Below are 71,661 nucleotides of genomic sequence, written 5' to 3' on the forward strand. Positions count from 1 at the left end.
TCCTGTGCTTTCACACCTAGTTTTTCCTCATAGGAGAAAGTGTGAAAAGATTCCCATAGGATCCGGTCCACGATGTTTGCATCCATCATAATTCTTCTTTGCAAAAATTGCGAAAGACAGGACAGCAGCTAGCTAAAACAACTAACGTTAGCCTACAGTACAGGGCTACTACATGAGGTCAAGATAAAAAAAATGCAAATAAAAAGATGAAAAATAAAGACCTGAACAGATTAATTATAATATTTACAATACAAGAACCACCAAAAACTACTACAGTAATCATTACTTTATCTTAGGCTAATCTCTTTTTCTTATATTTCTTATCTTATCTTTCATCGCGCTTCAAGTACCTAAACGTATTGTAACGTGCACGGATAAATAGACTCGCTAGTCCTTGGCCAATGGGTCGGACCCTTTAGTCAACTGGTTAACGTAGTCGCCCGTGGTGCGGGAAACACAGGTTCGCGTCCCGGCTGCGGCGGTTCCCGGCTGCCCCCCGAATTCGCTACATTGGTGTCAGAAGTGGGATGGTGAGACCATGCGGCCATCGGATGCGCGTGCGCCCAGAAGCGTGAGGGAGCTGGTAGGCTAAAGCGTAGGGACGCGCTTCCCGAAGGAGGGGGGTAGTGTAACGTGCACGGATAAATAGACTCGCTAGCCCTTGGCTAAGGGGTCCGACCCGTCAGTCGACTGGTTAATGTAGTCGCTTGTGGTGCGGCAGACACGGTTCGCGTCCCGGATGTGGCGGTTCCCAAGCTGCCACCCCCCCCCCCACGAATTCGCTACAGTATGATGGAGATTGGAGAACAAGTCAATATAGTATCAGAAAGGCTGAACTGGTGTTCTCTGATTGATTAGACGGGTGTCAATCATTTTCAGGTCGAGGAAAGACTAGGTGAAGCACTGCTTCACTGGTTGGGCATTAAAACGCGTCATAAACCATAACTGTCCAATCAACTACGTGTAAGGTACTACGTCAACTTACATTGGGTTAGTGAAGCACAACACTCCCCTGTGTCACCTGAACAGGACGCTATGTATCACAATACCCACGACACGTTTTTCTTTAACAGTGACACTTTTTTTGGTTGATTCAAAGACGAAAATAGTCGTTCTAAATGAAATGTTGGCAAGTAAAAAGGAGGTTTTATGTGATATGTTTTTTTTGTTTGTTTGGTTTTTGGTGAAGCGCTGCTTCACCTGGTGTCTTATAGAAACCTCCTCTACATCCGACCCGCTTATAAGCAGCAACAATGCAGGTTTCTGCGCGCCGTCTTTAGTCCCCGAAGCCCTGAGATAAAGTTTGAACCTGCTCACTCACTTTTCCCAACGCACTCCGATGCTGGCAGAGTCCGCCTCAACATCAAGCGGAGCTACTGTAACGCAGTGTATTTGGACCCGATTGCAGAGTCTCTTTACTGGACTTGAGCAAAACACAAAATAACAAAAGACTACTGCCAAACAGGGCAGGCAATAACGCAAACTTGAATAAACGAAAAATACCAAACAAGGCAAACGCCCTCTCACACAGAGGAGGCAGATGAAGGTGCAGGATTCCGAGAGCTTCCGTAGGCAAACGTGAAGCCTCTCCAAGACTCGTCAGAGATGTCTGCAAAACAGCGCGTTAAATGGACCCAGCACCGTGCAATGCCCACAAATACACAGGCCGACTGTGTGAACGAACAACCGGGGCTTTATTTCATCACTCTCGTTCTGTCGGTCATACGTCCATGCTGTGTGTCCTGCATGCTCCCGTACTCGCCCCATGACCCCTTGCTTCTCTTAAAGAGGTATTCTCTATTAAAGTCTGAACATCACATCCCTCCAACATTCCCAAACAAAACGACAAAACATACTTGGCAAAAGGGGAAGATATCAAAATTAAAAAACCGTTTTCTTTGACTACAAACCGTGTTTCTTTTTTTTTAGTATGCAACAGCAGAAACAAATGGTTTTCTGTGACTACAAAGTGTTTTGGGTTGTTTTTTCAGCATAGTTTAAAGTCTTTAAGGTACTCTGGCCACTTCTGAACTACCCTCCGTGGGTAGCGAGGGATGCCAGGGGTCTCCGGGCCCGATGGTGCCATTGGGGGTTCCCTGTCCGTGTCGGTGTGGGCAAACCCGGTAGGACCACCTATGGGTTCAGTCTGTTGAGGCATGATGCTGTCGTGTTCTGTAGCGGCGGGCGTAGGTCGAGGTAGTGAGGGGGGCACTTGCTTGAAGTGTGATGTGTTCCTTGTCACCACTCGCTGCTCACGCTGTGCAGTGACCATTGTTGCATTGACTGCAATGACTTGGAACAGATCAGGATGGAAAGGGGATTGGAACTTGTTGTCTGGTCGCAGTCTTTTGTCCAGCACGTGGTCTCCCACTTTCAGCGCAGAGGAGGGACGACAGAAGCGTTTGTCGTGGTGCCTATTGTATTCAGAAATCACGTCAGGACACAGCGCTGTCGCTCGACACAACCTCTCCGTGGCATTCTTTATTTAGACTGACACAGCATCAAAGCCAGACCCGATCAAACAACCCAGAGCCCGCAGGCATCACCAATCGATCCCAGCACAATAGAACAGCACCAAATCAAATGCAGCACTGTCGATGTGTGCAGACATAACACCCCCCCCCCCGGCAGGATTTCAAACATGAAAGGTTGACACAAAGTCCTCTAGGTGGCCAGGGCGTAAATGTGTGCGAACAGGTCGCGGGGCGGCCTGAGGCTGGGCAGGCCGAGGTGGGGAGGGAGATGGCAGGGGAAGCTGAGGCCCAGGAATGTCTGGGGCCCGTGTAGGAGCTGCATGAAGCCCCGGGGCATCTCACCATGCTGAGGGAATGGCTAAGGTCGTGTCACCAGCTGTGTGTGGCGGAGCTGACACCTTCCGTAGACGACTGGAGTGCCACCGAGTGCCATCGCTGAGGAGGTAAGTGGCTGGGCCCAGCTGACGGGTGACTTGGAGAGGAGAGGACCAGTATGAAGCCATTTTATTGCCCCTGTGGGGCCTGCGGACCCTGACCCAGTCTGACACATTGATGTCTGGCACCCTGGTTCGTTTTGACTGGTCAAACCGTTGCTTCATCCGCGTCTGCTGACGAGTGACTGAGGCTCTGACCCCAGAGGGAGGTGCCTGAGGTGTGGAGGGGCGGAGCCTGTCAAGGGGCATGCACAGTTCCCGGCCTAGCATGAGAGAGGCTGGGGAGACGCCTGTGGTCGAGTGCTGTGTGGCCCGATAGTGCAGCAGAGTGTGACGGATGGCCTGCGTGAAAGAGCACCCTTGGGCCATGTGTGCTCTGAGGCCGTTCTTCAGTGACTGGTGAAAACGTTCAACGCCGCCATTGGCCTGGGGGTGGTAGTACGCAGTGCGTATATGACGGATGCCCTTGCTTTCGAGATAAGCAGTGAACTCAGCAGAGACCAGCTGAGGGCCGTTGTCAGTGGTGATGGTCTTTGGGAGGCCCCAGCGAGAGAAAAGAGAGTCCAGGAAGTCGATGATGATCTGTGAGGTCACAGTGCCGGAAGTGGTGAGTTCAGGCCATTTTGAGTGTAGATCGTAGGCGACCACCATGAAGCGTTGGTGGTGGGGAACTCCATGGATCTCACCACAAATGTCCAACTGCAGGTGTTCCCAGGGCTGAGAGGGCCAGGCGAGAGGTTGCAGGGGTGGGGGAGCCTGGTGGCCAGTCTTGCCACTCACAAGGCAGGCAGAACAGTCCTTCACCAGAGCCTCAATATCTCTGTCTATCCCCGGCCACCACACCAGGTCTCGGCAGCGCTGTTTCAGTTTCACAATGCCCAGGTGGCCTTCATGCGCCGTATTCAAAACACGTGCACGGAGAGCAGCTGGGACAACTGTGCAAAACCCACATGCCACGCAGGTGTCGTTCCAGCAGGAGAGCTCCTGTCTGACTCGGGCGAACGCAGCCAGCTCCTCTGGGACCTTGTGAGGCCAGCCGTTCTGGATGTAGGTGCGGAGCTGGGAGAGGACAGGGTCCTGTTCGGAGGCTGCCCTCAGCTCCTGCAGAGAGACAGTGGCCTGGAGGGGTGTGTGTAGCATTTGGACAATGTCCTTTTCCACACAGTCAGTGTCTGTCTGTGGAGCTGGGGTGGAGACAGAGCGAGAGAGCAGGTCGGCGACAACATTGTCTCTGCCTAGGGTGAACTGCAGGCTGAAGTTGTACTGGCGGAGGCGGTCAGACCAGCGGTGCAGCCTCAGGGGTATGTGGCCTGTCCCCGATGTGGACAGCAGCGCTGTCAGGGCCTGGTGATCTGTCCTGAGGGTGAAGGAGCGGCCATAGAGGTAGAGGTGCCACCTTTCACAAGCCCAGATACAGGCTAACGCCTCACGCTCACCCACGGAGTACCGCTGCTCGGTCAGGTTGAGGGCACGGGAGGCGAAGGCGATGGGCTTCTCCACACCGTTCTGGGTTTGAGACAGCACAGCCCCTATCGCTGTGGCTGATGCGTCACAGGTCACAAAGGTGGAGCTGGAGATGTCGAAGTGAGCCAACACTGGTGGTGAAGTCAGTTGAGTCTTGAGATCACGCACAGCGTCACTGCACGCCTTTGACCACACCCATGGCTCGTCCTTACGCAGCAGCTGGCGCAGGGGGGCTGTGGTCGCAGAGTACTGGGGAAGAAACCTCAGGTAGTAACTTGTCATACCCAGGAAGGAGGCGACCTGGGCGGCCGAGCTGGGCTCAGGGATGGCCTGAATGGCGTCCACGTTGGATTGTAGTGGAGGTACACCGCTCGCTGACAGCCGGAACCCCACGAAGTCGATGGCTGGCACAGAGAGGACACATTTCTCAGCATTGAGAGTTAGCTTGTGCCTGGACAGGGCTGCGAAGACCATGTTGAGGCGCTTGTCATGGATTTCGCTGGTGGGCCCGTGTACCACTATATCGTCCAGATAAATGGCCACGCCCAGTATGCCAGCCAGCACGGAGACCATGATTTTCTGGAAGCAGCTAGGGGCGGAGCTGAGACCGAAAGGCTTCCTGGTGTAGCGAAACACTCCTGCATGTGTCACAAAGGCTGTGAGGTTTCGGCTGCTGGGGTGGAGGGGCACCTGTAAGTACCCCTGTCTGAGGTCGAGCTTGGAGAACACCTCAGAGCCATAGAACTGAGCAGTGAGTTCTTCTGAGGTGGGCAGTGGATACTTATCAGGGACCACTGCCTTATTTACTGCACGTAGATCGACGCAGACACGCAGGCCCCCCGACTTCTTCTTAGCCACCACGAGGTTTGAGACCCAAGGTGACGCGTCCACCGGTTCAATGATGCCAGCTTCCAGCAGTTGTTGCAGCTCGGCGGAGACCCCATCACGGAGAGCCAACGGGATGCGGCGCAGTGGTTGGATGACAGATTTCACAGCAGGGTTGAGGAGAGGTTGATGGGCGAAGGCGGAGAGGCAGCCCAGCCCCATAAACAGCGATGGCCATTTCTGCTGCCAAGGTGTGGCAACAGTCAGGATTGCTGCCCCCTTGTGTCTAAGAGGGAGAACCCCAGAGCGGAGAACAGGTCCAGGCCCATCAGGTTGGCCCCACGGCGTGCCACATGAAAAACTGCATTGGGCACCAGCTTGGTTCCATAGCGGACAGTCACTTGGAGAGAGCCAACCAGATCGATTTTGGAGTCACCATACCCACAGAGGACAGCTGAGGGTGCGGACAGTGGCAGTGAACCGAAAAATTGACTGTAGGTATCAACATTCAGGAGAGACACACCTGCACCGGTGTCCAACAGCAGGGGGATGCACACATCATTAATGTTGACTGTGCATGATTTGAATGACACTGGCCCAGAGTTCACCTTGTGAATGACGGCGGTTGAAGACTGGGGGGTGTGGCCCTCTGACCCAGCCGGGGAAGATCGACAGACGTTGGCAAAGTGATTGTGCTTACCGCAGCTACGGCATGTCTGGCCACGGGCAGGGCAGTTCTGAGCCCTTGAAACATGAGACCGAGACCCACAGTTACCACAGGACTGTTGAGGGCGGGGCCGAGAACGCCGTCGTTGCAGTTGCAAGACGTCCCCAGTGGAGTCGGCGCCCGCCTCGCTCTGGCTGGGTTGCGTCCCGAGGGGCAGCCGTGAGTAGAGGGAGGAGTCGTTGGCAGCTTGACTGGAGGTGGCCACTTGCTGTGTATTTAGCATAGCAGCACACTCAGCTGCTCCCTCAACCTGTAGTGCGATGGTAATTGCTCTGGACAGCAGCAGACCGTCTTTTTCCAGCAGGAGAGTCTCACGCACCTTTGCGTTGTTGGTGTGTTCGATTAGCTGGTCGCGAACCATCTCGTCCTGAAGCGCGCCAAACTTGCATGAGCTAGCTAGCCCTCGCAAATTAGCTACGTACTGCCGCACAGACTCACCAGGCAGTTGGTGTCGCTGACGGAATATAAATCGCCGAAGGAGGGCACTCTGTGGAGCAGCGAAATGGGTGCTCATAAGTCCCACAGCTTCGTCAAAGTTTGTGACGTTCCCCAGAGACCCGAGCACACGATGACCCTCTGCTCCCAAGCAGTGTAGCAACAGAGCCGTCTTCCTAGCCTAGCTCACGTCGTCGAGCCCTGAGGCGATGATGTAATTTTCAAAACTATGTAGCCAGCGAGTCCATGGTACCGGAGGCTCACCAGGTAATGCCAGGAAGGGGGCAGGTGGTGGGAGAGAGATATCAGCCATCCTCGTCGCCAATATTGTATTCAGAAATCACGTCAGGACACAGCGCTGTCGCTCGACACAACCTCTCCGTGGCATTCTTTATTTAGACTGACACAGCATCAAAGGCAGACCCGATCAAACAACCCAGAGCCCGCAGGCATCACCAATCGATCCCAGCACAATAGAACAGCACCAAATCAAATGCAGCACTGTCAATGTGTGCAGACATAACAGTGCCCTTTCGTCTTCTCTTTTGATTGTGTGTCTTTGGCTCTCATGAGCTCGTCCGGGACTGTGGACTGGACGCTGGGCAGTGTTGTGCACACTTGCCTACCGAACATTGCTGTGGCAGGGGGTGTCCCAGTGGAACAGTGCGGTGTTGTTCTGTATGCTCTCGGGAAGCGATTCACTTCTTGTTGGGTGTTTTTGTGCTCCAGTGTTGCAATCCTGAGTGTTTCGGTTTTTTTTCAGGGTCTTCATGAATCTTTCCACTTCGCCATTTGCTTGGGGCCAGTATGGAGTTATCTTTCTGTGGTGGAATCCCAGGTACGTAGCAAACCTGGAGAACTCTTCAGAGTTGAACGGTGGACCTTTGTCGCTCTTGACGACTTCTGGAATGCCATATGCTGAGAAAATTTTGTCTAGCTTTGGTATTACAGCTTTGGCGGATGTGGTGGATACTGTCTCCACCTCAAGGACCCTTGAGTAATTATCCATCATCACAACTAGGTACTCTCCATTTGGCAAGAAGCAAAAGTCAATACTCACTTCAGTCCAAGGTGCAGCTGGCAGAGGAGTCACCTGAAATGGTGCGTGAGACTCTGTCGTTTTTGTTGCCGCCTGGCAGGCAAGACAGGTTTTGATGCAGCCCTCTGCCTTTTGGTCGATTCCTGGGAACCACACTTTCTCCCGGAGTAGTTTCTTTGTTTTCACCACCCCCTGGTGGCCTTTATGGGCGATGTCTATCACCCGGTTGTGCAGTGAGGAAGGTATTACAAGTTTAATCCCTCTCAGCAGGAGATCAGATGCAAACACCATTAGCTCTGATTTCTTTGCGTGTAAACACTGGAGAACTGATTGCTGGGCTGGAGACATGTCCGCTGTCTGTTCCAGAAGAGTGTGCCACTGTCCAGTCCTGACAGCAGTCATAACCCTTTGGAGGCATGGGTCAGATTGTGTGGAAGCATGAATCTCCTGTAGTGTCATGGCACGGGGCACATTGTGGTTGACGATGAAGTGCACATGGACTTCAGCCAGCTCAGTGGCATGTGTGTCCTTGGACTCAGGTGTGGAAACAGCATGCCTGGAGAAATAGTCTGCTGGGATACCAGCACCTGCCCTGTAGACCACAAAGAAGCTGAAGTTTTGCAGTTTCAGCAACCAGCATTCGATTCTGGGAGGAGGGGAGGACGATGGCTTGTTGAACATGGGCACAAGCGGCTTGTGGTCTGTAACGACTGTGAAAGTATATCCAAGTAGATAGAGTTAGACGTGAAGGCAACCCCAAATCACAGCTAGGGCCTCCCTCACAGTCTGTGAGTATCTCTGTTCCACAGGTGACAATGTTTTGCTGGTGTAGGCGAGTGTGTGTAGTCTACCATCAGAGTCAGTTTTGGTTAGAACAGCCCCAATGCCTGCAGGGCTTGCGTCCAAGACAACTTTTTTTGTGTTTTGATTGGTTAAAGTAGGCCATGACGGTATGTTTTCCATCCTCATACTATCTTTGCGTTATCTGAACCCTCCCTCAAATCCATAGACACTCTTCTCCTAAGAAGGGAAGCAGTAGTTGGTGTGTATGGTCTGAGCCTGGGGAACAGTCTCCCATTAGAACGGAGAACAACCACTTCAATCGTAACTCTAATTAAAAAACAAAAAACATCTTTAAATCACGCTTTCACCTCTAGGGTAACCCCTTCGACACGTGCCTCATCTGCTGCCAACCAATCATGGGTTGTCTCTGTTCTAATTTAATAATTAGTATTTTGAGTCATGTCATTCTATTATATCATTCCTTCCTTCTCTCTCATACCTTAAATTTTTTGTTCATTTATTATATTTATCATTTTACTTATTCATATTTACTGTTCTTTCATTTATTCACCTTCTTTTTAATCTGTTCATTATCATTAAATATAAAATTCATTGTATTGCATTTTAAAAATGTAATGTAAAAAATGTGCTTTGGTTGGTTGGTTGGTTGGTTGGTTAACTGGTTGGTTGGTTAATTGGTTAGTTCGTTTGGTTGGTTAGTTTGGTTGGTTGATTGGTTAGTTTGGTTGGTTGATTGATTAACTGGTTGGTTGGTTGGTTGGTTAGTTTGGTTGGTTGATTGATTAACTGGTTGGTTGGTTGGTTGGTTAGTTTGGTTGGTGTTAGGGTTTGTGGAAGACCCCAAGCGCACGACACCAGACAGAGATGGGGTTAGCCGAAAACTGGCGTACTTTATTCCTTACGCATACAAATAGTTAAACATAGGAAGGCAATGAGCGACAAGGAAAAAACGGAAAGTCCAAGGGGAAAAAAGCTCGCGGGTAATCCAAACGGGAACACGGCAGGATACTTCCACGGGGAAACTTTGCAAGGGAAAAACATGAACCAAGGGCTGGGATGAGTTCGTAGAGAAAAGGACCGTGAGAGGGGAGTAGCCGCTACTGCGGGGAGGCCACCAAACTTAAGCCCAGCCCTGATGACTAAGCCCGGCCCTGACGAGCCGATTGGCTGCCGGCACGGGGTGGGCCCACGGCGCGGGGTGGGTGAGCCATAACAGTACCCCCCTCCACGGGAGCCACCAGGCGACTTGCCCGGCTTGTCGGGATGGGAATGATGGAACTCAGTGAGCAGCCCAGGGTCCAGGATGAGCTGGCGGGAGACCCAGCTACGTTCCTCTGGACCGTAGCCCTCCCAGTCCACCAAATACTGGAACCCCCGTCCTCGGCGCCGGACGTCCAGCAGCCGGCGGACCTTCCACTGGGGGTGCCCATCCACGATCTCAGGGGGAGGCGGAGCCGGGGCCGGAGGCATCAGAGGACTGTGGGAGACAGGCTTAACCCGAGACACATGAAACACGGGCTGGGTCTTCAAGGAAGCCGGAAGCTTAAGACTCACCGCCGCGGGGCTGAGAACCTTCCTGATCTCAAAGGGCCCGACAAACCGGGGGTTCAGCTTCTTCGCGGTGGACTGAAGCGGGAGATCCTTCGAGGACAGCCACACCCTTTGGCCTGGTTGGTACGTAGGTGCTGGGGACCGGCGTCGGTTGGCTCCCCGACTGGCGCGCTCAGCTGCCCGGAGCAGAGCAGCTCTGGTCACCTCCCAGACGCGACGACACCGGTTCAGATGGGCCTGCACGGAGGGAACTGCCACTTCCGACTCCTGCGCAGCAAAGAGAGGCGGCTGGTAGCCCAGGGACACCTCAAAAGGTGAGAGGCCGGTGGCAGAGCTGACCAGGGAGTTGATGGCATACTCGACCCAGGGGAGGAACCGGCTCCAGGAGCTGGGCTTCTTGGCGGCCACGCACCAGAGGGCAGACTCCACGCTCTGGTTCATCCTCTCTGTCTGTCCATTAGTCTGTGGGTGATAGCCAGAGGAGAGACTAACAGAGGCACCCAACCCCTTACAAAAGGCCCGCCATACCTGGGAGACGAACTGGGGCCCTCGGTCCGAGACGATGTCCAGGGGAAGGCTGTGGAGACGGAACACGTGGCTCGTCAGGAGGTCCGCCGTCTCAGAAGCCGATGGGAGTCTGGGGAGGGCCACCAGGTGCACTCCCTTACTGAAGCGGTCCACCACTGTCAGGATCACAGTGTTACCCTGGGAGGGAGGCAGTCGGGGGACAAAATCCAACGCCACATGGGACCAGGGCCAGCTTGGAGTTGGGAGGGGCTGCAGCAGACCCGCGGGTGCCTGGTGAGAGGCCTTGCTGCGAGCACAGACGGAGCAGGCCCCTACGAAGTCCCTGACGTCGTTCCTCATGGTGGGCCACCAGAAACGCCGAGCCAGAAAGGTGAAGGTGCGGTGGACACCCGGGTGGCAAGCAAACTGACTGGCATGGCCCCACTGGAGAACCCGGGGCCGGACTGCGTCCGGGACGAATAGGCGGCATGGAGGGACGTGGCTCGGGGCGGGATGGGAGCGCAACGCCTGCCTGACCACGGTCTCGATGCCCCAGGTAACCACGCCAACCACCCTGGCCTCAGGAAGGATGGAGCCGGCTCCTCTGTAGCTGGCTCCCTCCTCGGGTGTTGTCGGGACAGGGAGTCTGCCTTCGTGTTGCGGGACCCGGGGCGATAAGTCAGCGTGAAGTCAAACCGACTGAGGAAGCTGGCCCACCGTGCCTGCCGACCATTGAGGCGCTTGGTTGCCCGGATGAATGTCAAGTTCTTATGATCCGTCCAGATGGTGAACGGCTGTTCCGCCCCCTCCAGCCAATGGCGCCACTCCTCCAGAGCAGCCACCACTGCCAGCAGCTCCCAGTTCCCGACATCGTAGTTCTCCTCGGCGGGGAGGAACCGGCGAGAGAAGAAGGCGCATGGATGGACTTTCTGGTCAGATGCTGACCGCTGGGAGAGGACAGCCCCCAACCCGGTGTCCGAAGCATCCACCTCTACGATGAACTGCCTCTTGGGGTCGGGATGGAGCAGGACCGGGGTGCTGGTGAACCTCTCCTTGAAGGACTGGAATGCAGAGCGGGCAGCCGGGGACTAGATGAACGGCTGGGAGGGGGAGGTCAGCCTGGGAAGAGGTTCTGCCACACAGCTGTAGTTCCGGATGAACCTCCGATAGAAGTTCGCAAACCCGAGGAAGCTCTGTAATTCCTTCCGTGATGTGGGATCGGGCCAATCCACCACAGCCTGGATCTTGCGGGAGTCGGCTCGGGTCTGTCCCCTCTCAACGACGAAGCCCAGGTAGTCAACGGAAGGGGAATGGAACCGGCACTTCTCTGCCTTGACGAAGAGCCGGTTCCGGAGGAGACGTTCGAGTACCCGGCGGACATGCTGGACATGTTCCTCAAGGGTCCTGGAGAAGATGAGGATGTCATCGAGGTACACCACCACAAACTCGTCGAGCATGTCGCGGAGAATGTCATTCATGAGAGCCTGGAATACTGCCGGGGCGTTGGTGAGGCCGAACGGCATGACCAGGTACTCATAATGACCCCGGGGCGTCTTAAAGGCTGTCTTCCACTCGTCCCCCTTCCGGATCCGGACCAGATGATAGGCACACCGGAGGTCCAGCTTAGTGAAGACTGTAGCCTGGGTGAGGGGCTCAAGGGTGGAACTCATGAGAGGAAGGGGGTACTTGTTTTTGACGGTTATCTCATTGAGTTGGCGATAGTCAATGCAGGGTCGGAGGCCCCCGTCCTTCTTCTTCACGAAAAAAAATCCAGCTGCCACCTGGGAGGACGAGGGCCGAATGAGCCCTGCTGCCAAGGACTCGGAGATGTACTCGTCCATCGCAGCTTTCTCGGGGATGGTCAGACTGTACAGATGGCTGCTGGGAAGGGGTGCCCCAGAGTGGAGGTTGATAGCACAGTCATAAGGCCGATGAGGAGGAAGAGATTGGGCCCAGGTCTTGCTGAAAACCTCACCTAACTCATGGTACTCAGGGGGAACAGAGGAGAGGTCGGGAGGCGGGGTACTAGGGGCACGTCGGGGGGATGGGGCGGGAGCAGCCTGGAGACATTGGGCATGACAGGAGGAGCTCCACTCCATGATGGTACCGGAGGCCCAGGCGATGTGTGGCTCATGCTGCATGAACCAGGGGCGCCCTAGGATCACAGGGACTAACGGGGACTGGATGATGTAGAACCGAAGTCTCTCCACATGGTTACCTGCTATGGTGAGAGAGACAGGGTGGGTGCGTTGGGTGACGCTGGCCAGGCAGCGCTCGTCCAGCACGAAGGCCTCCATGGGCTTCTCCAGCGTCTCTAGTGGGATGTTAGCCTGGGCAGCAAACTCCGAGTCCAGGAAACACTCATCAGCCCCCGAGTCGAGGAGTGCACCCACCGTGAGCCGCTGGTCAGCCCAGGCCAGGGTAACGCTAACTAGATGGTTCTGTGGGGCAGGACGGCGGGAACAGGAAAGGCGGCTCACTAGGATCTCCCGGGGCCCCAGTGAGCCTAGTCTTTTGGCCAAGTGGGGCAGCCGCTGATCAGATGTCCCTTCTGGCCACAGTAGAGGCATTGACCTGCCTTGAACCGGGCCTCCCGTTCGGCGGGACTAAGGCGCGTGCGCCCCAGCTGCATAGGTTCCTCCCCCGTCGTGGTCTGGGGCGCGGGGGGAGAAACGGCCACAGGGAAAGTGGGGCGAACAGGAGTAGGGATCCTGTTAGGAGTGCTGGACGACTGGGGAATGGACGGGGATCCACGCAGGGCTCGCTCGCGCCTCCTCTCCCGGAGGCGTCCGTCGATGCGGATGGCGAGCTTGATCAGGTCCTCGAGGGAGGTGGGCTCCTCCCGGGTGGCTAGCTGGTCCTTGACAGCCTCGCTGAGACCTCTCCGGAAGGTGACCCGAAGTGACCGGTCGTTCCAGCCGCTTTCAGCTGCGGCCAGCCTGAACTCCACCGAGTAGTCTGTGACACTGCCACTGCCCTGCTGGATACTGCTCAGCCGAGCACCAGGGTCCTGGCCACCGACTGGATGGTGGAAAACCTTCCGTAGTTCCGCCTCAAAGGCCTCGTAGGTGAGGCAGAAACTGGCCTTCATGGACCAGGAAGCAATGGCCCACTGAGCTGCTCGGCCTGTGAGCAGGTTGGTCACGTAAGCGACCCGGGCAGCATCAGACGTGAACATGCTGGGTTGGTGCAGGAAGACCAGCTCACACTGCATGATGAACGTGGCACAGGTCTCAAAGTCGCCATCAAACGGTCGTGGGCTGGAGAGGCAGGGCTCCCGGGGAACTGGGTTGAGCCCCACAGGGTTAACCGGGGCAGCGGGCCCAGGGGGTGGGTTACCCACGACTCCAGGGGCAGGCTGGCCCGGCGGCTGGATGGTGAGAGCCGCCGTGATGGTTTGCAACTGCCGCAGGATCTCTGCTTGTTGGCTCGCCAACGCCGCCTGCTGCCTCGTTAGGTTACCCACACAGGCCTGGAGGGGCGGGACCCGAGTCTGAAGATCTCTCACCGTGGCGGAGGCCGCCTCTAGCTGCTGGGTGTGGGAGTTAGTCAGGCGGATCAGTTCGATGAGGGCCGCTCGAAGCGGGCTGGCCGGTACGCTCTCCGTGTCGGCTGGGGTCGTCATGGTCAGTTGGTACTGTTAGGGTTTGTGGAAGACCCCAAGCGCACGACACCAGACAGAGAAGGGGTTAGCCGAAAACTGGCGTACTTTATTCAAACATAGGAAGGCAATGAGCGACAAGGAAAAAACGGAAAGTCCAAGGGGGGGAAAAACTCGCAGGTAATCCAAACGGGAACACGGCAGGATACTTCCACGGGGAAACTTTGCAAGGGAAAAACATGAACCAAGGGCTGGGATGAGTTCGTAGAGAAAAGGACCGTGGGAGGAGAGTGGCCGCTACTGCGGGGAGGTTACAACACGAACTGACAACGGACACGTGGGAGGTCACCAAACTTAAGCCCAGCCCTGATGACTAAGCCCGGCCCTGACGAGCCGATTGGCTGCCGGCGCGGGGTGAGCGAGCCATAACAGTTGGTTGATTGGTTAATTGGTTGGTTGATTGGTTGGTTAGTTTGGTTGGTTGATTGGTTAATTGGTTGGTTGGTTTGATTGGTTGGTTATCAGTGGTTCCAAGAGCACACGAGATTTGGGGTGGGGTAGGGTATAGATAATGGGTGGATGGATGGAAATCCTTCACATGGCATTCATACTCTTGATTTCTCTCTCTCTCTCTCTCTCTCTCTCTCTCTCTCTCTCTCTCTCTCTCTCTCTCTCTCTCTCTCTCTCTCTCTCTCTCTCTCTCTCACACACACACATACAACAGGCTTTTGGAATATATGTTCCCCCCTGACTGTGCTGCTGGTCAGCACAGTCATGAACATTACCATAAGCCGATGTGAGAGAGGCCTTTAGTTGCTTAGAAGTTACCCTGGGTTCCTTTGTGACCTGGCCGAATATTACACGCCTTGCTCTTGGAGTGATCTTTGATGGTCGGCCACTCCTGGGGAGGGTAACAACTGTCTTGAATTTCCTCCATTTTTACACAGTCTGTCTGACTGGGGATTGGCAGAGTCCAAACTCTTTAGAGATGGTTCTGTAACCTTTTCCAGCCTGATGAGCATCAACAACGCTTTTGCTGAGGTCCTCAGAAATCTCCTTTGTTCTTGCCATGATACACTTCCACAAACGTGTGTTGTGAAGATCAGACTTTGATAGACCCCTGTTCTTTAAACAGGGCGCCCACTCACACCTGATTGTCATCCCATTGAATGAAAACACCTGACTCACCTTCAAATTATCTGCTAATCCTAGAGGTTCACATGCTTTTGCCACTCACAGATATGTCATATTGGATCATTTTCCTCAATAAATAAATGACCAAGTACAATATTTTTGTCTCATTTGTTTAATTGTGTTACTCTTCATCTACTTTTAGCACTTGTGTGAAAATCTGATGATGTTTTAGGTCATATTTATGCAGAAATATAGAAAATTCTAAAGGGTTCACAAACTTCCAAGCCTCACTGGAGGCCTACCTGTTGTGCACTTACACTTTCCAGCACTTTTGACATGAACTCTAAAGATTTAGTATTTGTCTGTTATACTGGCACTGGGGACTATAGGCACAGTCCATTCGCCGTGTCTGGGTGTGAAGCCGGATGTGGGTATGTGTCCAGGTCGCTGCACTAGCGCCTCCTCTGGTTGGTCGGGCGCCTGTCGGGTGGGAGAGGGAACTGGGGGTAATAGCGTGATCCTCCTATGCGCTACACCCCCCAAGCGAATCTCGTCACTGTCAGATGAAAAGAAGTGACTGGTGACTCCACATGTATCGGAGGAGGCATGTGGTAGTCTGCTCTTCAGCCCTCCCGGATTGGCAGAGGGGTTGGAGCAGAGACCGGGATAGCTCAGAAGTACAATTGGGGGGAAAAGGGGGGGAAATTAAAAAAAAAACATACAAAAACTGACTTACTATTACCTCCCTGCCTGTGAGTTGTGCACTTTGGTTCTCACCTGTCAGTTTCCCCCAGGAAATGTGATATTACGATCTGTCCAAACATGAATACAGCCGACTCGGATTCCCACCTGAATAGGCCGCTGGAGCATACCAGAGCCCTTTCACACCATTAGCCTCCATAGAGGAGGCACTGCAGTCTGCCTGTCCAAAACCGATTCCAGCCCCAAACCCATTCCTGGGAGGTCCTCGTAGCATCAGCCAGACTCCCAGGCTTTATGGCAGGATGCAAGTCTGCCTGTCCCCAGCTGGTTCCAGCCCCAAACTCGTTCTGGGGAACCTGCCTGGCCCTGGGAGGTCCCCATAGCGTCAGCCAGACTCCCAGGCTTCATGGCAGGAATCCCAGTGGTTCAACAGGTCGTGCTGAAACCAGACAAGTCTGTTCCAGAGCCCGTCCTGTCTGCAACTGTTAGCCTCCAGAACCACTGCATCCGAGCCCCAGTCTGCTAGCAAGCCCTGTGCCACAGACTTTCTGCTGCCCAGTACTGCAGTCTCCACTATCCAACGCCACTACTGAGGTTCAGCCTGTTTCCAGGAGAAAGCGTGTTCACAGGCAGAGGCCACCAACAGTCTCCACTGCCCAGCACCACTATGGAGGGCCAGCCTGTCCCCTAGCCGTCGGCCACCTCTGCCGTCGTCCTCCCATTATGCGGCTCCAGAGGATTCAGAGGGAGGATGGTCACACGCAACCCTGAGTGACGGCTGATGATGACAAGGTCAGCTCCCCTCTTCCAGCATCCCCTGCAGTCACACTTCCTGTGTCTCCAGTGGTCCAGCTTCCTGTTTTCAACAGCTGAGTTTTCTGTGTCTCCACTCCCGGTCTTCAATGACCCCGCCCCTATGACTCCAGAGGTCCAAGTCCCAGCTTCCTGTGGGGTCACTGAGCTCATATACTTCTCTTCTCATATACTCTCCTCTGGTGTCCTTGTTTTCTTGCCAGATCACCTTGTGTGTGTACAGCATTCTCTAGTTCACGTTCTGCCTGTCTACCCAATTTTGGAGTCTTTGCCTGTTTTCTGGACCTTGTTTCTATTGCCTGCCCTCATCAGATCTGTTCGCCTATTTGGACTGAAAACCCGGTTACCAGAGCTTGTGCTTTGGATCTGTTTTTGCTTGTCTGCCTGCCTTGTGTATCTGGTCGCCTGTTCGGACTGATTCCTTGTGTACTGACCCCTGCCTATTATTGATCATTAAACTGACTTAGTTTCCTCCCTGTCTGTGAGTTGTGCACTTGGGTTCTCATCTGTCAGTTTCCCCCCTGGGAAACATAACAAAGTAAAAAGTTTCCAGTCATCTATTCAACTCAACGTTTTTACCCTTTTTTCAGCTCGTCATTTTGTGAATGGGTTTGAAGAGATCGGTTAAGACTGTCTGGTGCTAATAATGCGGACACCTCAGTCATATTATTTACTAGCCAAATAAGAGTTTACACAATAAATATCACAACACATGAGACAACAAAGGGTCGACAAACACACTTTTCAAGAATTCTATGCTCACTCCAGCGTAACTCAGTTAGGAAGTTTTCTCATTTTTAGAGATAATTAAAAATGAGCAGTTTATCAGCTACTGTATGGCAGAGTTTTGTGGCCTTCAATCAAGACGTTTGTTTTGTGTGTCATGTGTTCATGCTTAAACTGTGAATTCTATAAGAATCCCACATTAGCAAGACTGAGAAGCTATCCTTCCATTTAACTCACTGTTGACAAGTGCAACCGCTGCACACAAACTATGAAAGTCAAGGGGCTTGTATGCAACTGCTTAACACTGGACATCTCATGAGTAGTGAAATAAATAAACACAGCTGGGTGGTCAGTTGAAATACTTTATGTAGCCATAGCAATAAGAGCATTATAAAATTATGCAATTTGTGTGTGAGTGTCTTGACTACAAAATATTTCTCATTTTATGATAATTAACTGGCTCATTGAGAAGGGTTGGAGTTTGTCGTCCTGATTCATTCAGCGTCGGGCAGGTTTGGGCATGATATACACCTTGACAGGTTTGCTGAAGGGGATGGTTCCTTCAGTGGCGGCCTCTGGTGGTGGAAGGCTATCAGTGCTGTCACTCCAGCCAGGTTTAGAGGATGAGGAGAGGGAAGAGGAAGAGGAGCTATAGGCCAGGAGGAGGCGCAACTCAATCTGGCATGGCTCTGGGGAGGAGGGAGAGCGTATCAGTGAAGACAGTAACAATAAAGAGCAATGAGAGACGAGTTTGGTGCAGGAACGTGACTGAAAAATGAGCAAAAACCAAAGTTTTAAGGACGTTGGTAACAAAAAAGGTAAAGAGAAGAGCTGTGTGTGTGTGTGTATTATGTATGTGTGTTACCTGTCCATGCACTGTGTGACATGTAGACCTGTGTGATGAGTCTATGTCTATGGGGTCCAGGCTTCCTGAAGTCTGCAGGTTTGGGCTGAATCACATGGGACTGTCCATCTGGATACAGCACCTGGAGGTGGTGTGTGTGTGTGTGTGTGTGTGTGTGTGTGTGTGTGTGTGTGTGTGTGTGTGTGTGTGTTATGAAACAGAGAAAAATACAATGTTAGCTGAAGCTTATACCAAGAGTGGGTTAAGAAACAAGTTGATGAGCTGGTCTTCTTGCTTAAGGACACTTAGACAGGGCACGTGGCTGTCAATTGACCAGTGACAGCTAGATTTACAATTTACAATTTCACTTAGCACATGCTTTTATCCAAAGAGACATACATCTGAGAGCTAATACAACCCAAACAAGGATCTAGACAGGCGGCAACAAAGCAAGCAAGTGTAAAAAAAAATTAGGTTCAAGACTGCTGGAATAGGCTCCAAATCCCTGTGACTCTGAGAGCAGGATAAGTGGTTCAGATAATGGATGGATGGATGTAATTTACTAATAACTTCCAAACAAACTATTTGTTCCCCAGCATCATTTAAAGAGATTACTCTGACACCAACAACCAGCATCTACATGACAAGTACAGCCTGACAAGAACTTCTATAGGATTTGAGCATTAATATCAAGCTTGGCCACCATGTTAAGTGCACCTCATGTCTGAATAAAGTTCCCAGATTGACCCACCTGTACTTTAACAGTGTTCTGGGGGTCCTGGACGTGCTCCAGTGTGGCATCGAGGTCCAGCGCCACCACCAGGCCGGAGGTGAACCTAAGCGGGTTGTCTGATTCCCCCGTTGGCTCTATTATGGTGGCCGTCGCGCGATGGATCTGTCAACAAATAGGACACGAAATTTAGCAGAATGCATGCTGAACAGGGTTAACCCCTTCCTTTGTGCTCACTACGTACCCTAATGAGGGTTTATACCCCCACCCCAAGTATGTGTGTTATATTACCCCGGCACCAACTTTCTGCTTTTAAATCACATCTTAAAACTATAGGCTTGTTTCTCCTGATGTTTAATTTGATCTCTTATTTGTTTTGTTGCTTCTATTTCTCATCACATCTTTTGTTTATTCGACACATTTTTGTTCTCCATTATATTCTTTTCATTTTACTCCATGAAGCACTTTGTGCTACATGCTTGAGAGGTGCTACAGAAATAAATGTATTACTTCGGCAAGGCAAATGGGACACATGGCTCACGTGGGTTTTAAGGACAACACCGTCACTTGAGGAACCCTAACCTTGACCAGATCAGTCGCCCCACTGGGTATTCTGTTCAAACCCACCAACCTGCTCAGGCAGTTTGAGCTGCAGGAAGCCGCTCTGTCTCAGGGTGGTCTGGAGGATCTTCACTAGCTCCATGGGCTTACAGGAGGACAGCCGGGGCATCAGCTCCAACAGTTTCTCCACAAAGCTGTCCTGTAGGTGGGGCATCTCTGTGAAGAATAGCCTGGGGGGGCATGAAACAGTTTTTAGATGGGGGCATCCTGGAGGTTCAAATAGTGTGTGCTTGTGTCAGTTTAGGTTGGAGCACAGCATAGTTTGCTTCACGCCTCGAACCTACATTTCCTGTCCATCTTCACTGTCCTGGCTCATAAAGACAAAAGACATCCAAAAAAAGCTATCGTAAGAAGAGGAACAGGCCTTGGTTAAGTGTGGTTATCCTAACTGGCCATCTGTCAAAGCCAGGAAGACGCCCAAACAGTGCACCAGCCTATTGAAGAGAACAGAAGGACAACAGCTGTCTAAGCGTAAACCAGTAGTGATTCCGTATGCGGCAGGAGTGTCGGGACAGTTGAGACGTGCAATTTCCAAACACCATGTCTCAGTTGCTTTCAACCCCCAAAACACACTGTGCCAGAAATTGGTCCACCCCAAGGATTGAGTCCCCCGGCACGAACAGAGCAATATAGTGTATGCTGTGAAGTGCCAGGAGGGTTGCCATGACATGTACATCAGGGAAACTAAACAGATGCTGGCCAAGTGGATGACACAACACAGGAGAGCCAACACATCAGGCCAGGACTCCACAGTCTACACCCTCTACAGACCAGTGGCCACGCCTTCAAAGATGAGGATGTGCACATCCTTGATGGGGAGGAACGTTGGTTTGAACAAGGAGTCAAAGAAGCCATCTATGATAAGAGGGAACGACCATCCCTGAACCAAGGGGTGGGGGTCCTAAGAGTACATCAGTCACCATCTTACAATGCTGTGATTGGAACTATTCCCCAAACCTCTGTGAATAGTACACATGGCCATTGAAACTCTAGTTAATGGTCATGGCAATTTTCATATGAAACTGACCATAGGTTTGGGTTGTTATGCCGCTGCATTGTTTATAAGGGTGGGGATACCTGCAGTCACTGTATTGTTTATAAGGGTGGGGATACCTGCGGTCAGTTGAGACCGAAGAGGTCACTTAGATGAGTGATGAAACGTTTCTCTCAATAAACGTTGTGTCTGGATGAACTGATTCAACTTTCTGTGATATCTAAGAAGAGTAACGTTATGGATGCTGGCCTGAGAGCTAGAGCTGACGACCCCATTCTACAGATTTAGTGTGAATGTGCCCCCAGTAAAAGAGCAGCATCTTCACAAACCCACTGTAAAAAAAAAGACTCATGACAGCAGGCTGGCTGAATATCCATTCCAGCACAAATGGTTTATCTGTTCACTGTAGACATGAGAGAGAGAATATTGACTGAGGAAGACAGAAAGAGAAGAGAGAGAGGGGGAGAGAGAGACAAGGAAATGAAGGAGTTGGAAAGGGATTGAGGGAGGATGGTCCACAGAGCAGACAGAGATGGAGAGAGAGATTACCTCTGAAAGGATTCAACTTCCTGCAGAAATTTTTCACAGCTAATGATCAGAGGGTCCATCCTAAAAAAGCACAGACAGACAGACAGAGACAGAGAAGGATAAGTTGATCACACAAGACAAGTTCAACTACAATAAATTCTAGTCACTATAAGAATACTGGCTGTTTTCTAGTCACAGGTAGCAAATGTTTAAATTGCTATGTGTGGTCATCTGTATTATTCTTTGGGTCTGTGTTTGGTGCTCTGTGTGTGTGTGTGCAGGTGTTAGACTGTGTGTGTGTGTGTGTGTGTGTGTGTGTGTGTGTGTATGTATGTATGTATATATATATATATATATATAAACCCTGGGATAGGCTCCAGCATCCCGCAACCCTACATAGCATACACGATAAGCGGTTTGGATAATGGATGGATATATAGTATATACAGAAATATATACCAACCCTCGTTTCGTGCGTGCAGTGAGGATCAGCTGCAAAGCCTTGGCCTGGAGTCGTATGTGGTGTATTGTGGCCACCTGTCTGTTCTCCAGCCCACTGTACATGAACTCTAACTTGTATGTTTCCTCAAGAATCTACACACACATGCAATTGCACAAACCAAAGGAATTAAATTAATGCTGCATCAACAAACACACAATACAGTTAAGACACAATTATGATCACAGAGAGAGACACACACACAGACAGTGTCATCCACAACTTGAGGAATTTTATCATTTCATTTTGTGTGTGTGTGTGTGTGTGTGTGTGTGTGTGTGTGTGTGTCTACTGACCTGGTGAGCTGCAGCTGTTGCCGTGGCGTTCTGCTTCAGGCAAAGAGGGACGGCCATGTTCCACAACTTCTCTTGCAGGGCCTGAAAGTTTATGTAAAGAAAAATATAATTTTGTAGATCATCAATATAAATAAATCAGCAATTAATATCGCAAAGCTACCTAAGTTGTTTTCATTCAGATAATTTATGCTGACCTGTCTGCAGCTGTCTATATGCATATGCATGCATAACATGTGCAGGTTGAGACGGCATTTTGATTAAACTAACTCACAACAACCACAAACAAGACATTTCCATCAACACTTCTCCAAGCTTACACTATTCTTGTTTTCATTGTAGGGCTCGTGTCTTTAGAGCCCGACAGTCCATCAACTGAATATATGTGATCTGTTCTATCCACACACACACACACACACACACACACACACACACACACACACAGTAAGCCACAGATCTCATCTCATCTCATCTCATCTCATCTCATCATCAGCCGCTTCTCCGGGGTTGGGTTGCGGTGGCAGCAAGCTAAGTAGGGCACCCAGACATCCCTCTCCACAGCAAGCCCTCCAGCTCCTCCTGGGGGATCCCAAGGTGTTCCCAGGCCAGATTGGACATGTAGTCCCTTCAGCGAGTTCTGGGTCTACCCCGGGGTCTCCTCCCAGTTGGACGTGCCCAGAAAACCTCCAAAGGAAGGCGTCCAGGAAGCATCCTAATCAGATGCCCAAGCCACCTCAACTGGCTCCTTTCGAGGAGAAGGAGCAGCGGCTATACTCCAAGCTCCCTCCGGATGTCCGAGCTCCTCACCCTATCTCTAAGGCTGAGCCCAGACACCCTACGGAGGAAACTCATTTCAGCCACTTGTATCTGCGATCTCGACCTTTCGGTCACTACTCATAAGCCATAGATAATACTAAGAATACCAAGCAAATACATGATGTGGAAGCCCAGACCAGATGATTTAGTCTAACATCTATGTTCACCTACAAAACACGTTACAGCTATGAGGTGGGAAAAAAAACAGCTTTGAAACAGCAGGTCTACTAAAACTGTGATTAGTTTTGGGTGGCTTCAGGGCTGACACACCCATCACATATGCATGCGCGTGTATACACACACACACACACACACACACACACACCTTCAGGAGCAGGAGCTGACAGTGGAGATATGTGGCACAAAAGTCAGCCGCTCCAGCCAACTCAGTCTGTAGCTCGCCCAGCCTCTGCAGGTCTCTAAGAGAGAGGGAAAGGGAGAATGAGACATAACTAGATACACAGTGAAAGAGAGGGAGAGAATGTGTGTGTGGGGGGGGGGGGGGACAGACAGAGAGAGAGGGACAAAGAATGAGAATGGAAAGAGAGAAAAAGAAAAAGAGTGTCTGTGGAGGGTGGGGGGTCTATTCCGTTGCCTACCAACACGGGGATCGCTGGTTCGAATCCCCGTGTTACCTCCGGCCTGGTCGGGCATCCCTACAGACACAACTGGCCATGTCTGCAGGTGGGAAGCCGGATGTGGGTATGTGTCCTGGTCGCTGCACTAGTGCCTCCTCTGGTCGGTCGGGGCACCTGTTCGGGGGGGGGGGGGGCTGGGGAGGAATAGCGTGATCCTCCCATGCGCTACGTCCCCCTGGTGGAACTCCTCCCTGTCAGGTGAAAAGAAGTGGCTGGCAACTCCACATGTATCGGAGGAGGCATGTGGATCGGCAGAGGCAGTGGAGCAGAAATCGGGACGGCTCGGAAGAATGGGGTAATTGGCCGGATACAATTGGAGAGAAAAGGGGAGGGGGGGAATCCACACAAAAACAAAAGAAGAAAAGAGCAACAAAGAAAGAGAGAGGGCAGAGAGGGAGAGTAAATAACTTTTTATCCACAGCTCAACATATGTAAAACCTCCCCTCAGTGGAAGCTGGAATACCTGCCACGACAGGTGATGTGATCAACTACCTGGCAGAACAGAAAACCAGCACTACTGGGGGTCCCTTAGGACCTGGTTGAGAACCACTGGTTTTAAGCAGGCTGTCTCAGGTGTGACAGAGAACTTACAAAGAAAAAGATTAGACAAGCCATTTCAGGTTCAACAGAGAGCTATGGTGGGGAGTTTCCAGGTTTGGTGATGTGAACCGTAACCAGGCTTCAGCTTGGACTCAGACTGCTTTGTACATGTTTACATAATACATTCACAACTAGGATCACGATATTTTCTTTATGACGAGTAAATTTTAACATGTTGGGAACTACTTGATGTGTGTGTGTGTGTGTGAGATAAATGCTTGCTTGGTGTGCCTGTGTGTACCGTATGGTGAAGTCAAGCAGGTCTTGGGCCCCCGGTGCTTCCAAGTTCTGGATTGTGCTGACCCTGTTAAGACTCTGCTGCAGGAATAGCTGAGCCGACTCCACCGAACCAGAACCAGCCCCAGAATCCACTGGATCTAACCCATACACCTGCTTCCTGCCTGGCAACTACAGGAGGAAGGGAGAGAGAGTGACAGAGAAGAGAAGAGTAAGAGAGTAAGAGAACAGAGTAAGCGTAAGAGAGTAAGAGAGAAGAGAGTAAGAGAGAATAGTAAGAGAGAAGAGTAAGACAGTAAGAGAAAAGAGTAAGACAGAAGAGAGTAAGAGTAAGAGAGACCAGAGTAAGAGAAGACCAAGAGTAAGAGAGAAAGCTAAGAGTAAGAGTAAGAGAGAAGAGTGAGAGAGTAAGTGTGAGTAAGAGAGAAGAGAGTAAGTGTAAGAGAGTAAGAGAGAAGAGTAAAAGAGTAAGAGAGAAGCGAGTAAGTGTAAGAGAGAAGAGTAAGAGAGCAAGAGGTAAGAGTAAGAGAGTAAGAGAGAAAAGAATAAGCCAGAAGAGTAAGAGAGAAGAGAGTAAGAGAGTAAGAGAGAAGAGTAAGAGAGAAAAGAGTAAGAGAGTAAGAGCATGAGAGACAAGTAAGAGAGTAAAAGAGTAAGAGAGAAGAGTAAGAGAGTAAGAGAGAGAAGAGAGAAGAGTAAGAGAGTAAAAGAGTAAGAGAGTAAGAGAGAGAAGAGAAGGGAGAGAGAGAGACATGAATGTGTCTTGGATGTGAACAAAACCAAGCATGTCCGTGTGAGTGAGAGGGACACTGTTTATTTTTCTACAGAAAAGTCAGACGGGCTGAAAGAGAACGTGACTGTATGCGAGAGAGAAAGCAACAAGAAGAAAGTGCATGAAAGTGTGTGTCTGTATGAAAGAGTGAAAGACCGGGAAACAAAACAGATGGAATGTGTGTGTGTGTGTGTGTGTGTGTGTGTGTGTGTGCGTTTCTACCCTGAGCGGGGGCACCAGGTGCGACAGGCTGTCTCGGAGGTAGGCATAGTGTCTGAAGGTGTGGTCGGAGAAGAGGGCCGGCATGGTGGGACACGACTTGGCGGCATTGAACACCAACACCAACACTGCGATGTCTGGGGCAACCGTCGTCAAGGACACACACACAGGCGGTTTGAGCAGCGCCAGCTGGCTAACAGACCACATACACATCTCCCATCTTACAAAGACTACAAAACTAGCGACAAACCAAGCCAATCAAAAATTATTTCTCAAAAGCTATTAAAATCTCCTGTATACTGACAGATGGTACAGAATGGGCAGGTGGAATTTAGTGAGGGGAGGGACACTGATTTGACTGACAGCCAATCACAGCCAGGAATGTTTTAGACTTAAGTGGACACCAATATGCTATTGGCTAGTTTCAGTTTGCTGGTAGAAGATCCCTCGTCTTCTCTCAGTCTCGATCATTCATGTGACCTACAGCCGCAAGTGCAGGATGACATCACCAAAAAATGATTGTATTTTCAGGAAAAAAACTCTCATAAACACAATAAAATGTTTGGGGTTTTTTTTTGTGAATTTCTAGAATGTAGTGTTAAACAGATGTAAATGAAGCGCAGCTGAACCTTTAAAGGATGACACTAGTTTAGTCGTGCATCTCTACACCTTACAGCCAAGCAGCTCAAGCCGAGCAGCTACCATAACCTTTGCTCAGTTGACTAAAAACTACAATTATCAGTGATCACAACTCGACTGTGGAATGTTGCGTGTGTGTGTGTGTGTGGGGGGGGGGGGATACAGGCTGGGTCATCCATGTCAGGTTCTGGTGTATCAAAGTAGGGGTGTGTGCTGAGCAGCTCAGGGACCAGTGGCAACACCAGGGTCGGGTGACGTGAGCCCAGGAACTTCAGACACCTTGAGAAAAACCACACAACTGCTAATCAGTCCTTTACCCATCCATCTATTCACGCATTCATCCACTCATTCATTCAGTCATCCGCTCATTCATTATAAATGTTCACATAAGCCATTAGGGTCATGGGGGCCTGGAGTCTATCCCAGCATGCATCACATCAGAAGGCACTCACAGGACCATCACAAGACAGATACATACACACCATTCGCACCCATCGACTATTTACAGTCTCCAATTACCTTTCACTTTTTGTTTTTGGCTTTCCCCCCCCCCTCTTTTCCTCCCCAATTGTACTTGGCCAATTACCCTACTTTCCGAGCCATCGCAGCTCCACCCCCCTCTGCCGATCCGGGGAGGGCAACAGACCACCACATGCCTCCTCCGGTACATGTGGAGTCGCCAGATGCTTCTTTTCACCTGGCAGTGAGAAGTTTCACCAGGGGGACGTAGCATGTGGGAGGATCACGCTATTCCCCCCAGTTCCCCCTTCCCCCTGAACAGGCGCCCCGACCGACCAGAGGAGGCGCTAGTGCAGCGAACAGGACGAAAATGTGTGACGCCTGGGAGATTTAAAAAAAGAAGGGTTTCCTGAGTGTGACGTCACGTCCTGCCCATTCGTTTGGCAGGAATGACTGATTGATAATTGGTCACCGCCGGTGGGCACAAAAGTGAGGGAACTGTATGGCACACTCGGTGGAAGGAACAGCGTTTTTCTACACACCTCTCTCTCCACTAAAAACAAGATTTGAACACCATCTACAACAAACAGGACTGGCTGCTCACGGGAGCTGGGATTGCATGCTTCGGACCACCGAGAGGAGACGTCCTCGCGGGGGGTCCCGAACCGGCTCACGGCTGCAGTGACGGTAAGCATAGCTGCCAGTTTACTCGCCTCTGTTTTCATAACAGCTCTGTGTTCGGTTTTCTCTCTATTTAGGTCACGTAGTGCTACTGCAGCGGCAAGCTCCGGTTGCGGGCTTGTCGCGGCTGTACCACAACAAATGCCATCACTTTTCCAAAGAAAAGTCCTACCCAATGGAATGAACGACTACAAAGACGCTCATGGACATTCATGAATGCAACTAGTTCAAATTTTAAAATAGTTTTGTTGCTAGTTAAGTTACAATGGCCAACGATATTCATAACTGACAAGTTGGTTTGACAGTTTGAACTTTAAATATTGAAACAAAATTCATTTGAGCGGCAACAAAACATCTAACAAACACGCACACAAACACACCCAGCCGCATAAGACACACAAATACACGAGGTAAGATTGATTGCTATGAATGGTTACCATGTCCGATGTAGAGCAGAGCTGACACACTCAAACCTACCAAATAAGCCTACATACACACACACACACACACACACACACACACACACACACAGACCAATAAACACAAACAGATAAAGCGTGAGACCTACTTCCATACGGAGTTGCGGTCGGTAGGGTATTTGTTGAGGTTCTTCAGCAGCTCCAGTAAGGCCAGCTGGATACACTCCTTAGTGGAGACGTTGGTGTAACACAGTAACTCATGGAGTGCCTCCCTGATGTCACGGGATGAGTCCTGAACACACACACACACACACACAGTCAGAGGCGTGTTTGTGAGTATACCGGTTTTAACTCTGCTCATCGGGTCTAGAAGTTCGATCAAGTTAAAAAGAAGAATGGATGTTGTCCGCCCAATGGCTGCTGGGATAGGCTCCAGCATCCCGCGACCCTGATTAGGATAAGCGGCTTGGAAAATGGATGGATGGATGAATGCTGCGAGGATATAAAATCTTTCTTTACTCTCACAAGGGAAGAAAACACATTCGCAAACAGACACACACAATAAGAATACATTAATTTATTTATTTTTTCAAACACACAGGTGGGCACATACTCCATTTTATTTCGCTCTCTCTCGCTCACTCGCTCTCTCATCTACACACACACACACACATACACTCATATGTGCGCTCTCCTCTTAATTCCAGTTTGTCTATTGCACAAGAAAAGCTGCCTGTGCAACACACACAGGAAGAAACAAAGGGACAGAGTTTGAAAATCTGCTTCTTAAAAGTCTGTACTGTACCTCCCAAAATGTTTATACCCCTGTTATGTGTGTGTGTGTGGGTGGGTCTAATTGTGTGTGTGTGTGTGTGTGTGTGTGTGTGTACACAGACGGGTGACAACTTGAAGGAAAAACCAACATAAAGTGTCTTAGTAAGGTGCTGGTCCACCACAAGCCTCCAGAACATCTTCAATGCTCCTTGTCATAGATTCTAGAAGTCTCTGAACTCTACTGGAGGGATGGACACCATTCTTCCAACAGTATATTCTCTCATCTGGTGTTTCAATGGTGGTGGTGGTGGTGGTGGAAACTGCTGTCTAACACGTCAGTACAAAATCTCCCATAGGTGTTCAGTTGGGTTGAGATCTGGTGACTGAAGGCCATAGCATATGATTTAACATCATTTACCTTCTAAACAAACCATGCGGTGACCCCTCGTGTCCTGTAGATGGGGGCATTGTCATCCTGGGAGAGACCACTCCCACCAGGATAGAAATGTCTCATCATAGGATGAAGGTGATCACTCAGAATAGCTTTGTATTGAGCCCCCGGACCCCCTCACTGTAGAGGTCAAGCATTCAGGTTTCATCACCCGTCTGTGTGTCTCTATGTGTGTGTACCTCCAGCACAGCCAGCACGGTGTCGAGCTGATCTTCTCGAAGCGTGATGTGGGTGGAGATCTCCCTCAGCACGTGGATGGACTGCAGTCTGACCTCCTCGATCTCGTCATTGAACATGTCCACCAGGAAGTCCAGGCACTTTTCCGCAAAGCTGGGAGAGGAGCGCGCCAACAGGCACAGAGCCTCCACCGCCGCGATGCGCACCTCTGATGGTAGGGGGAGAACCAGGACGATATTAGTGACTGTTCTATGCATGCTCCACCCTCGTTGTGTACCACCGAACAACCAGCGGTCAGTGTCACTGTGACTTAACACGCTTACTGTGTTCACATTCACACAACGGTGAATATCTCATCACGGCACTAACAATATGTTAGTCCAACATTTGCAGAACAGGTTTTCATCTTCTGTATTTTTCTATCGCTTGAATTATTAATCCTTTATCTTCACCCTTTACTTTTACCCGAACCTTTATCTGTACACTTGAGTTATATTTTCACCTTCAGATTTCTTTCTTTTTCATACTGAGAAACTGCGAGTCAACATTATATTGCACTGTTGTAAATGTCAAAACTTAAAATAAGAAAATTAACAGTTATATTACAAAACAATGCCACAAAGAACATATAAGACAATAGACTATAGGGGAATATATAGAAAGAAAGGAAAAAACAGGGTTATATCATCATAGTGGAAAACAAACAGAACTATAACACGACAAAAATAGACCATAGGGTTAAGATAAAAGTTGGAAGGTCTAGGATGAAAAGGAGAGGAGCACTGAAAAAAAACTTACATTCTCAAGATGTGACTACTACTACTACTACTACTACTTTCGGCTGCTCCCGTTAAGGGTCGCCACAGCAGATCATCCGTTTCCATCTCTTCCTGTCCTCTGCATCTTCCTCTGTCACACCAGCGCACCTGCATGTCCTCCCTCACCACACCCATAAACCTCCTCTTTGGCCTTCCTCTTCTCCTCTTCCCTGGCAGCTCCATATTCAGCATCCTTCTCCCAGTATACCCAGCATCTCTCCTCCACACATGTCCAAGCCATCTCAATCTTGCCTCTCTTGCTTTGTCTCCAAGTCCAACCTGAGCTGTCCCTCTAATATACTCGTTCCTAATCCTGTCCTTCTTCATCACTCCCGATGAAAATCTTATCATCTTCAACTCTGCCACCTCCAGCTCCACCTCCTGTCTTTTCGTCAGTGCCGCTGTCTCCAAACAATATAACATAGCTGGTCTCACAACCATCTTGTAAACCTTCCCTTTAACTCTTGCTGGTACCCTTCTGTCACAAATCACTCCTCACACTCTTCTCCACCCACTCCACCCTGCCTGCACTCTCTTCTTCACCTCTCTTCTGCACTCCCCGTTACTTTGGACAGTTGACCTCAAGTATTTACTCGCCAATTGTATTCAGCCAATTACCCCACTCTTCTGAGCCTTCCCAGTCGCTGCTCCACCCCCTCTGCCAATCCAGGGAGGGCTGCCGACTACCACATACCTCCACCGATACATGTGGAGTCGCCAGCCGCTTCTTTTCACCTGACAGTGAGGAGTTTCACCAGGAGGACATAGCACTTGGGAGGATCAAGCTATTCCCCCCAGTTCCCCCTCCCCCCTGAACAGGCACCCCGACTGACCAGAGGAGGCGCTCGTGCAGCAACCAGGACACATACCCACATCCAGCTTCCCCACCCACAGACACGGCCAATTGTGTCTGTAGGGACGCCCGACCAAGCCAGAGGTAACACGGGGATTTGATCCAGCGATCTCCATATTGGTAGGCATCGGAATAGACTGCTATGCTACCTGGATACCCAGACAACGTTGTCTTAACCGTGTGGCAAGAAACAGCTTGTCAGAGACAGGTTTCAGTAATCAGTCTCCATCATCCATGATATACGTAGAGCACTGGTACCTGTGAAGAAAAGTCACTTCCACACTTAATTTTCCCCGATTTGACTTAGTAAGTCTTAGTAGCTTATTTAGTCACTGTTGGCTGAGCCATACCAAGCACATTTCTGATCACAGCACAGCACAGCACAGCACAGCAAAGCGCACACACACACACACACACACACACACACACACACACACACACACACACACACACACACACACACACACACACACACACACACAGAGTCTGTCTCATACCATACATCTCGTCCTCCAGGCCGTGTACAAAGGCCCCACAGGCCCCAGAGGCGATGAGGTTGACCGCATTAGTGTCCACCCTCTCTTTGGGAGCGTCATCTGCCCACTTCCTGCCTGAGGAGAACTCTCCGGAAGCGTAGAGCTCCTTTGCCCGCTCATGGGCCGTGCGCTTCCTCTATGTGGAGAGAGAGAGAGAGAGAGAGAGAGAGAGAGAGAGAGAGAGAGAGAGAGAGAGAGAGAGAGAGAGAGAGAGAGAGAAAGAGAGAGAGAAAAGGAGGGCGGCTTAGAAGGGAATAATTGTACACATTTACTACTAGTATTACTTTCGCCCATCGGCCCCTTTCCCTCACAGCAAGACGATGGTGTAGTACTCTTCATCAGTACAATTCTTTGTAGCTCTCCTTCCTAAATTGTTTCTTTTATATTAGTAGTTAGCCATCCTTTGTTCCATTTTACCATTATTCTTTCAAAAAATACAATGGTTTGTCGACTATTTGATTGTTCAACTAGTGGGTAGGTCATCTCTGTGGGAATCACTTACAGTCATCTCTGTAAGTGGGAAGATGGCGACGCGAATTCACTTTTGCAGCGGCCTCACCCAGCACTGGTGTGGGAAGACAGCAACATGAACTTGCGTTTGCGGTGGCCTCGCCCAGTGCTGTCCATGTGGTGTCTTTGTCCATGTCTGCATCTAGGTTTGTTTTGTCTTGATTTGATGGCTGGGAGGGCTGGTGCTGGATCGGCTGGGAGAGCTTCGTCTGTTGTGTCCTGTGGGCCCAGGGACTGTGGCCCTGACCAGAGTTGTTCCCGAGGAGGTAACAACAGGGGCGGTCTGATGGGACGTGGAAGCGGGACAGGCAAAGCTAACTGCTAGCCCATGCAGACCAGCAGTTCCGATAACACTGAGGGCGGTCTGGCAGCGGCCTCGCCTAGCGTTGACTGTGTTTTTGGTGTTGTTGTTTTAAGTGCGGGGAGGTGTGTCAAAGGTGTCTGGCTGGAAGAGCTGGCATTGGATCAGCTGGGGGAGCCTGGTCTGCTGCATCCGGTGGGCCCAGGGTCCACGGCCCTGACCAGAGCTGTGCCCAAGCAGGAAACACCGAGGGAAGTCTGACAGGACGCGGAAGCAGGACAGGCTAAGCTAACTGCTAGCCCATGCAGACCAGCAGTTCCGACAGTCATCCTGACTGGCATTCGTTCTCCTGGACAGTGGAATTGTTGGACTGTGTTGCACTGAGTGGACTGTGTTGTTAACTGTTTGTGTGGTTTGTTTTTTTTTCTGCTTCAATCTCTCTTGTTTTTTGTATGTTTTTGGTGGTGTAGTTTTTGGGAACTTTGGATGTGTGTTTTTATCGCCCACCTGCTGTGGGCTGGGGGAAACGGAATTTTGTTTCTTTTGTGTATGCAAGTATATGAAAGAAACGACCTTAAATTGTTCCCAATTCCTGATCTGGCATGAGGGCTGTTAAGAGACTCACCCTGAGATCGGACATCAGCTTCTTATCCAGGGTCTGTTCCAGAAAGTGAGGACTGACCTGCAGCATGGAACCCTGGAAACACAAGCATGGGAACAAATAAAATACAAAACCACTGTGTGTACAAACCATTACCAAAGGCTCAGAAATACGGAAAAAGTAGTATGTGAGCCGTTGTGAAGAGTGACTGCAAACTCGTTGGTTTTGTTTGTGTGGGTTTTTTGAATTTTTTTTTTTTTAGTTACATGTCTGGATGCAAATAGACAGCCATAGATGGTATGCACGCATGAACTTGTGTGTGTGTGTGTGTGTGTGTGTGTGTGTGTGTGTGTGTGTGTGTGTGTGTCCCCTAAGGTCCTCTCACCAGAGTTTTGGCTGCCTGCACCCTGACCATCCAGGAACCATCGCTGACCATGTGACTAATCTTCCCAAACGAGTCATCAACCAGACGGATCTCCTCATTAGACGACGGGATGGGCACAATGCTGATTGGACAGAAGCAACATGGAGCCAGAAATCAGAGGCAGACACAGGAAACAGTTTACATTGTAACAAGAATGTGAGAGTTTCTAGTTGGAGTTTATTGTTCCCTTGGAGGAAATGATGTTTTTTCCACCAATAAAAAAGTGCTTTATAGCCATGAATTAAAACAGTACTCACTACCAACGAGTATATAATACCTCTCTCCCAAGAAGAATTTTGAATGCACAAGTTAGAGGGTCAACTACCCTCTCTAATAGTAAACACAAAGATGTTATTACTGGACGTCAGTTTTTTTTTTCTCCCAAATTGTACTTTGCCAATTACCCCACTCTTCCAAGCCGTCCCGGTTGCTGCTCAACCCCCTCTGCCGATCCGGAGAGGGCTGCAGACTACCACACGCCTCTTCTGATACATGTGTAGTCGCCAGCCACTTCTTTTCACCTGACAGTGACGAGTTTCGCCAGGGGGACCCCAGTTCCCCCTCCCCTTGAACAGGCGCCCTGACCGACCAGAGGAGGCACTAGTGCAGCGACCAGGACACACACCCACATCCGGCTTCCCACCCGCAGACATGGCCAATTGTGTCTGTAGGGAAGCTGGAGGTAAAACGGGGACTTGAACTGGTGATCCCCGTATTAGTAGGCAACGGAATAGACCGTCATGCCACCCGGACGCACATCAATGATTTTTAAAGGTAGTGACACTGGTTTGAAAATGGAACCACCGTGGCATGTCTACGTACAGATCATTTAAAACATGGACGCTTGATCTACTGTTGTACTCGCTGGGAGTCCCTCTGGTTAAAACAAGGTTTTACAGTACACGCTTGCTCGTGTAGCCGTCTCCTCACCTCTCCGGGTACAGCTGGCTCAGCACCCAAACCATTTGCACTGCAGCAGAACGCACCTGCTCGTAGTCATCGGACAACAATCTGCAGGCCTACACTCGCAAGGATGCAAGAGTATACACAAATCAATCACACACACACACACATACATACATAAAAGCACACACAATCACATAAAAACGTTTAAATCAATCTTATGCTAATTTCCTCAAATTAGAATACAGACGAGCCTTTAATATTTACCATTCGCTTCCATTTTTATTCCTCTTGTGCGGAGTCACTCATTTCAAATGGTGACTATCTCATTTTGGAACGATACACATCTGACATACAAGTCTTTGGTAATTCACTGACTTTAATTTCGGTCCTTACACATTACCCATGAAAGTACACAGGACGGGAGTACTGAGATTACCTGCTCATAGATGATCTGTTGGATCTTCATCCCTCTCTCATGTAACTGCAGCTGAAAGCCAGAGACGGAAGTAAATAATTAAAAATACAAGGCATCATCGTCAACATCTCCTACAGAGTTCTTTTATAAATGTGGACCTATGATTCAGTTTTTTTGTCTTTACACTGTTTTTTTCCTGGTGGCTGCTGCCTGATTCAATTTACCTACAGTATTCATAAAATCTATTACTATGTCTTACATGGATGTAAAAATCAGCGATAAGCTTCACCGCAAAAAATGAAAGTAAAAGGAGGATTGATAAGAGTACATCTGTCGCCATCTTACAATAGTGTGATTGCACCCCCCCCCAATCCTCTGTGAATAGTACACATGGCCATTGTAAATCTAGTTAAGGGTCACAGCAATTTGCATATGAAACCAATCATTATTTTCGGTCATTATATCACTGTATTGTTTATAAGGGTGGATGAGTGATGAAATATTACTCTCACTAAACGGGTCCAGATGAAGTGATTCTACTTTCCGTGAGTGCATTCTTAAGCTAACAACACTGTGCGTAGGGTGAGTGGGGTAAAGCGGTGGGTGGTGTCTTACCATGGCCTTTATGGCTGCTGTCCGGACCCTGGGGTCCTGGTCACCAAAGTAGTCACTGATGACACTCTGAACATCCCGCCCACCTACTGGCATGCCATGACATCACACAGCATTAACAACACATAATAGCACAGTCAGTAATAATTAGAAGCAAATTAGATTATACATCAGTGTTGAGACTTTTCTGATAGAAAAGGAAGTCAAAATGTTATTTTACAAATCTATGACTTCAAAGATGTATTTAAAACATGTTTCAAATCCAGTAAGAAAAAGATCAAAGCAACATTGCTGCCAACATTAAAATGCAATCCTTAAGATTTACAAGTAAACAAACATCATTTTTGATATTTTCTATACTGGTTTACTTATGAAAATAGCTAATCCACAAATGAATGACCTGGAAACTTTTGATCCTGGTCACTGCCTCTGTAATTCACTCTTCATTTCTATTCCACAATATCATTTCCACACACCTGTGGATGAAATCCCTCCCTCGCCATCTTTCATCAACGGTGTGTCTACGGTGCCCAGACACCCCAAGAGATGGAGGCACTTGATCCTAACCCCAAAATGTGTATCTGATAGATGCTGAGACAAAGAGAGAGAGAGAGAGAGAGAGAGAGAGAGAGAGAGAGAGAGAGAGAGAGAGAGAGAGAGAGAGAGAGAGAGAGAGAGAAAATAGGAGAAAATTTCACAAATTTGGTGATTTTCATAGAATCTGTGTGTGGTGTGGATTTGGTGTGTGTTTTTCCCCTCCCTACATGCTATGTCTACATGTTTAATGTTGTATTGCTGTAAAGCCCCTTGAGGCAAATTTGTAATTTGTGATATTGGGTTATACAAATAAAATTGACTTGACTTGTTTTCATCTTTGTCTACATGTTTAATGTCCACATCTTCTCCGTGGATTGTCACCTTATCGTGGTGGAGAAGCTTGTGTGGTCCTGAGATCCCGAGAGCAATGCCGTCTGGAGTTACGCTCCTGGTAGGGTCACCCATGGCGGTAAGGTCAAGGGGGAGGTCCCTGACAAAGAGCAATCCAACCAAGACCTCAACGGTGGAACAGGCGGAGGATGATGGCTGACTTTAGGGAAGAATAACAATGGCTGGGAAGGCGGATGAAGGCTGCAGAAGAAATGGGCCCCCAGTCGTCTTGGACTTCGTGCCACTGGATCCTGACCCAGATCAGTCAAGGACCGTGTGGTCACTGTCTGTGTAACAGACTCCCCATTATAAACAAAGTCAGGCACAGGCATCCTCCATTAAGAGAATCCACCCTAACATCCCAGATTAAGCCCTATAGCAAACAACAAGTGGTGATGGGGGCAGGATTGTGAGTTCCAGAAGCCTCTAGTCATGAGCCAGCACATCAGGGGGTGGGTGCTAGATTCAATCGCTGGGCTCTTGGAACGAGGTAGAAAGAGCCCTTCAGTAGTTGCACCCATGACCGAGCAGCCCTCTTTAGGATCCACTCTGCTCACCCCACCTAGGGAAGGAGTTAGAAAAGGTGCCCTAAAAGTAGCCTGCCTCAAACCTCCTGACTAGATTACTGTGTCCAGAGGGATAACCACATGTGGTCAAAAACACAGAAACACGAACTTTGGGGCCTGGAATGTGCACACACTGATGGATAGTGTAACCAGTGAAAGACCAGAGAGGAGAACTGCAATCATAACTACAGAACTGAAGAGATGCTGGACTGACATAGCTGCCCTTTATGAAACCCAACGGGCAGACGAAGGACAACTGAAGGAGGCTAAGGGTGGCAATACTTTCTTCTGGAAAAGAAAAGCTGCCGATAAGCCCAGGATCCATGGTGTTGGATTTGCCATCAGGAACCAGATCATCAGTCACCTGTCTGAACTTCTTGTGGGGATCAGTGAGCATCTCATGATCATCCGTCTGGTGCTTGCCAACAACCAGATGGCATCAGTTGTGAGTGCCTATGCCCCTACTTGAGACTCTGAAGAGGAAGTAAGACACCTTCTACACCTGCTTAGACAAGACACTGTCAAGAATCCCCAAGGGGGATAAGATTATTCTCCTTGGAGACTTCAACGCCAGGGTTGGCTGGGATCAAGACCTCTGGAACGGCACTATAAGAAAGGAAGGCATCAGGAACATCAACTCCAATGGAGTTCTGCTTCCTAGCGAATGTATTCAGTATGACCTCACCATCACTAACACCCTGTTTCACCAGAAAAACAAATTTAAGGCATCTTGGAGATACCCCCGCTCCAAACGGTGTCATCTCCTTGACTATGTCATTGTATGAACCAGGGACCACTGTGCGGTGAACGTCACGGAGGCCATGATTGATGCAGATGACTACTGGAAAGATCATTGTCTCATTTGCTCCACAATGTCCATTAATGTCAAGAGGAAGAGGAGGGTTCAACAAAGCCTGGATGAAACTGCCACCCAGCAACAACTTCAGGCCTCTCTTGGGGAAACCCTCCAACAGTAATATCCCGATGACATTGAGAGGAATTGGAGCCTGCTCAAATCCACCATCCTCGACCCCTACAAAACCACCCTTGGGTACAAGTCCAGAAAACACCAGGATTGGTTTGGTAAGAATGACACAGAGATAGAACAGCTCATCTCCAAGAAAAGGAAAGCCTTTCATGCCTGGCAAAATGATGTAATCTGCAAGGCTAAAAGAATGGCTCATTCCAGAGCCATGACAGACATCCAGAGACGGGTGAGGGAGCTTAAGAACTCTTGGTAGAAATAAAATGTTCTGGAAAGCCAGCGACTGGCAGACTCGGGTGACACCAGAGACTTTTTCAGCGCTGCTAAGGCCATCTATGGTCAAGCAACCGCAGCTTAAACCCCCTGTGCTCAAAGGATGGGCAGGAGCTGCTGAAGAACAAGACCATTAACGCCCGATCGAAGGAGTACTTCCTGGAACTCCTCAACTGCAACAGCACAGCTGAACTAGACATTGCCAGCCATATTCCCCAGAGTTCTATGAGAGAAGACATTGAGGAACCTCCCACCATGACAGAGGTTCAAGATGCCATAAGGAGCCTTAAGAACGACAAGGCCACTGGTCCAGATGGGATCCCAGCTGAGATCTTAAAGGAAGGTGGACCAGATCTACTGTACCACATCCACGCCCTCTTCCTCAAGGTCTGGGAAAAAGAAAAACTTCTCTCAGAGCTCAGGGATGCTCGAATAGTGGCCATATTCAAGAAAGGGGACAAGGTGGAATGTGGAAACTACAGTGGCATCTCACTCCTGTCAACAACAGGCACAGTCCTCACTCATGTCCTTGCAAACCAACTGCTAGCACTGGCTGAGGAAGTATTCCCAGAATCTCAATATAGCTTCTGCCCATCCAGAGGTACAGCAGACATGATATTTACAGCACGGCAACTTCAGGCAAAATGCTGTGAACAAAGGCAGCCTTTGTACATGGCTTTCATAGACCTGACAAAGGCTTTTCACTCAGTAGACTGCCAGGCTATATGGAGCATACTATCAACTTATGGCTGCCCTGACAAATACATCAGAGTATTAAGGCTTCTAGATGATGGCATGTCAGTCACAGTGCTAAGCAACAGCAGCTCTGAGTTAGAGCCCTTCACTTTGGAAACGGGGTCGAACAGGGATGTATCATCGCACCCATCCTGTTTGCCATCTTTATTGCTGCCATATGCCACCTCATTGGCGAACAGCTGCCACAGGGGATCCCAATCCTATACAGAACTGACGGCAGGCTCTTCAACCATAATAGGTTCAAGGCCAAGAGCAAAGTCTGCAACACCACCATCATGGAGCTTCAGTATGCAGATGACAATGTCATTGCATCACACTCAGCAGAAGGCCTCCAGGACATTCTGAATGTCTTTGCCAAGGCATACAGAGCCCAGGGTCTACCATTAAACATCAAGGCCCAGGTCCTATATCAACCTCCACCCAACCAGCCATCTACCCAGCCTACCATAAAAGTGGACAACAAAATTATTGAAAAGGTTGCTTACTTCCCCTACCTCAGCAGCCTTCTCTCCTCAAAAGTTGACATCGACTCTGAGGTCAACCATCGCCTGCATTGTGCCAGTGGCACTTACGCCAGACTCAGGAAGAGTCTTTGAAGAGTGAGACCTAAAGGCCCAAGCAAAACTCCTGGTCTACAGAGCTATTGCTCTCCCCATCCTGCTGTATGGCGCAGAGCCATGGACCATCTACAGCAGGCTCCTGAGAGCCCTGGAACAATACCATCAAAGATCTTTACGAAAGATCCTGTGGATCAGCTAGAAGGACAGACGCACCAACATCAGCATTCTGGAAGAAGCCAACATGACTAGCATCACCACCACAATAATGCAGCACCAACTCCGATTGTCAGGCCATGTCATCCACATGTCCAATACACGTCTCCCAAAACAGATCCTGTACTCCCAGCTGAAGAAAGGTCAGCGAGCTCCCAGCGGGCAAAATAAATATTTCAAGGACAATATCAAGACCAGACCGAAGAAATTCAACATCACATTGAGCAACAGGGTACATATTACACTGGATAGGCACTCCTGGAAGAAATCCGTGCAGGAAGGAGCTGCATGTCATGAAACGGAACTCTACTGTGTCGCAGAGAAAAAGAGACAGCACTTCAAGGAGACAGAGAATAAGGCTCAACCACCACCACCAAGAACCACCACTTTTCCTTGTCCACACTGCACCAAAGTATGTGGATTACGGACTGGCTTCTACAAACATCTGAAGACCCACAAGCAGACAAACCAACGGAGAGGACAGTCATACTCGTTTCGAGTGACTGATGATGATGATGATGATGACTATGATTTCTGTAAAAATTGTTTAATGTGCAATATCCATGCGAGTGGTCAGTTTAACTATAGTATAATGCAGTGTTTGTGTGTGTGTGTGTGTGTGTGTGTGTGTGTGTCCTTCCTCATTTTGTCCTAGCATTGCAAGTGATATCCTGTCCAATTCATGTCCTGTATCACACAAAATGTGTCAACAATGTCAACTGCTAGTATGTGTGAGTGTGGGCTTCACCTTGCAGGCCACTTCTCGAAGTCTCTGTCTGACTGTGAGATTCTCAGGAAGCTGTGTGCTAATAACCAGCAGAGTCTCCAGCAACTGGGCCAGAACCTGGTGAGACTCTGCGAACCAACAGACAGACCATAGAACACACCACAAATCCACACAGAACAGACATAGGACAAACACACAAAAAATAAATAGACCATGAGGACAAATACCAGAAAGAACTTTACTTTCTAAGCAGATGTTCCTTTCCAGAGCTGGTATTGAAGAAAAATCAGCAAATCAACTAATCTAAAAAAATCCTGGTAACACTGAATTGTGTCACCGGTGGCTAGATGCATTGACTTAATGATGACTGCAGATAATGTTGATGAATAGTTTTATTAGCTAATGTATCTTTACGGACACATGTTGCTTAAAGTGCCAGATAAAAACACTAATATCTAAAGATATCTATTCATACACTATTGATCAACTAACCTACTGTGCAATACTGAGTGTCTGTGTTATATAAATGCCTGTTGTAAAGTTGTCTTATTTGAGTATTTTTAGACTATCTTACTCTCATTGTTGAGTGTGTTGATGGCATCATCAATGATGCAGTCTGGGTTGAAGCCTTGGGTTTTAGACAGCAAGCCCAGCAGAGAGGCAATCTTCAGCCTTACCGAGTTATCAGTCTCCTGGTGGAGGAACAAGACAGCCAGTCAGATTATTGTCAGAGTGAAGCTTTCTCTTCTGCACGTTTCCAAATTTCCATCTTTTTCTTCATGTTTTTGCGGCGCATAATGTAAACTGTGCTTAAAAGGCAAGTAAATTAAAGTTCATCATCAGTATATTTCCCTTTAGTGAATTAGATTTAGCAGTAATATTAGCACTATGCTAAGTTTCAAGGAAGCAAATCTGAAGTGGACTCTGAAGCTTTTGATCAAAACAACAATGAATTAGTTGATAATTCAGACATGTGGGAGATAATATGTTTTTGATGCTTTCCGTTGTTCCTTGCCTTGTAGTAGTGCTCCAGCAGGATGCGGACCACACCCTCCACGCTCTCTGCCTCCACAGGCTTACGAGCAAACTGCAGCAGATATTGAAGGGCGTCGGTGGGGTTGGTGGCCTTGCACAGGTCGATGTGTAGCGCCGCAGATTTACTGGGCTTGGACAGGCGGAGCTTCTTCACCGAGGCTTCTTCATGGGGAATCTGTAAACATACAACGGGTTGAAGTGATAAGCAAACATGGACATTTATTCCAGTACCTTCCTCCCCTTGTTCATGACAACCCTCCTTGACATTCCTCCAGCCTTTTAGCTCTGACTTGATGGATCTGTTTATAATTTTGAAAACTTGAAGGAAACAAGAATGTCACAGCTATGATAATATTATCATAAGCATTAAGAAGAACCAGCAAAAGAACAAAGACACATTTTTGAAACGTCCTTAACAATCAAGTCAAACAAAAGACACAAAGACAAAGTCACATAGGAATAAGACATAAACAAAGACAAAAGCAGTAAATGTGATGGGAGTACGAACTCTGGTGGGTGTAATGGGCTGTAGCTCAAGCTTTTGCACTCCATACTATTGGTTGGAATAGTAGTTTGGCGACTACAGAATTTTAAGCATCTGTGCACATGCCCTGACAAAAAGAGGGTAATAATAAAAGAAGAAATAAAACATCTGCCCAGCTGTTCTCAGAAGGTAGACGTTTCTCTCATCTCTGGTTTGTGAGCCTACCTCATTTGGGACTTGAACCCAGTTCGTTGTCTTTGGGAAGCAAACGACATCAGCTCTTACGATGACAATATACCTTCGTAAGTCAGCGTTAAGTTAACGATTTAGACTGAGATAGTTGACTGCTGGGGTAGGCCCCAGCATCCCCACGACCCTGGGAGCAGGACAAGCGGTATGGCTAATGGATGGATGGACGTTAGCGTGCTCAGGTGTTGTAGTACATTATTATGGACACAACCAGGTAGTTCTAGTATAAGCCACAAAGCTAAAGCGTCATCTTACATTTTAATGCTACGCTAATTATCATTCAATAAAGAAGGTTGGCTTTCAAATGCTGGGTCGGACAGAGGGGCCAAAAAAACCCCTCTCTGTTGTCAAGGACGGAAGCTAACTAGCAAAGCTAGGTTAGCTTCCAAGCAAATGCTTTTATAATCGTTTGCAAAAGTATAATATATATCTGTAAGGGACCATAAGGGTACAATAGTCAGGGCACCACGTTCTCACCTGAACAACTTTGGAGAACTCCTCGTACACTCGCTTTTTTAAATGTGCTGCCATGATTGAAGCGGCGAAGCACGGCGCAGGTAAATAAACGCGATTGTCCCTAGCGAGTTGCCGTCGCTATGGCAACCACGAAATACGCGATTCGTGTTTCTGTCTTCATTTCTTGCTTTATAGCGTCTGTGTCTTCGTCCGCAACTGTATAAGAATGTGTAATAAAGAAGGCAAACAAAATCTTATTATTATTCGTCGTCTCCTTCTTCGTCGTCGTCTTCCTCTACTTTTTTCACTTTTTATTAATCAGAATAAGTACATTTCAAATAATACAACGTGCAATGAACAGATGTACAATAATACAATAAGCAGCAGGATACATAGAAACCAAAGCGTAATCCAAAAGGGGAAAAAAATAAAAGGTTGTGTAAAATGAAATAGTTTAAACTGGGGGGGGGGGGCTCAGTACAGTATTTTGAGGAAGACAAATAGTTTGACAAATGTTTCAAGTTTTGATGGCTTTGCAGTGTTTACTAAACTTGAGAGTATCTAAATATTGGTCAGAAATGGCTTTGAAAATAAAGAAGTTGGGTTTACGGGCAGAATATTTGCTGGTAGGGAGCTGGTACGGATATGATATTTACCAAAAATTAAAAGAAGATTAATCATTTGTAAAAACTGGACATTATCAAGGTCATCTTTAGTTACTCCGAACAAGACAGGCTCCATTTTCACATTGAAGTTAGGGATTTTCCTGTGTATAAAGTTATTAACATCAGCCCAGAAGACACCGCTATATGTACATTCCCAGAAAAAAATGAGTTAAAGATTCATTCTCATTTCTACAAAAGCTACAGCTAACATCAGTATCAATCCTATATCTAGAAAAGTAGGTCTTAACAGGGTAGCAACGATGCGTTATTTTGAATGACACTCCCTTAAATTTGTTAGTTAACAAGTATTTTTTTGAGAGAAGCCATGACCATTTCCACTGTTGTCAAATGTGTTATTCCAAAAGAAAACAGCAGAGGGAGTAGTAACTGTTTCCCTGAGAATAATATTACTTACGCGCTGGTCAGTAGCTTTGACACTCAGTAAAGGACATTCAGCATCAATATAAATGTTAACTGGGTCTAAGGAAGGAATTACACAAACATCTCCTTTGGGCGCAGACGATAATAACATTTTGGCTCGAGAGGGGATTGCATCAAACACAATAGCGTAATCCTTTGGACTGACAGGAAAATTATACATGTTAAGGAATTTTTCATATGTGAGTAGATGGCCTGCTGAGTTGAATAGTTGACTAATTAAAAGTATTCCTCTGTCAAACCACCTCTTATTGAATAGAGTCTTATTATTGTTCTACATAAAATATCTATGAGGAGAAAAGTTATGCTTATACATTAATGACCAGCTTAAGAGCATTTGTTTATGAAAAGTTGAAAGTTTCAGTGGAATCTTGGAAATATCATAGTTGCATCTTAACAAAAAGGGTAGACCACCAACAGAATTAAAAACATAGGATGGTATAAAATTCCAGATTGAGGATGGATTGTTGAGCTGGGCTTTGATTCAGCGCCAGTAATGAGAGACGACATCAGTGAATCACACAACGCAGATGGTAACGTGCGGCAGCAGCCATTTAGTTGAAACAGGAAGAACAACAGAGCCTGCGACACAGGCCGACCGGAAGGGAGGCTTGGTAACTATAGCAACCACAACCAATACTGGCGTCACCCCTTCTTTCCCAAAAGAAAGACCCCCCCCTACACACAGTACAACAATAACACCACAGAACACCAGGCAACATCACAGCTCAGGCTATATAACTAGACCTGTAAGGTAAAACAAAACATTATCACCAGCACACACAAACAACTGGCCTAAAGTTCAAAGTGTGGAGTTAGAAAACAACGAGACAGGAGACGTGAGAGTAGACGTAGTCGAGGTAGTTTACTAGCTCCAACTTTGCATGTCATACGTTCGACAACGACACTGAACTGTGTACCGGAAGCGGAAGTGCATTATCTGACCTCTTAGGTGAATGTCTCTAGTTATATAGATGTGGGTCACCACACAGGCCCCCCCAGAATTCACCTACACAAAACAATGCAAAACAGCAAAAGCGCAAGTCATGAACATAAAAATAGACTCTACAACAGAACAGTCAATGACATAGTGCAAAGTCACGGGGAAAACAAGTGACGAGTCGGGGGGCGGACCCTGCGGCCATAACGGCTGCGCTTCACAGGAGGGGAAACAGATGGGGCCGAAACCCGGGCCATAGGCGGGGCCGAAGCAGGAACAGAGGCAGGTGCCGGGGCCGACTTAGGAGGGCGTCCCCGCCGCGGGGGTAGGGTCAATTGCATTGGCTCCCCAATGTCCAAGTGAGCGGGCTTGAGATAGTCTATAGCGACCCGCTCCGGCCTGCCCCCCATGTCCACCACAAAGTTCTTATCCCCCGCCTCCAGGACGTGGAAGGGCCCGTCGTATGGGGGCTGCAGCGGGGACCGATGGCTGTCGTGCCTAATGAAGACGTACCTCGCCGATGGCAGATCCTTGGGGATGTAGGACCGGGGGAAGCAGTGTTGAGACATCGGAACGGGAGCGAAGGCACCAGCAGCGCTCCGGGACGCACTGAGGTGAGAGGCGGCCGACCAGGGAGCCATAGCATCCGGAAGAAACTCCCCCGGAACTCGCAGGGGCTGGACATACACCAGCTCAGCGGAGGAGGTCTGGAGGTCTTCCTTCGGGGCCGAACGCAGGCCGAGCATGACCCACGGGAGCCGGTCCATCCAGTCGCAGCCAGTGAGGCTTGCCCGCAGAGCGGCTTTCATGTCCCGATGGAACCGCTCACAAAGTCCGTTGCTCTGTGGGTTGTACGCCGTAGTGCGGTGGATCTTCATCCCCAGGTGCTCAGCGACCGCCGTCCAGAGCTCCGAGGTAAACTGGGAGCCCCGGTCGCTCATGATGTCACCCGGCGTGCTGAAACGGGCCACCCAGCAGCCGATGAACGCCCGTGCTACCTCTGCTGCCGTCGTGGAGGACAAGGGAATAGCCTCTGGCCACCTGGTGGCCCTGTCCACAATAGTGAGGAGGAACGTATAACCACGGGAGGGGGGCAGGGGACCCACCAGGTCAACATTGACGTGGTCAAACCGCCTCTCTGGAACCACAAACGGCGGGGCCTTGGTATGGCGGTGCACCTTGGCGCGTTGGCACGCCACACACGAGCCGGCCCAGGCTCTAACATCCTTACGGAGCCCAGGCCAAACAAACTTGACGCTCACCAGCTTGGTCGAGGCCTTCACTCCCGGGTGGGAAAGGCCGTGGATGGTGTCGAAAACTCGGCGCCGCCAGGAAGTAGGCACCAGGGGGCGCGGTTGACCGCTGGAGATGTCACAGAGGAGGGTGGTGTTGGCCGCGTCGAACGTCACGTCCTCCAGCCGTAGCGCCGTAGGGGTCGACCGGTAGTCTTGAACGGTCGCGTCCTTGGCTTGGTCCGCTGCCATAGCGGCGTAGTCGAGTCCCAAGTGAACGGCGTTAACAACCGCCCGTGAAAGGCAGTCGGCGACGAAGTTATCTTTGCCCGACACGTTTTGTATGTCCGTGGTAAACTCGGAAACCGCCGCGAAATGGCGCTGCTGACGCCCAGACCACGGTTCTGAGGTTTTGGCCATACAGAACGTCAGCGGTTTGTGGTCCACGAAAGCGGTGAACTGTCGGCCCTCCAATAGGAACCTAAAGTGTCTGGTTGCGAGGAAGAGACCCAGTAGTTCCCTATCAAAGGTGCTGTATTTGCGCTCGCTCTCACGGAGTTGTTTACTGAAGAACGCCAACGGCTGCCAGCCCCCCCCCACCCACTGCTCACACACGGCCCCCACGGCGTAGTCGGAGGCATCCGTTGTAAGGGCTATGGGGGCGGCAGGCGACAGGTGAGCTAGCAGTGCAGCGTTGGCCAGCGCGGTCTTGGCGGCCACAAAAGCCTCGTCCATCCCCGAAGACCAGTCCAGCTCGTCCTTAGACTTCTTACCCCGCAGGGCCTCATACAGGGGACGCATGATGTGGGCGGCACGGGACAGGAAACGGTTATAAAAGTTCACCATGCCCAGGAATTCCTGCAGCGACTGTACAGTGCGGGGGCGGGGGAACATGGTGACAGCCTCAACCCTGGCAGGGAGGGGAACGGCCCCCTGTGGAGTGATGTGGTGCCCGAGGAAGGTGATGGACGACTCCCCGAACTGACACTTAGCTGGGTTGATGATGAGGCCGTGTTCGCTGAGCCTGTCAAACAGCTGTCTGAGGTGCGTCATGTGTTCCTCCGCCGACGCGCTGGCCACGAGGATGTCGTCTAAGTACACAAACAAAAATGGCATGTCGCGGAGCACAGAATCCATAAGGCGCTGAAACGTCTGCGCCGCCCCTTTAAGGCCGAAAGGCATACGTAAATACTCAAAGAGCCCAAAGGGTGTGATGACAGCCGTTTTTGGGACATCCAGTGGGTGGACCGGCACTTGGTGATACCCCCGCACTAAGTCGATTTTGGAATAGATGGCAGCGCCCGCCAGGTGGGTAGAGAAATCTTGTATGTGCGGTATGGGGTACCGGTCGGGGGTCGTGGCATTGTTTAGGCGACGGTAGTTCCCGCACGGGCGCCATCCCCCGTTGGCCTTAGTAACCATGTGAAGAGGGGAAGCCCACGGGCTGTCAGAACGGCGGACAATGCCGAGGCGCTCCATAGTCGAAAACTCCTCCCTGGCTATTGCGAGCTTGGCCGGGTCGAGGCGTCGGGCCCGGGCGTAAACTGGGGGGCCCACTGTGGTGATATGATGTTCCACGCCGTGCTTGGCCACCGCCGAGGAGAAGGTGGGTGTGGTGAGCTCGGGGAAATTTGCGAGCAGGCGTTGGTATGGATCCCCGGTGGAGAGTGTGTTAGCGAGGCACAGCGCTCCAGCGCCCCCAAGCGTGCAGGGGTATGACGCAAAAGAGACGGCATCAATCACGCGACAGTTTTTAACATCCACCAGCAGGTTGAAAGCACAGAGGAAATCCGCACCTAGGAGCGGGGTGGATACAGCAGCCATCACAAAGTCCCAGCCGAAACGTCGGCCGCCAAAACACACGTCCACATGTCTGATACCGTATGTCCGAATGGACGTGCCGTTGGCGGCGTCCATCTGGGGGCCGTGACTGTCGGTCATCGTGTCCACAGCTTGTGCTGGTAGTATGCTGCGTTGAGCGCCAGAGTCAACCAGCAGCCGTCGGCCCGACAAGGAGTCTCTGATGAACAACAGCTTGCAGTCACGGCCGGCGCCCATAGCCGTTAACAAGCGCCGGCCTTGGCGTTTCCCTGAACCCTGTAACTGCAGGGTTTGCGACACCGTTTTGCTTTTGCCCCAAACCTGGCATGGTAATAACAGAGCCCGTCGTCAGGTTGGCGGCGGGCTGTCACCGCAGCCGCGGTGTCCATATAGTCGTACTCAGGTGGTGGTGGGGCGGTCTGGTGGGGTAGCAGGGCATGCACAAACTGTTGCCGGTTGGCCAGGAAAACCCTGTCTGCTTCAGCAGCCAGAGAACGGTAGTCCTTGGAGGCGGCGAGAGGAGAACTGGCCAGTGCTGTGCGTACAGGTGCGGGGAGCTGCCTCAGAAAAATGTGTGTGAAAAGAAAGGCCGGATCAGCCGATCCCAGCACAGACAGCATTTTTTCCATTAACTCAGACGGTTTGCCGTCGCCGAGGCCATTCGGGGACAGTAAACGGTCTGCCTTCTCCAGCTCCGACAGTTCAAATAGTTTCAGGAAGAATGTCTTTATAGCATCGTACTTGCCAGCAGCTGGCGGAGCTTCCAACAGTGTCATTGCTCGCGCCGTTGTCGATGCGTCTAACGCCGCCACTACGTAGAAGTACTGCGTTGCATCCTGCGTTATCCCTCTCAGCTGGAACTGGGCTTCCACATGTTGAAACCACGGCCGTGGATTATGCTGCCAAAAGTCGGGTAGCTTCACAGTAGCGGTGTAAATGCTAGCGTTAGCAATAGCCATGTTGTTAGCACCGGCGTCGTCGTTGTCAGACATACTGGTATTAGTAGTTCGATCACGTCGGGGTCACCAATGTGGAGTTAGAAAACAACGAGACAGGAGACGTGAGAGTAGACGTAGTCGAGGTAGTTTACTAGCTCCAACTTCGCATGTCATACGTTCGACAACGACACTGAACTCTGTACCGGAAGCGGAAGTGCATTATCTGACCCCTCACCTCTTCCCTTAAAGGTACACTGTCCTCTTAGGTGAATGTCTCTAGTTATATAGATGTGGGTCACCACAATAATGACATAAAATAAAATGTAGTAAACACAAATAACAGCACACAGACAGGATTTGGTGATATTTCATACTCAAACAAAATAAAATAAAAACATTAATTTTAACCTGGTTACACCTGCATCACAGCATCCTCTACTTTGAGGCCGGTACGCGTTGACCTAAGGGCAAGGACGTCCGGGTCGCTGGGCTGGTCGTCAGCCATAGCGGAGAAATCCACGCCGAGGTGCCCCCTTCAAGCCAAAAGGCATGCGCATGAACTCAAAAAGCCCAAACGGGGTGATCACTGCGGTCTTGGGCACGTCCTCTGCGCGCACGGGAACCTGATGATAGCCGCGCACCAGGTCCACTTTAGAGAAAATAGTGGTACCTGCCAGGCGTATGGACAAGTCCTGTATGTGTGGGATGGGATAGCGGTCATTGGCGGTGACGTTGTTCAGGCGGCGAAAGTCGCCGCAAGGCCACCACGCCCCATCCGCTTGGGCACCATGTGAAGCGGCGAGGCCCACGGGCTGTTGGAACGCCTCACTATACCCAGACGCTCCATGATGGCGAACTCCTCCTTAGCTATAGCCTATTTTACCGCGTCGAGGCGCCGCGCGCGCGCAAAAACCGGCGGTCCCAGAGTGGGAACGAAATGTTGTACCCCGTGTTTAGTAACCGCGGTGGAAAAGGCAGGTGTAGTCACCGATGGAAAATCCGCCAGCAAACGCTGAAAAACATCACCTGATGCTAAAAAGTTAGCGTGTGTTAACGGCCCGGCTCCCCCTGTCTCGCACGGAAAAGTGGCGAAAGACACAACATCAATTAAACGGCGGTTTGCAACATCAACCAGCAGACTATTAGCACACAGAAAATCCGCGCCGATAATAGGAACAGTAATGGAGGCGACTACAAAGTCCCACTCAAAATGGCGCCCGTGGAAGCAAACAGTCACCAACCTTGTGCCAAACGTCGCAATGGACGAACCGTTAGCTGCACTCAACTGTGGGTCGCCGCCTTCGGCTGACATGTCTGTGCAAGCTGGAGGGAGTAGGCTCTTTTGCGAGCCGGAGTCCACCAGAAACCGTCTTCCTGACATTGAGTCCTTAATGAAGAGCAGCTCACTACGTCCGCCAGCGCCCACAGCTGCTACTGAGCGCTGGCCCTGGAGTTTCCCGCCGCCTCAAACGTGCACGGAGGGACGCAGCGCCTCGCTTTGCCGCCGAACCGCTGGTGGAAGAAAAAGAGGCCGCTCCCGCGCCGTCTCCGGGCAGTCACTTCAGCCACCACTGCCGGGTCCGCGTCCTCCGACGTCGGCTGCAGAGGCTCCGATGCTACACTCTGCACAGAGAACCGTCTGGTAGCCAGCAGCACCCGATCGACCTCCTCAGCCAAACCTCGGCAGTCACCAGCGGCCAGACACGGGGAGTTAGCCAAAGCCGCGCGCACAGGAGACGGGAGCTGGCGCAGGAAAACGTGCGGGAAAAGGAATCCACCTTCGTCCGAGCCTAGCAGCGACAGCATATTGTCCATGAGATCCACAGCCGTCCCGTCGCCCAAACCGGATAGGGAAAGGATTCTATCTGCCCTCTCTGCGGCAGATAGGCTGTACCTCCGGAGCAGAAGATGTTTGAGGGCGACGTATTTACCATGTTGCGGGGGGGGGGCGCAACAGCTGCATGGCACGGCGTGTGGACTGCTGGTCCAGCGCAGCGACGACCAAATAGTATCTGGAGTCGTCCGCGGAGATTCTACGCAGGTGGAACAGCGCCTCGACATGCTGGAACCACGAGCCGGGTCGCTCTGCCAGAACTCTGGGAGCTTCACAGCCGCGGCGAGAACGGCCGGCTGTGAGAGTTGGGGCGGCGTGGCCGAAGTGGATTCACACTCCTCTTCTGTTCCAAACATGTTCAATTCGGGGTCACCAATGTGGCAGGATGAGGAAAAACACAGGAGACGAAGGCGAGTTTGAACTTTATTCCTCATCTCCAAAACCAAACTGAAACAGGAACAACCCTGCACCAGCAAGCCCGGGAACGTAAACCACGCCCCCAGCTCACAGCCCTGCTGGGTGAGAGGCGTAGCCCCTAGTGTCCGCCACAATGTTGCATTTTCATAATATAATAATTCATTTTCATCTTGGTTATGTTATTCAAGTTATTATTTCAGATAACACAGATGACAGACACAGATGACAGGTTGTTACAGAGCGATTGTGCGTCGGTTGATTGGTAATGCCTTGGGGCTCCAGTAGGGGGAGATCGCGCTCTCCCTCACTTAATACATGAGTGAAGTGAGACCAACAGCGTACTGTGATTTAATCTCCTTCCCTCTTACTCTGCCTATTTTAAAGTAATTACCTTACAGAATACAACATATATGTAGCGTTGTGTTAAATATAATTGTTCTCGTGCCATTAGCTGTTATTATGAACAAAAGTCTATAAGTTTTGTATGTTTTTGTTGCGGAAAAGTTTAAGGCTAACTGTGTTACTTTACAAGCTAGCGGTGTTATTTTCTCGCTCGAGCATCAGACTGTTTGTGTGTATTGCTTGTATATGAGCCTGCCCGATGTGAATTCTGTAGTTGTACTTAATGTCATATTACAACTTAATACATGAGTGAAGCGACACCACCAGCGTGCTGTGATTTAATCTCCTCCCCTCTTACTCCGCCTATTTTAAGGGCGCAACACCTGCAGCATCCAGTCTGCACAGCACTTCTGCCAACGTCTCCAGGTGTTGTTGGTCATTGCAGCCTGTCAGGAGGATATCATCTAAACACACTGCCACATTTAAAACCCCTGAAGCACTGATTCGATAGTTCGTTGGAAGATAGCTGGGCTGGACGACACTCCGAAAGGTAGGCGTGTGTATGTAAACAGCCCCTTGTGTGTGTTTATGGTCACCAGCTTCTTTGCTTCCTCATCTAATGGAATTTGTAAGTATGCATGGCTCATGTCTTTGTGAATTTCTTTCCTCCTGCCAGATTTGCAAAGAGATCCCCCGTCTTTGGGATTGCATATTGCTCTAGCTTGGATACTCTATTCACTGTCAGTTTATAACCGCCATGTATGGGCACTTCGAATTCTGCATATTTGACTGGCTCAGTGATTTTCTCTTTTAACAGCCGGTCTAACTCTGCTTCAACCCTTGGTTTCATGGCATATGGCACAGGTCTTGGTTTGAAAAACCTTGGCGTCACCTCTTTGTCTACATGGATCTTAGCTGGGGGGCCCTTAAATGTACTGAGTTCCCCCTTGAACACATCCTCGTGTCTCGCCAGCACCTCCTGTAATGTCAACTGGTTTCCTTCCCCGACCTGATTTACTACCATCTTCCAGTCTATGTTCAGGTCTTTTATCCAGCCCCTGCCTAACAGGTTTGGTCCTGTGGCTGAGACTACAATGACTGGAAGCTGTTGTGTGCCACCCCTGTGTTGTACAGTGACTCTGGCAGCCCCTAACACCTCTACTCTGGCTCCTGTGTAAGTTTTGAGCTTCAGGGAAAATGTCTCTAATTCTGGAACTTTTGCATTGTTGTCCTATATATGACACTTTTCATTTGCAAAGCGACACTCACTTGCCGTGTGGTTTCCCCTGCATCTGTAACACTGCCGTCGTTGTTCGTCCCTGGAACTACGCATGTTTACTTTGTGCACACTGATCTGGGCTGAACCTTGCTTCCCGCGTCCATCAGCACTAATGTCTACACATTTCCCTTGCAACTCACTGACATCCTTCTTTGCATTCTCAATGGCTCGAGCAAGGGTCAATGCTTTCTCAAAGGTAAGCTCAGTCTCGGATAATAATCTACGCTGGATGCGGTCATCATTCACGCCACAGACCAGCCTATCCCTTAGCATTTGCGTCAGATTGTCCCCGTAATTGCAATCCTGAGCTAACTTGCGCAACACCGCAACATAGTCCATAAGTGACTCACCCTCGTGCTTGTTCCTTGAATTAAATTTAAACCGCTGCACGATCTCTGATGGCCTGGGGTTCAAATGCGCTTTCAGTAAGTCCACAATGTCCTGGAACGATTTTTCCTCTGGCAAGACCGGGCTGTGGAGATTTCTCGTCAGACTGTAAGTTTGGGCACCTATGGAACTGAGCAAAATTGACTTTTTGATGGCTCCATCGGTAATCTTATCAGCAATGTAAACTACTAATAAGACACGTTAGCCCCTAGCTAACGGGTCTGACCCTTTAGCCGAGCGGTTGGTGATGTCGCCTTGTGGTGCAGTACACCTCGTATCGAATCCCGCACCGGGCAAGAAAATAACCGGTTACATTGGTGGCAGCGGTGGGATCCGGAAGTGCGCAGATCCTCAGAAGTCTCTTCGGAGCGCGGGTATAACAAAGCGCGAGGGCGCGCTTCCGGGGAGGGGGACGACTGTAAACTACTAATAAGACACGTTAGCCCCTAGCTAACGGGTCTGACCCTTTAGCCGAGCGGTTAGTGATGTCGCCTTGTGGTGCAGTACACGTCGTATCGAATCCCGCACCGGGCAAAAAAAATAACCGGTTACAGCAATAAAAATGTCCCAAGATCTCCACATATTCCTCCCATGACTGCGACTCACTCTCAAAAGCAGCGACCGTTCCCACCGTCGCCATGTCCCGTCTCAGGTAGCGGTAGCCACGCGCTAGCTAGCCAACTTCACTCGGTGCTAAAACGTCCAGGAACACCGAATATCCTTGTTTTTCCAGGATTCCGTTTACCTCGTCGCCAGATGTAATAACCTCAAAGAATGAAATAGTGCGATCAAGGTAATGGGTAAACTAGGAATGTGTTTACTTTGGTAACCAGCAGACAAATACAGGGCATGATCTTACTCTTCGCTGGCCTAGTGTTCTGACTTCCTTACTAAGTAACACTGTGCGCCACCTAGTGGTTGAACTAGAATATAACAATATTAATCATAGCAGAAACAGATTACTAACATATTGTTAGTAATTAAGTGGTCAAAATGAATAATTTTGGCGTCATTGGGCACCCTTGACGAATACGACGTTGAACCTCTTATTTACTGCAAAATCTGGCCACGGAGTTATGATGTACGAGTGAACTGGTTTGATGCACATTTCAGACTCAGTTTGTCTCTCACGTTTTGCGATGGCCCGATAATTGATCTGCACCTGAACGATCAGCAATACAAAGTGCTGATGTGCCCTGTTGGGAGAGACTCCTCTTTGCACAACTGTTCCGAGTCAGCGGAGGTTAGCTTGTAGTTCTCAATCAGGTCCTCAGGTACCACCAGTACTGCTGTTTGTTTGTTTTTGTTTTTTTGTTTGTTTTTTGTTTGGTGTTTTTTTTACCCTTCCAGGTAAATGGTAAATGTAATGATGTTCACCTGCTGTTCCAGGCCTAAACCACAGGTGCTTTAGCCTGAACCAAAGGTGCGCCACTCTGGAAGTGGCCACTAGGGGCGCTCAACGCACAGTATAAAATGGTGGGGGGGTCAATGGTCGAATTTCAATCATTCAATCAAGTTGCAATTTAAAAAAATTACAATTTTAGGCAACTATATTTGCTCATTTCTGTGAAGAATGTGTCAGAAATAGACAGACATGTCTTAACATGCAACTAGTTATGTGCAAAGTAAAGCGATTTTAACATGATCTATGGCATGTCTTGAATCATACTCAATAATCCAGGTAAGGAAATACCAGAAAGTTGCATCAGTTCATCTGGACACAACGTTTAGTGGGAGAAAGGTTCCGAGGAAGAGGCCATCCGTCTTCTTGGGCGAGCGTAGAAGATGCTTGCTTCTAACCCCAGGTTGCACAAAAGTGCACCAAATCGACCAGCGGTCATTGAGGCATTCCCACCTGAAGACCCCCCCCCCCCAAGGATATTGGCAACTTAGACATTTTTGCTGATGACCTGCCCATGTAATGCAGCCCTGGGTTGTCCTGGAATATGCACATGGACACCTTCATATTCCAGATTGCAGATGACCAGAAGCCCTTGACTCGCAGAGGGGTGTTGTCAACGGTAAATAGTATCTACGATCCCCCAGGGTTCCTCGCACCTGTCTCTGTTCACGGAAGGCTGATACTCGGAGAGCCTGGGCTCTACACTAACTTTTTGCATTGGTTGCACTGGTGCGCCTAACCTTTTTATTTAGGTGCACCTGTAACAGAGTTGAAAATGACCTCACTCAGATAAAGTGAATTCTTCCAAAATTTGTATTTTAACATGTTATTGTAATCCAATGCTTTTTGATGGTTTGTGTAAACCCCAGATGTTGTACCGCATTCACTAAGGTTAAATATGAGGCTGCGCGACTGTTTGTCTATTTACTTTCGCTTTGACACATTTTGGGCATTTGCGCTATCCGTACCTTAGAGCTAGACCATCTCCGCTGGAGGTAAGCAGGCTTTGGGAGCGCTCCGTGAATAATTTGATATTTTAATAAATGAACACGTTTTTCTTTGCAAACTATGGGTTGGATATAAATGTATATAAGTTGTACTAACTAATGCTCTCGAAAAGTAACGATAGAAAGTGATTTGTAAGTGTTTTAACCGAGTTAAAGTATAATTTTGGCGGCAACCACGCTGCGCTGTGCGTCATGGAGAGCATTGTTCTTATTGTGGTTTTTATGCTATTTTAGACTTGTATGCAGTCGCGTTGCAGCAGAAATCTTATGGATTGTTGTTTTATTTGTGAATGCAGGTACGTGATTTATGTATAATGTAAATGTGTAAGAACTTGGTTATGAATATTGCAAGAGTCAAGAATTTCTATGTTAAAACTATACGATCACTCAGTGCGCTATGCCAGTGCTGTCTGTCCTTTTGTTTGGTTTGTTTTGTACTTTTGTTTACACGGAGATTAATGAGTTGTGCATTTTGATTTCCATGTAAGTTTAGTATGCTATGCAACGCATGAGGTTAGCCAGGAGAAACATTGTTTGCTAGCTCATGCACGAGACAGCTAGACCATCTCCGCTGGAGACTTGTATGCAGTCGCGTTGCAGCAGAAACCTCATGGATTGTTGTTTTATTTGTGAATGCAGGCAATAAAAGCCACTGTTAGGAACCCCTGGTCTGAATCTCTATCACGAACACCTGCACAAGTGAGGGTAGTTACACTGGTGCCGTGACTTCTTCTGGATCAATTGGATCAGCTCCGCAAGCAGATCGCCGAGGGAGCTGCGCTGCGCTGTCTTCCTGGAATGTGCAACGTGATTTTTCTGGTGATTCCGTATATGACCGCTAGGGGACACTCTAACACTGCATTTAAGATATATCCATGGTAGTTTTGATACGAGGAAGTGTAACTACACTGTACATTGTCTAGCCATTTCTCTTTAATTTCAGTGTACTATATTGCTATATTTAGAAATATTTTTCTCACATCACACTACAGTTTAGCATTCAGTATTTTTCAGGTGGTGTGACAGCAATTTTCTGCATTTGTCATTTCTAGTTTTATTATTATTTCTTTTTCTAATTTTATGTTTCTAAAGGTATCATGGCTGAGGGAAATAACAGTCAGGTCAATGGGTTTAAAGGCTTCTCCGTGAATAGGGGCAGGGGTGCTCCTTTTAATGGTCTGAATACTAACACATTGTCTAGTGGGTATGGAAGTGAGAGTGCAGGTGGTCTTCAAGAACATGTTAGTGATGTTTGGGACAGGGGGCATAGTGTGAGCCCGGGCTGGTCTCCTAGTGAACAGGTTTTGAGGGTGGATGCACAGACTTCTACTCCGGTGAATGATAGCATTGCCATGCAACGCCTGACTGATATGGTAGGCCAACTGGGAGAGCAAATAGGTAACTCCATTGCAGCTAGACTTTTCTCTTCTGGACTTACTGATCGTACTAATACACATGATACACCTTTGACTGACAAACCAGCGACTGTTCTGACTTCAGGCCCTACACAACATAACACAACGCCAGTAGTAGTTCATGTTAAGACTGAACGTGAACCTGTGACTTTTAGGGGAAATAGTTCTGACAAGTACTCTGTTCAGGAATGGATAGCCATGACGAAAGCTCACCTTAGGAAACAGTCTTACACAACAGCTGAACAGGCGGATGAGATACAAGGAAGGCTTTTAGGAAAGGCAAGAGACATGGTCAAAGTAGCTCTGAGGAGTGATGACACACTTGATGTGAAGCAGAACCCAGATCTCATGTATGACATTCTAAAGCGATATTTCAGTCAGTCTTCATCATCACTTCCGTTGCAAGATTTTTACACCACACTGCCCAATCCAAAAGAAAATCCAGTCGACTACTGGATCTGACTAAACAAAGCAGCAGACACAGCTGATGAGGGACTGCACCGTCAGGGTAGGAGAATGGAGAACATAAGTGGAGAGGTGGCACAAATGTTCACGAAGCACTGCCCTGATCCGCAGCTTTCCTCAATTTTGAAATGCAAGCCTGTCAGTGAGTGGACCTCTAAAGACATCCAGCTCAGGATAGATGAATATCAAAGGGAATGGGGTGCGTCTGCAACATCTTACAGTGTCCCACAGCTGAAAAGTCACCCTGCAGCTGTGTTCGACAATGATTCAAACACCTGCGCTCACTCTGATTCTCATCGGATGGACTCCCAGTCAACTTGTCCACCATGTTCTCATGCCACGTCTTTGTTTCAGACTCCCAGCTCCTGCTCAGACTCTGCATGTGTCCAGCAGAACGTCCAGCGACCACAGCATGTCCCGCCGCCACAGAATGCTCAGCAGCCTGATGATGGAGTCCTCGGCCGCATGATGAGCATGCTTGAGAGAGTCTTGGCCAGGGTGGAGCCGCGCAATCCTGAGCGTAGCCAGAAACGCCCCAGCCCTTTCAGCGCACCGCCATGTAGAGTTTGTGGAGATGTTAATCACTCCACCTTGTTTCACTGCAAATCTGACCATCTCTGTTTCAAGTGTCTGGCCCCTGGTCACTCAAGGCAGCACTGTCCAACCCTAACTCAGCCCGGCTTCGGGAAACTAGCTGACCTGTATTCAGAGGGAGGCAATACAGGTCATAAAGAATCCTCCCACTCGCTAGACACCGATATTTTTGATTCAACTTTTAATTTTGTCAATTTTTCTCAATTTCAGTCAACAAACGTTGTGTATCAAAACACTCAGACTGTGGGTGGCAGTGACAGCTTATTTTACGTACCAGTGAAGGTGGGCAGCAAAGTGACTCTTGGGGGTATGCTAGATAGTGGCTCAATGGCATGTACAGTCAGTGATACTGCTATGCGTAACCTGCTCTCTGTTGGGGCAGTGTGTGAAGCAGAGAGATTCTCCACCAATGTGACTCTCATTGGTGTCGGTGGTCGACGAGTGCACCCGAAGTCAGCCTTTTACATTAACATGGAAGTTAATGACTGCAAAATGATTGTGCCGATGATTGTAGTTGAAAGACAACATGATGACCTAATTATCGGAACCAATGTGATCAAACACATACTGTGTGAGTCAAAGAAGTGTAGTACGTACTGGACAGCAGTTTCTGCACCGTCCTCTACCGACACTGAAACCGAACATTTTCTCTCCATGCTAGCTGGCTTGCATAGATGGGGCGCTGGTGAAATGCCTGACAAGATAGGCACAGTACGTTGCAACTCGGCCACTTGCCTTCAACCCGGCTGTGAATACCTTCTGTGGGGAAAGCTGCCAAAACTCACACATGTGTCTCCTGGTAGTGCGGTGATGACAGAGCCTACGTCAGCACGATCTGCACCCAAAGGACTGATGGTCGCCAGAGTTGTCACACCCCTGTGGGCAGATGGATGGGTTCCCTTGAAAGTGATGAATGTCTCTGAAAAGCCTTTGTTTTTGAGACGTAACGCTAAGCTTGCTGACCTGGTACCCTGTGTCGCTTTGGAAGATTTAGACCTAGTCAGTGGTCATCAGAGCGCTTCCACCATGCCTGCTACTCCTGTCTGTCCTGATGCAAGATGTGCTGGGGAGAATCTAGAGTCCATTGGCCTGAGTGAGCTGGACATCAGCCTGTGTGATGCGTCATCGGACTGTAAAGACAAGTTGTCCAAACTTATTGTTCACTACCAGGATGTCTTCTCACGCAACCACCTTGACTGCGGCAAAGCAGAAGAGTTTGTCCACAGAATCCACTTGATTGACCAAAAGCCATTCAGACTTCCTTTCAGACGTGTGCCACCGAGCCAGTATCAAAACCTACGTCAGGTCTTAAGTGAAATGGAAGAAAAAGAGATCATTCGAAAGTCAACAAGCGAGTATGCCTCACCATTAGTCCTTATCTGGAAGAAGAATGGTGATTTGCGTGTGTGTACTGACTTCAGGTGGCTGAACAACAGGACTTTGAAGGACGCTCACCCTCTGCCACATCAGGCCGATTGCTTGGCAGCACTTGGTGGCAATTCATTGTTCAGCACAATGGACTTGACTTCAGGATTTTATAACATGCCCTTACATGAGGATGACAGGAAGTATTCAGCGTTCACTACACCTATGGGGCTTTACGAATACAACAGGCTGCCACAGGGGCTCTGTAACAGTCCAGGGAGTTTCATGAGAATGATGACTTCCATTTTTGGTGATCAAAATTATCTAAGTCTGTTGTGCTATTTAGAGGATATTTTGATTTTTGCTCCTGATGAAAGTTCTGCCCTTGCACGTCTTGAAATGGTGTTCAAAAGACTCCGTGCCCACAACTTGAAATTGGCACCTAAGAAATGCTACTTTTTGAGGAAGTCTGTCAAATTCCTTGGCCATATTGTTGACGAGCATGGAGTTTCGACTGACCCAGGCAAAGTTGAGAGCATAAGCAGTATGACTGTGACTGACTTGATGGACGCGGATGGAGTGACACCATCTGAGAAACGTGTGCGATCTTTTCTTGGCATGCTAAATTTTTATCAGCACTTCATCCCAGGATACTCAGCCCTTGCGAAGCCCCTGTTCTCACTGCTGGCTGGTCAGAAACAGAAGAAAGGCCGAAAACCTAGGTGTGCTGTAGTGAGCCGCAGACTAAAATCAACCGACTGGACTACTGACCATGATAGGGCATTTGCTGAACTCAAACAGGCCCTCATAGATTCCGTTGTTTTGGCCCACCCAGACTTTAGTCAACCGTTTTTGCTGTCTACGGACGCCTCGTTGGATGGCCTTGGGGCCGTTTTATCTCAAGTGCGTGAAGGTGACTCAGTGGCTAGACCAATTGCATTTGCTAGCAAGTCCTTAACTCGGTCACAGAAGAACTATCCAGCCCATCGATTAGCGTTTCTTGCACTGAAGTGGTCAGTTTGTGACAAGTTTAGCCACTGGTTGAAAGGCCATGACTTTACTGTGTGGACTGACAATAATCCATTGACTCATATTATGACTAAACTTAAACTTGACTGTTGTGAGCAGCGATGGGTGTCAAAATTAGCCAGTTACAATTTTGACATCAAATATGTGCCAGGCCCAAGAAATATTGTTGCTGACGCTCTCAGCCGTGTCCCTTTTTGCAAAAGTGTCGGTCGCAGACTGGTCAGTGAACCACTTCATGACCTCACCAGAGAAGCTGCTGTTTTGTCTGACACGGCTATTCAACAGACCTTCAGAGAGTCAACCAACCAGCCTGTAATGGCAGAGAAGCAAACACGTCTTGTAGCCACAAATACCCAGTCCCTTCCTATGTCAGCTCAGTCTTTATCCACACAGGAAGTCTCTGCTGTTATCCAGTCACACACTGAATGGGCCTCTGGAGCAAAGACGCGTGCGACAGCCCTTGTGCGTCACCTACCCCAGCTCATTCCTGACGGTTTGCCCAGCCTGCCTGCCTTTACTGCTGGAGATCTCCGTGATGCACAATCTAGAGATAGTACGTTGTCTCGCATTCGTTTTTTTGTTGAGAGGTCTCGGAGACCATCCAGACGGGAAAGAGCACAGGAGTCGAGTCAAGTCCTGAGGCTGCTGAAACACTGGGAAAAGTTTGTTCTGAGTGATGACGTCTTGTACAGAGTGTCACGTGATCAAATTTCAAAGACAAGACGCCATCAGTTTGTTGTTCCTGATTGTCTGAAGACTAAAGTCTTGAAAGGAGTGCATGACAGTGCAGGTCATCAAGGTCAGTCAAGAACCCTGAGCATTGCCAGACAGAGATTTTTTTGGCTGCACATGGACAGAGATGTGAGAGAATACGTTCGTCATTGTCAGCGTTGTATAGTGAGCAAAATGGCCGAGCCAGTAGGAAGAGCTCCTCTTGAAAGTATTGTCACTTCCAGACCACTGCAACTTGTATGCATTGATTTCTGGTCAGCTGAAGATTCGCACAACAAATCTGTGGATGTTTTAGTAATTACCGACCATTTTACCAGACTGGCTCAGGCCTTTGCCTGCAGGGATCAATCAGCCAAACAAGTAGCGAAAGTCCTCTGGGAGAAGTATTTCTGCGTCTATGGATTCCCTGAGAGGATCCACAGTGACCAGGGTCCAAGCTTTGAAAGCGAGTTGATCGCTGAACTTCTACAGTTATCTGGTGTGCGAAAGTCCCATACTACTCCATACCACCCGATGGGAAATGGCAGCATCGAACGTTTTAATCGAACGCTGGGCAATATGATCAGAGCTCTTCCCTCAGAATCAAAGCAAGACTGGCCCAGATGTTTACAAACTCTCACATTCATGTACAATTGCACTGCCCATGAGACAACAGGATATGCACCATTTTACCTGATGTTTGGAAGGGTGCCCCGTCTTCCAGTAGATATCCTGTTTGGAAACATCTTGACTGACCCTGATGTGACCGACTTTGGCAGGTATGTCACGAAGCTGTCTGAGGACCTTAAGGAAGCCATGCTAATTGCTCAAGAGCATGTGACAAAGGAACAGAACAGACAGGCAAGACTGTATAACAGGAAAGCGAAAGGACCGACAATTGAAATTGGAGACCGAGTGCTTGTGGCTAATAAGAAAGAGAGGGGAAAGAGAAAAGTTGCTGACCGATGGGAGTCTATTGTTTACACTGTGACTGAGCTGAATCCCCAAACGCACACATATAAGATACAGGACACTGTCACAGGGCGTGAGCGGACTGTCCATCGTAATCTACTTATGCTGGTGAATTTTCTTCCTATTCAAGATGTGCCACAGTCTTCTCAGTCTGGTCTCTCAATGTCCTCCGTCCAGTCCTCCGTCTCTGTCCATTCCATGGCCTCAGGTCAAGCTACGTCAGAGCACACTCAGACTCAAGTGTCCGTTCAGCAGGATGAGACTCAATGTGGAGTTGATGATGTGCACAGTCTTGTGAGCGTCCCTGAACCTGAAAATTACTCAGATATCCTGCCTGCGTCTTAGGAGAGAACCAGAGAATGAGTCAGTCACCTGAACAACACCCCAAGTCAACAGTCTCCTGAAGGAGGTGCTAGGGAGCCTTCTGCTGACTTTACTAACGACGTGTTGACTGACAAGGTCCCAGATTCACACTCGGAACTCTCTCACGCCTCACTCACTGATGACACTGTTGATAGGGATGACACCTCGACTGTTAGTGGCCATCACACAGTTTTGTCTACAGTTACTTCTGACTCTGTAAGTGACGCTGCACATACTGTTGCACCCACTGAACTGCCTGAGTCTGCACCACACCGCACTACACGTCTGGGTTGTGTCGTTCGACCAGTTAACAGGCTCCTTTACACGATAGCTGGACGAGATGTCACTAGACGACTGCGGCAGAATGTTCAGACTGTATGCAGCGCTGTAGTTCAAGCTCTTAGGGCATAAGTCTCTTTGTTTTTTCTTTTTTTGCAGATCTTTCTAATGTCCTTAGAAGTGCGGTACTAGGTGAACACTTATACCTACTTCTATGTGTATTGACAGTTTTTAGGCAAGTGTAGAATGTGTAAGGCATTCTATAACTGGTGGTTGGTTGGAGAGTTTTTGACGTCGCTCTCTGTCCACCACATCCTTAAAGGATACTTATAGAGTCGGTCTTCTTGTGTATAGTCCCATGACACCAGATGAATCATAGCTATAGTTTGCGAACATGTGTATAATTTTGTCCAGAATTCAGTGGGGGTGGGTGTAACAGAGTTGAAAATGACCTCACTCAGATAAAGTGAATTCTCCCAAAATTTGTATTTTAGCATGTTATTGTAATCCAATGCTTTTTGATGGTTTGTGTAAACCCCAGATGTTGTACCGCATTCACTAAGGTTAAATATGAGGCTGCGCGACTGTTTGTCTATTTACTTTCGCTTTGACACATTTTGGGCATTTGCGCTATCCGTACCTTAGAGCTAGACCATCTCCGCTGGAGGTAAGCAGGCTTTGGGAGCGCTCCGTGAATAATTTGATATTTTAATAAATGAACACGTTTTTCTTTGCAAACTATGGGTTGGATATAAATGTATATAAGTTGTACTAACTAATGCTCTCGAAAAGTAACGATAGAAAGTGATTTGTAAGTGTTTTAACCGAGTTAAAGTATAATTTTGGCGGCAACCACGCTGCGCTGTGCGTCATGGAGAGCATTGTTCTTATTGTGGTTTTTATGCTATTTTAGACTTGTATGCAGTCGCGTTGCAGCAGAAATCTCATGGATTGTTGTTTTATTTGTGAATGCAGGTACGTGGTTTATGTATAATGTAAATGTGTAAGAACTTGGTTATGAATATTGCAAGAGTCAAGAATTTCTATGTTAAAACTATACGATCACTCAGTGCGCTATGCCAGTGCTGTCTGTCCTTTTGTTTGGTTTGTTTTGTACTTTTGTTTACACGGAGATTAATGAGTTGTGCATTTTGATTTCCATGTAAGTTTAGTATGCTATGCAACGCATGAGGTTAGCCAGGAGAAACATTGTTTGCTAGCTCATGCACGAGACAGCTAGACCATCTCCGCTGGAGACTTGTATGCAGTCGCGTTGCAGCAGAAACCTCATGGATTGTTGTTTTATTTGTGAATGCAGGCAATAAAAGCCACTGTTAGGAACCCCTGGTCTGAATCTCTATCACGAACACCTGCACAAGTGAGGGTAGTTACACACACACATTTTTCATTGCGTCGCCTTTAACACCAAAAGGTCTCCTTTTTATCGCTCTTCTGTCATGTAATGTGAATGATTTTTTAAAACAATAAGGTGTAGAAAAAGCTTGTCTTTATTTTAAACACAATATATAAAGAATATATATGAAGAATATATAAAGAAAAATAAAGTGTTTAAAGTGCTACACTGAGCTTAAATTGAACATTTAAAACATTTAAACATTTCCAAATGAAAGTGTTGGTGCTTTTAATGAAACAACTTTCAATGGCTCTACCTCTCTTCATTTGCACTCGTTTTGTCGCGTAGACCAGCGTTTCTCCACCTCTCCTCCTGGAGGACCACTTGTCCTGCATGGTTTAGACCTCTCCCTGCTCCAACACAGCTGGTTTAAATGATCAGTGTTGTTATGAGGCAGCTTCGGGAGCTCATAACGAGTTGATCATGTGAATCAGCTGTGTTGGAGCAGGGAGAGATCTAAACCATGCAGGACAAGTGCTCCTCCAGGAGGAGAGCTTTGAGAAACGCTGGCGTAGACCTATAGGCTGTTATTCTCCCCTTCAAGCTCTCTGGCGCTCAGCCTGCTCAGGTCGCTCGCATTTTTTGAACTGACACTACTTAGAGCAGTGAAAAGGACCACAGCCAATCAGAGGCGAGGACCCGCCCGAGCTCCGTCTCTTATTGGTTTAGACCACGATACCGTCAGGAGAACACAGAGATGCTGCGCGTGCGAAAGAGATTTCAGTGTTCCCCCGAGCAGCATCGGGAGCACCAGCGCCACCTGTCATTTTTTTTAAGTCGCACTCTTAAAAATGTTGGTCGCACTCTCGAGCCCATGATATGGGCTGTACGGTGTATACTGGGTGTGTACTGGGTGTATACTGGGTGTGTACTGGGTGTATACTGGGTGTATACTGGGTGTAATAATGAACAGTACTCATCAGTTGGTTCAGAAAATAAGCCATGACATGACACATGCTGCCATTTTTAAATCCTGGGTGCAGCTTCAGGAAAGTCTTACACCTGTTTAAATGATGATGTAACTTCCTGATCTTCTCCAGGGTGTGATGGGTTGTGTTTTAGAACAGGGCTCTTCATATTTGGTTGGCTCCCACTGGGGTGTTTAGTGTTTTCAGGGGGCACATTGCCCCTCCTGAGTCAACCGTGCACGTGCGCAACTCACATCTATGTGTGAGTCAGATCGGGCAGCAATAGTGTCAGAACCAAACCATCAGGTCCAGGTCCAGCAGGTCTTCCTCATCCCTGAGGGACAGTCTGTTGCACAGCCAGCAGTAACGCAGAACCATTTCATTTCATGTGCTTTATTTTGAACATGTAACAAAAACAACAACACAGAAAACACAAAAAGGATATAAACAAAATAATATTCAAGTGAAATGAATAAACCTGTGCAACAAAATCAATAAATAAATGATCATAAACAACACAAATTAAATATAACATGTTCACAAAGGAGTAGGAGGAAGTATAAACTTATTTAAGCCTACCCTTTCTGCACTACCCATCAATTAATTCATCATATTTATCTTATATACAGTTTATAAACAAGTGTCCATCAGACAAATAACAGTAAATGAAAGGCTAATGGCAGCCGGGACAAATGAGTTGTTGAGTCTATTGGTCCTGCGTGTTGGCAGGTTGTATCTGTGGCCAGACGGAAGCAACTTGAAGCCCTTGGACAGGGGGAGGCCAGGATGAGCCAGGACTGACTGGACATTCTGACATACAGCGTCCTGCGTCCAGCTGTCTCAGTGCAGGTATGTCAGAGGACGTCCTCACAGGAAGAAGACTCAGGAGCTCTGATGAGAGTGCTGACACCGAGCACGTCTAGCTTCAACATTCATATGACTATTTAACATTTATATGTAGGCTCAATATTTACATTTAACATTTATACATTTATGTTACATGTCTGTTGGGTTAGAGGAGTGTGCAGCATGGAGGACAGGCCGAGGGGCGACGGAGAGGGGATGAAAGTGAGGAGGGGGAAGGAGGAGTAAGAATATTAGTTTTTGTTGGTGGGGATATCAATGTGCTCTGTTTCATCTTGTCCTCTTTGTTTTGCTCCTCTGCTTTCTCCTCCTTCCCCTCTCCCTCATCTTTTCCTTTCCCCTTCCTACTTATCCAACTCTTTCTCCATCTTCCTCTCCCTCCCCATCCTCCTTTTCTTTTGCTTTCTCTTTTCAGCCCTTCATTGTTTTCTCCCCCAATTTTGTCTCTACATCCTGCTCCCTCACTTCTCTTCTGCTCCCCTCCACCATTTTCTCTTCTGTCTCCCTTCTCTTCAACTTCTTCTCTTTGGATGAGCCCCTCTTTGTCACCGTCCCCAGTGTGTCCCTTATCTTCATCACTTTCTCTTTCGATGTTCCCTTCCTCTACACCATCTTCTCTTTTGATGTTCTCTTCCTCTTTAACATCTCCTCCTGAGATGTCACCCTCCTCTTTATCATCTCCTCCTTCAATGTCACCCTCCTCTTTATCATCTCCTCCTTCGATGTCACCCTCCTCTTTATCATGTCCTCCTTCAATGTCACCCTCCTCTTTATCATGTCCTCCTTCAATGTCACCCTCCAATTTATCATCAACTCCTTCAATGTCAACCTCCTCTTTATCATCTCCTCCTTCAATGTCACCATCCAATTTATTATCAACTCCTTCAATGTCACCCTCCAATTTATCATCTCCTCCTTCAATGTCACCCTCCAATTTATCATCAACTCCTTCGATGTCACCTTCCTCTTTATCATCTCCTCCTTCGATGTCACCCTCCTTTTTATCCTCTCCTCCTTCGATGTCACCCTCCTTTTTATCCTCTCCTCCTTCAATGTCACCCACAAATTTATCATCTCCTCCTTCAATGTCACCCTCCAATTTATCATCAACTCCTTCGATGTCACCTTCCTCTTTATCATCTCCTCCTTCGATATCACCCTCCTCTTTATCATCTCCTCCTTCGATGTCACCCTCCAATTTATCATCAACTTCTTCGATGTCACCTTCCTCTTTATCATCTCCTCCTTCGATGTCACCCTCCTCTTTATCATCTCCTCCTTTGACGTCACCCTCCAATTTATCATCAAGTCCTTTGACGTCACCGTCCTCTTTATCATCTCCTTCAACGTCACCCTCCAATTTATCATCAACTTCTTCGATGTCACCTTCCTCTTTATCATCTCCTCCTTCGATGTCACCCTCCTCTTTATCATCTCCTCCTTTGACGTCACCCTCCAATTTATCATCAAGTCCTTTGACGTCACCGTCCTCTTTATCATCTCCTTCAATGTCACCCTCCAATTTATCATCAACTTCTTCGATGTCACTCTCCTCTTTATCATCTCCTCCTTCGATATCATCCGCCTCTTCATCATCTCCTTTGATGTCACCTTCCAATTTATCATCAACTCCTTTGATGTCACCCTCCTCTTTATCATCTCCTCCTTCGATGTCACCCTCCTCTTTATCATCTCCTCCTTCGATGTCACCCTCCAATTTATCATCAGTTCCTTCGATGTCACCCTCCTCTTTATCATCTCCTCCTCCATTAGCATCTGTGAGGGAGGTCATGGGGTTCTGGTCTTGCTGGCTGCAGGTTTCATTGATCTCAGACCCCCAAGACGACTCCGAGAGTGGGCAGATGGACATGATGTCAAAGGAGTCCATCACGCTGGATACAAAACAAATAATGTATCAATCAATAAATGAATCAACTGGTGAATAAATCAGTGAATGAATCAATGAATCCACATCAATATGTCTTTATGAATTAAACACCTTGAAGGATCAATCCTTTCTGGTCTAACTTTTATAGTTTTTGCCATTTTGCATATCAGTTATGATATTTTAATCACCGGCTTCATTTTTGTGATTTTGGACACGGAACCACAGCGAGACGCAGCTTTAAAACAGCCACTTATGGTACAACTGAACACAAGCTTGAACCCGCCCTTTAAGCTAAAAAACAAAAAACAAAAGAAGACCTAGTGCCCGAGTTACACTGTGTTCATGATTTCCCATTATCTATGACTTTTAATTTGCACTGGCAGCGTGGTTAGTTGATGGTTACTGCTACCTAGGGTATTTAAATAGGCTGGTCATTCCTGAAAGCCCGGAGACTGGCGACACTCAAGAAACACATCGTAGGAGATGTCGGACAAGGCAGGAACATAAAATAAATTCTGACATGCTAGACTTTATGTCGGGGTGTCGTGGAGCATCCAGACGCCACGTTGCTGTTCTTCCATCATGTCACACTACACGGGGTCAAGACCCCCGTTCGTCGTTCCCAATGTTCATAATCAGGCCTGATGCTGAAACCGTGCCGGCAACGACAGAGTCGTGTCAAAATCGGGCTGAATTCGTGTAGTCTGGTCCCGGCCATCAGATGAGTGGTGACACGTTTCTCCTACTAACTTTGTGTCCAGAATAACTGACGCAACTTTCTGGGATCTCGGGGTAGTTTTAACTTCTGAATATGTGGTGAGATAACTGGGTTTAACTGGACTTTTAAAACATGTCTGACGCTCATATTTACTTGCCCCATAAGACGCTGTTGTAAAGCTGAGGCCAGCGGTGGCCCCGTGTTCAAAACCTTGACAATGTGACAACGAAGTTGGTGAGAAAAATATCACAACTGATATGCACGATGGAAAACTAGAGAAATAAGACCCATGTTATAAAAGAAATAGAATTAGCATTTAAAATGGACATGTATTCACACACACACACACACACACACACACATAGTCACTCACTAGGAGCTGTGGTGGTAGCCCATAGCGAGGTGGGTCATGCTGAGGAAGCGATGTCTCAGAGCTTGGCTGGGGGTGATTCTCTTGGCAGCATCCAGGTTGAGCATTCTCTTGAGCAGATCAACAAATGCCCGGATGTCTTCCTCCTCGTGCTCGTCTGCCCCCTCAGGTCTGCACTGGATTTAGAGACCACACAAACCACAAGTCAGTCAAGTCAAAAGAAAATGCCTGGCTCATGTTAAAGGAGCAAAGTGACGGTTCTCAACTGAGTCATCACTTGTAGAATAAACCGGTACCAGCGGTACCACTTACCTCCAACAGGACATCAAGGGAGCCCAACCTAAACCTGCTGGGGCACCTGGGCGATTTCCCTGTGTCCCGGAAGTACTCCCATGGCAGCTAAAAGAAATAAACATGCGACAAGTCTTTGAAAGCTTTTCAACAGTTTCACTTGTTACTTATCTAATGTGTTTTCTGAGCGGCTGAAGCAGGAAGTTGTTATGATGCACTACCTTGAGCCTCCAGGTTTGATGTTTTGAGTCCCTGGTGAATAAACACCTCGTCCTCAAACCAGCATCCAACAAGTGATCTGCTGGCATGCCTTGTGTCGCCACAATGGCTCTCATCTGGAGAGACAACGCAACATCACGTTAACCCACCTTCAGCTTCAACAATGGGTTGTGAGATTCTGTCTGTGTGATGAAGCAGCTGGTGAGGGACATCAGGTGACTTACCATGTCAAATTCTTTCCAAGAAGGGTAGAGGTTTCTTCCCAAGAACATCGCTGCCATTACACAGCCAAGGGACCACATGTCTATTGCCTCTGAGATGGGGAGGCCCAAGACAACTTCTGGTGCCCTAAAGGTGGGGAGACAAGGACCAAAGACAGCAAACATTACCAAGGACCCACAAAACAAAATCACACATTTGTAGATGAATTCCCCCATCACCCCCACCTGTAATAAAAGACGGTGTAGGGAAGAGTGAAACTGCTTTTCCTAAGCTTGATATAGTTCTGTTTTCTCCATTTGTGTATCCGCTGTATGTCTTAACATGATTTTGTGATTGTGGTGTGCTGTCTTGGCCAGGTCTCCCTCAAAAAAATAGATTTTCAATCTCGAGAGACCTTCCTAGTCAAATAAGGTTAAATAAATAAATGAACAAAAATCAGTACTAAATGTGCTCACCAGCTGAGAATGATCAGCTCTAACATTTCTCCTCATCAGTATGGGAGAATAGCACAACTGTAGCTTCTGGTTTCCAGCAGAACTGCAGACACACTGCTGGACAGTTCAGGTCTCAGTACTACTCACCTGTAACCAATAGGCTGAAGGATGCTGCCACGCTGAACCTCAGAGGAGCGAACAGCCAGACCAAAATCAATCAGCTTCACCCTGAACGGCTGATTGACTTGGTCCACCAGCATGATGTTGTCTAGTTTCAGGTCTGTGTGAATCAGCCCGATGCTCTTCAGAGCTTTGAAGGCGGTGGCCAGCTGGAGACGGAGAGGCAGAAATAAGAGATGACTCTCCACACTCACACATTGGCAGAGTTTTGAATGTTGGGCACCGTGTCATATTCTGTCATTCATTTTCCTAGTAGATTCAAGGTGTGCAAGACGAACAACCCGAGAGTTTAACGTGTCACTGTACCTGTACTGTGATGGGACGAATCTCATTCAGAGACAGAGGTCTAAAGTGCGTCTGTCTCATGTAGTCGAGGAGACTCATGTGTAGCTGTTCAAACACCAGACACGTGAGTCCGCGATAGAAAAAGCCTTCATGGAAGCGGACGATGTTATGAGTGTCTGGATCAAGACTGCTGACTACTTTCAGCATGGCCAGCTGTGGATACACAAGTTAGAGAGGTTCATACAAAGCACTTATACCAAATATAAATACTTATACCAGCTGTTCACCTCATACATTTTGATGAGACAGGTTTTTTTTGTTTGTTTTGACATTTTTCCTTCTTTTGCTCCCTGGTTGTATTTGGCCGATTACCCCACACTTCCCGAGCCGTCCCCGTCACTGCTCCGCCCCCTCTGCCAATCCGGGGAGGGCTGCAGACTACCACATGCCCCCTCCAATACATGTGGAGTCGCCAGCCGGTTCTTTTCACCTGGCAGTAGCCCCGACCGACCAGAGGATGCGCTAGTGCAGTGACCAGGACACATACCCACATCCGGCTTCCCACCTGCAGACACGGCCCGTTGTGTCTGTAGGGACGCCCGACCAAGCCGGAGGTAACACGGGGATTCGAAGCGGCGATCCCCGTGTTAGTAGGCAACGGAATAGACCACTACGCCACCCGGCGCCCCTGAGACTAAATATTTTAGCAACAAAAACAGACGTTAAAACAACGTTTTAGTCAGCCTGCTCATTATTTTGTAGGCTGCAGTCTTTACCTCCTTCTCAGCCTCCACAGCATACTTGCTCTTAGTTTTTAGGATCTTAACAGCCACGGTCTCTTTTGTGGGTAGTTTGAGACACTGGGCCACTTGTCCAAAGCAGCCCTCTCCTAGGAAGCTCTGCAGCAGGTAGTAGGAAGTACTGCTGGGCAGAACATAATACTGAAATTCCTTCACGTCTGAGCTGGATTTCTCTGATGAAACTCATTCTGGTTTCATAAATCAAACAATCTGCAGTTTACACGTTATACGTCTTCACTCGTTCACCTCCACATGCGAAATGGTCAGTTTCCACATGAGCCGGCTTTATATAGGCTGTCTCACTAATTCTAGAATCCATCCATCAAAAGAATTCCGGAACCTGTCAGCAAGAAAATACAACCAGGGACCAATAATGCAGATATATGAAATGAACAACTATTGACAATGAGCTGCTAAATTATTTAATAATTGCTGCTCATATTGTTTGTTTGTTTGTTTTGTTGTGGTTTTTTTTGTTTTTTTGTTGTTTTGGTTCAGTTTTTCTGACATTAAAACATAATATTTCACCACAATGATAGAAAGATAGATAGATAGATAGATAGATAGATAGATAGATAGATAGATAGATAGATAGATAGATAGATAGATAGATAGATAGATAGATAGATAGATAGATAGATAGATAGATAGATAGATAGATAGATAGATAGATAGGTAGGTAGGTAGATAGATAGATGCCTAATTGTCCTTACTTAATGAATTTTGTTACCACACAGTCTGTGCAGCCAAATACAAGTTCATCACATCAGAAAACAAGTTTATCTTCATACTTACACATACAGTATGTGTATTGGGGGGGGGGGATTTTGTCCTTCTTTTTCTCCCTAATTGTATTTGGCCGATTATCTAATTTATCTTTGGTCAGTTATCTAACTGTATCTAACTATGGACGTATGTATTATGTATACAGTATGTCACATACTGTATACATAATACATACGTCCATAGTTAGATACAGTTACACAGCTGTTACACACAACAGATGTGTAACTGTATTAATGGCCATGCACAGTTATATGTTGTATGTTGTGTGTAACACAACATGTAACTGTGCATGGCCATTAATGAGACACATGGACGAGCGTTGTCACCGGGGTACTTTATTTAAAGCTGCTGTGGCAAAGGGGACAGAACTTCAGTCAAAGCAGGCTTTTTCCCCCCAGGATGTCGGCCTTTATCTGCTAGCAGATGGGAGGAATGTGAAGAACGGGTTGAGGGGCATCAACAGCTCACGCTGCATCAACAGCAGCATCCCATCCCAGATACCAAGTTACAGCAGCCACCCTGCCTACCTTGTTATACAGCAAGAGCTCTACAG

General features: G+C 48.5%; 2 protein-coding genes across 3 annotated transcripts in view; both read right to left on the minus strand.

Annotated features, from left to right (window-relative positions):
* Positions 1 to 17,590: 17,590 nt before the first annotated feature.
* On the minus strand, positions 17,591 to 41,942 carry ints4 (integrator complex subunit 4). 2 transcript variants are annotated; one of them, XM_056283646.1, is made up of 24 exons: positions 41,856 to 41,942; positions 40,626 to 40,820; positions 40,185 to 40,302; positions 39,632 to 39,738; positions 35,080 to 35,194; positions 34,607 to 34,689; positions 34,013 to 34,063; positions 33,601 to 33,689; positions 32,632 to 32,752; positions 32,271 to 32,342; positions 30,796 to 30,970; positions 28,630 to 28,835; positions 27,375 to 27,517; positions 25,830 to 25,945; positions 25,031 to 25,164; positions 24,041 to 24,207; positions 22,887 to 22,980; positions 21,749 to 21,829; positions 21,417 to 21,547; positions 20,975 to 21,034; positions 19,442 to 19,601; positions 18,832 to 18,975; positions 18,102 to 18,222; positions 17,591 to 17,925 (listed from the first exon to the last, which is right to left on the minus strand). In XM_056283646.1, the coding sequence occupies exons 1-24, from the start codon at positions 41,907 to 41,909 to the stop codon at positions 17,735 to 17,737; spliced, it is 2,928 nt and encodes a 975-aa protein (XP_056139621.1). In that variant the 5' UTR covers positions 41,910 to 41,942; the 3' UTR covers positions 17,591 to 17,734. The 2 variants fall into 2 exon arrangements, with proteins under 2 accessions (XP_056139621.1, XP_056139620.1); XM_056283645.1 differs by having other exon boundaries at positions 34,607 to 34,692.
* A 25,951-nt stretch (positions 41,943 to 67,893) lies between these two features.
* Positions 67,894 to 71,661, minus strand: part of LOC130115292 (homeodomain-interacting protein kinase 1-like) — a 5,159-nt gene continuing 1,391 nt past the window's right edge. The window contains exons 2-7 of the mRNA XM_056282901.1: positions 70,299 to 70,443; positions 69,544 to 69,735; positions 69,205 to 69,386; positions 68,626 to 68,749; positions 68,204 to 68,290; positions 67,894 to 68,067 (exon numbers count right to left, since the gene is read on the minus strand). Coding sequence (XP_056138876.1) covers positions 67,894 to 68,067; positions 68,204 to 68,290; positions 68,626 to 68,749; positions 69,205 to 69,386; positions 69,544 to 69,735; positions 70,299 to 70,443 — 904 coding nt within the window. The remainder of the gene's footprint in view (positions 68,068 to 68,203; positions 68,291 to 68,625; positions 68,750 to 69,204; positions 69,387 to 69,543; positions 69,736 to 70,298; positions 70,444 to 71,661) is intronic.

This window comes from Lampris incognitus, chromosome 7 (genome assembly GCF_029633865.1).
Source record: "Lampris incognitus isolate fLamInc1 chromosome 7, fLamInc1.hap2, whole genome shotgun sequence".
Taxonomy (NCBI): Eukaryota; Metazoa; Chordata; class Actinopteri; order Lampriformes; family Lampridae; genus Lampris; species Lampris incognitus.

What these genes read in the sequence shown, in the direction of transcription:
- ints4 (XM_056283645.1), bottom strand. Translation starts at nt 41,909, where the DNA reads ATGGCAGCACATTTAAAAAAGCGAGTGTACGAGGAGTTCTCCAAAGTT. An exon ending in CAGCAGCCATAAAGGCCATG is followed by an intron (nt 34,064 to 34,606) that starts GTAAGACACCAC and finishes TCTGGCTTTCAG; the next exon opens with CTGCAGTTACATGAGAGAGG. An exon ending in ACTGCACGCACGAAACGAGG is followed by an intron (nt 21,035 to 21,416) that starts GTTGGTATATAT and finishes GTGCTTTTTTAG; the next exon opens with GATGGACCCTCTGATCATTA.